At 42.0% G+C, this 72,089-nt stretch overlaps 2 protein-coding genes across 4 annotated transcripts; one reads left to right on the plus strand and one right to left on the minus strand.

Annotated features, from left to right (window-relative positions):
* Positions 1-8,077: 8,077 nt before the first annotated feature.
* On the minus strand, positions 8,078-24,352 carry PPCS (phosphopantothenoylcysteine synthetase). 3 transcript variants are annotated; one of them, XM_068965019.1, is made up of 3 exons: positions 23,845-24,352; positions 23,576-23,679; positions 8,078-8,197 (listed from the first exon to the last, which is right to left on the minus strand). In XM_068965019.1, the coding sequence occupies exons 1-3, from the start codon at positions 24,350-24,352 to the stop codon at positions 8,078-8,080; spliced, it is 732 nt and encodes a 243-aa protein (XP_068821120.1). The 3 variants fall into 3 exon arrangements, with proteins under 3 accessions (XP_068821120.1, XP_068821119.1, XP_068821121.1); XM_068965018.1 differs by lacking the exon at positions 8,078-8,197 and adding an exon at positions 20,951-21,869; XM_068965020.1 differs by lacking the exons at positions 8,078-8,197; positions 23,576-23,679; positions 23,845-24,352 and adding exons at positions 20,951-21,869; positions 23,358-23,526.
* A 579-nt stretch (positions 24,353-24,931) lies between these two features.
* ZMYND12 (zinc finger MYND-type containing 12) lies at positions 24,932-59,507 on the plus strand. The gene is made up of 8 exons (XM_068965851.1): positions 24,932-25,056; positions 36,891-37,032; positions 38,467-38,638; positions 50,095-50,264; positions 53,438-53,560; positions 55,442-55,553; positions 57,085-57,234; positions 59,284-59,507. Exons 1-8 carry the CDS (start codon positions 24,947-24,949, stop codon positions 59,403-59,405), a joined length of 1,101 nt encoding a protein of 366 aa, XP_068821952.1. The 5' UTR covers positions 24,932-24,946; the 3' UTR covers positions 59,406-59,507.
* Positions 59,508-72,089: the final 12,582 nt, after the last annotated feature.

The following is a 72,089-nucleotide window of genomic DNA, read 5'->3' on the forward strand; positions in this document are numbered from 1 at the left end:
TGAAAACCATGAAACCTTTGCTTCACACTCACGTCACCCTCCGGCTCCTCCGCCATTTCTTCATTCCTCTTTGCTGCACAGCTTGAAGAAAGGATCACCCACAGCCATGTCCCCTCCCTCTCCTGCCATTCTCTCCTGAATTCACTCATTGGCTTTTGTATCCAATGCTCCACAGAAGCAGCCCTCCTCGAAATCACAATGAGCCCCACGTGACCAGACCCAATGGTCAGTCTCCTGTCCTCACACCACATATCCCATTAATGGTATTTGGCCCCATTGTTCATTTCCTTTTCTGAAAACACTTTCCTCATTTCTCTCCTTGGGCACCACACTCTGCTAGTTTCCTCTTAGCTTTCATGCCACTCCGTCTCAGACTCCTTTGCTGACTTCTTACCTTTCTAACCTCTAAACACTGGAACACACCAGGGCCTAGCTCTGAAACTTCTTCTTTTCACTCCCTAGGGTATCTCCTACCATCCTATGGCTTTAAGTATTTGCTATACCTGATGACTCCCAAGTTTACATCTCTAGTTCACAATGCATTCCAGACATAAACAAAATTGCCTATTTGACCTTTCCACTCAGATGTTTAATATTCACATCCAAATGCAGATGTCCAAGAGCAAACTCTTTACTGTCTTCCCTAAATAGAACCACCCACATCTACCCAAGCTGAGTAGTTAGGATCTCCAGTATTCCAACTGTTCAGGCCAAAGAGCTTGGGGTCACCAGTGATTTCTGTCTTTTTCTCCCACCCACCATGAAATCTGTGACCTTGGTATGTGCTGTGCTGTGCTTAGTTGCCTGTCAGGCTTCTCTGTTCATGGGGATTCTCCAGGCAAGAATACTGGAGTTGCCATGCCCTCCTCCAGGGGATCTTCCCAATCCAGGTGTCGAACCCAGGTATCCCACATTGCAGGCAGATTTTTTACCATCTGAGCCATCAGGGAAGCCTATGACTTTAGTATGGTGCCAGCTTAGTCGCTAAGTCATGTCCAACTCTTGCGACCCCATGGGCTGTATAGCCCGCCAGACTCCTCTGTCCATGGGATTCTCCAGGCAAGAATACTGGAGTGGGTTCCAATTTCCTTCTCCAGGGGATCTTTCCAACCCAGGGATCGAACCCAGGTCTCCTGTGTTTCAGGCAGATTCTTTACCAACTGAGCTACAAGGAAAGCCCCAAGGGAAGACTTTAGTATAGGGCTCCAAAAAACCCATTATCAAATCATGTTTGCTCCACTTTCAAAAGACATCCTTTAATTACAGATGCATTTCTGATGTGATTGACATATGTGTTCCTAAAATAAACAAGTGGATCTGTATTTCACAAAAATGCTCACTAAAAATAATGTAGCTTATGGAAAAATGTTGGCTTGGAGCACTCAAAACCTTTATCATTGCATAATTAATGCTATAAAAAACACTGAGAATCCTAATTATATTGGTTCATTAAAGAGATGTGTCAAATTCCTTAAAAAAATTAAGGGAATACTATAGCAAATATAAGTAAACAATGTAAAGAAATAGAGGAAAATAGAATGGGAAAGACTAGAGACCTCTTCAAGAAAATTAGAGATACCTAGGGAACATTTCATGCAAAGATGGGCACAATAAAGGACAGAAATGGTATGGACCTAACAGAAACAGAAGATATTAAGAGGAGGTGGCAAGAATACACAAAAGAACTATACAAAAAAGATCTTAATGACCCAGATAACCACAATGGTGTAATCACTCACCTAGAGCCAGATATTTTGGAATGTGAAGTCACGTGGGCCTTAGGAAGCACTACTACTAACAAAGCTAGTGGTGGTGACAGAATGCCAAACGAGCTGTTTCCAATCCTAAAAAAACGATGCTGTTAGGGTGTTGCACTCAATATGCCAGCAAATTTGGAAAACTCAGCAGCGGCCACAGGACTGGAAAAGGTCAGTTTTCATTCCAATCCCAAAGAAAGGCAATGTCAAAGAATGTTCAAACTACTGCACAATTGCACTCATTTCACATGCTAGCAAGGTAATGCTCAAAATCCTTCAAGCTAGGCTTCAACAGTACATGAACCAAGAACTTCCAGATGTACAATCTGGATTGAGGAAAGGCAGAGGAACCAGAGATCAAATTGCCAACATCTGTTGGATCATAGAAAAAGCAAGAGAATTCCAGAAAAACTCTACTTCTGCTTCATTGACTATGCTAAACCCTCTGACTGTGTGGATCACAACAAACTGTGGAAAATTATTAAACATATGGGAATACCAAACCACCTTACCTGCCTCTAAAACGTGTGTATGCAGATCAAGAAGCAACAGTTAGAACTGGACACAGAACAATGGACGGGTTCCAAATTGGGAAAGGAATATGTCAAAGATGTATATTGGCACCCTGCTTATTTAACTTAAATGCAGAGTACATAATGTGAAATGCTTGGCTGAATGAAGCACAGGCTGGAATCAAGATTGTCAGAAGAAATATCAATAATCTCAGATATGCAGATAACACCACCCTAACGGCAAAAGTGAAGAGGAACTAAAGAGCTTCTTGATGAAGGTGAAAGAGGAGAGTGAAAAAGCTGGCTTAAAACTCAACATTCAAAAGACTAAGATCATGGCACCTGGTCCCATCACTTCATAGCAGATTGATGGGGAACAATGGAAACAGTGGCAGACTTTATTTTCCTGGGTTCCAACATCACTGCAGATGGTGACTGTAGCCCTGAAATTAAAAGACGCTTGCTCCTTGGAAGAAAAACTATGACAAACCTAGACAGCATATTAAAAAGAAGACACATCACTTTGTCAACAAAGCCATAGCCAAAGCTATGGTTTTTCCAGTAGTAATATAAAGATGTGAAAGTTTGACCATAAACAAGGCTGAGTGCCAAAGAACTGATTTTTTTGAACTGTGGTGCCAGAGAAGACTCTTGAGAGTCCCTTGGACATCAAGGAGATCAAACCAGTCAATCCTAAAGGAAATCAATCCTGAATATTCACTGGAAGGACTGATGCTGAAGCTGAAGTTCCAATACTTTAGCCATTTGATGTGAAGAGTCAATTCAATGGAAAAGACCCTGATCCTGGGAAAGATTGAGGACAGGAGGAGAAGAGGGTGACAGAGTGAGATGGTTGGATGGCATCACTGACTCAGTGGCCATGAGTCTGAGCAAGCTCCAGGAGACAGTGAAGGACAGGGAAGTCTGGTGGGCTACAGTCCATGGGGTAGTAAAGAGTTGGACATGACTGAACAACTAAACAACACAGCCAATATAGGGAATTCCCAGGTGGCACTAGTGGTAAAGAATCCGCCTGCCAGTGTAGGAGACATGGGTTCTACCCCTGGGTCGGGAAGATCCCCTAGAGTAGGAAATGGCTTCCCAGTTCAGGATTCTCGCCTGGAAAATTTCATGGATAGAGGAGCCTGGCAGCTGCAGTTTGTGGAACTGCAAAGAGTCAAACTACGACTGAGCACACATACACATGTACACAGCAGATATAGGCCTCTGACTTCTTTTTAAAATCAGGTTTGCTATAAAGATGAGATAAAGAAGGAGCTGAGCCTGCAGGGTAAAGTAAAGGCAAAATGCAAAGGATTAGGAATATCTTTGCAATAAGTACTTTCAAGGCAAAATATGTAGCCAAACAGCCCAGAAGAGGAAAGTGGAATGAATGGGCTTTAGGTACAAACTCCATGGCTTGTTGGTGAACCCAAATCATTAATATCCTGGGGAATACAAATCATTAATATGCTGGGGAAAATGATATGTGAACTTCCACATATAACTCCCATTATAGTGACATTACTCCCCTATTTCCCAATCCTTCATGAGCTAATTAATTTATGCTAGTAACAGGGCACAGAGGAGCTTTTGCTTCTTACAGCAAGGCAGATTTGAGCCCTTAATGACCTTGCAGCTGAGAAAAACTAAAAATGCCAGGAAAAATTTTAAATTCCTAAAATGCAATCACAATAGGAACAAAACTAGAATGCAAGCTTTTGAGCCAGCAGAAGAAAACTCAGTTATCCAATGGAAAACAAAAAAGGGGGGGAAAATTGAAACTAGAGTGAAGTACAAATGAATTACATCTTATGATTAGCTCAACTCACTCTGCACCTGAGATTTAAAATACAGAAAACTGTCCATCACGGACCCTTGTGAAAGAAAGTTCTAAAATGAAAAAATGGAAAATGATTCCAAATAGGATATCTGAAATGAAACAAAAATGCTAAGCAAAGAAAATAATAATTGTGTGGTAAATATAAATATTTACTGGCGTAAAATGACCCCATGGTGTGCTGCAGTCCATGGGGTCACAAAGAATCGGACACAACTCAGTGACTGAATTGAACTGAAATCTAAATAAACACTGCATATCATAATAAAAGCTAATTTATGGAGTTAAAAAAATATACTATTTTAAAGGGGTCCTGTCTGTATCGTCCTTTGTAGCTCTGGAGTACATAATAAACATTTCCTGAGCCCTTAACCTGCTAGGTACTTTACAAGGCTGGAGCTGTTGAGAACCCAGAAACCAGGGAGACTAGGACGTGATCTCTACCCCAGAAGAGCTGACACAGGTCGTGGTGACCTAGTGCGCTAAGTGCTGCAACCGACATTAAAGAAAAGAACCATTCTGCACTCTCTCACACACATTTCAGAATACACAGCTTAAAAAGACAGACAGAAAATAAACCTAAAACATTACAAATACTTTTCTTGAGGTGCAGGGTATGTATTAATTTTTTTTCCTTCCTTCTGTTTTTATATATTTCCCAAATTTTCTATAATTGTCAAACTCTGCTTATTAGAATTAGAGAAAAAATTTACATTTTTTACAAAAGGAAAGATTACCTGGTTTGAGTTGGAGCTCTTTAAACTTATGTCTAGGCTGTTTGTTTTCCTTTTCATAACTAGGAAAAAATGCTTCTTTTTCCTCTGGTAAGTCACAGACATGGTTTGCATAGTTTTCCACCTAAGAAGAAAATAATACATTTTCTTACTAGACTATTAAGTGAAAAAGTCATTAAGAGATCACCATACTATCAATGTTTATAATCTGAGAAAGAAAACTCAACTTTGCTTAAGTGTGGACTCAGTATTTGATGTCCTCAGTATTTCATGTCAGTATTTGATGTCTCTCCCTAAACTTCCTGTTGTCACATTATCAGATGCTATTTCCCTACAGATAGGATGACACATCTCTACAAATTTCTGGGAAAATCACAATCTCTGATTTTTTTTTCCATTAACAACTCAGGTTTCAAATCAAGTCTCCTTATCTAGGGTTTGGGAAATACTGCCATGATACTCAGGAACAGAGAAATATCTACACAATAATTTGTGTAGAAATATCTACACAATAAATAATCTACACAATTATTTATACTCAAGCAAAACTCATGATTATGATGTCTGAAATTTTTTTCATTCATAATAATTGCTTATTTTAATTAACTGTTAATTTAAATTAAAATTATTATATAAATTATGTTTTAAGGTGTTAAAAATGATAAAATGTTAATAGGAGCTTTATTAAAATAAACTATTGGGTATTCTTTAAAAATAGTTTCTGATTAATAGGGCAGCTTCACAAAAGGTACTTCTATGGGGCTAATGATAATAGATTGAAAGCAAACCGTATGCTCCAGGTACTCTGTTAAGGACATCAAATACCGAGTTTTCACCACAATCCTATGACGCTGTTATCTTCTCCTTTACAGGTGAGGGAGGAGGCTGAGAGAGGCTGAGGGTGTTGCACTGTCAAGCAAGACAAAAAGGCAGGAGCCAGACTTCACACTCTTACTAGGCCAAATTGCTTAGAAGTAGGCTACAATCCATGGGGTCGTGAAGAGTCGGACACAACTGATGCTACTTAGCAGCAGCAGCAGCGGCAGACTACCAAAGTAACTGCATTTTGCTGAATTGTGTTGAAGCCTTCTGGGGACAACTACTCAGAATATGAACAAAAAGCTGAATGGTATAGTAGGAAGAACACAGAACTGCAGCCCAGCTTTATCACTTTCTGGTATGATTCAGTTTCCTTCTCTTTAAGATGGCAGGAACAATACTATCTATTTCTAGTAATAATACTCTTATCAAATACTTGGTGGGTGCCAAGAACATACGTGGAATGTTTGATACACATTGGGTGTAAACCTCACAAATCCTTTTTAAGGAGCTATTCTCAGCTCCAAACTACAGATGAGAAATTTTTACACTCAAAGAAGTAACTTGCTCAGGGTGACACAAGAGAGGCAGTGCCAAAGGCAATTTTTCACCCTCACCTGCCTAATGTGAAAGCTGATGGTCTACTATGCTAACAGCTCTCTTCTCTAAGAGTTTGGGAATCAGACTGCCCTCCAAGAGTTAACTTTAAAAATCAACAGGTTAGCTGAGCTGAGCTGTCAGGACACAATAGAGTGATCTGCAAGTGACCTGAGAGAATTTATTAACTCATTTAAAGAAAGTAGCTTAACTGGGCAAACAGAAGAGGCTGGTTGTACACTCAAGGATGTTGTCAACAATGTTTCTTGAGGTGGCTCATTTGCTTTAGTAAAGTTTTTTCTTTTTCCCTTTCTTTCTTTTGTGTGGTTTTCAAGAAATACCAAACAGCAAAATGGCACTTTATAAAACTAAAGATGTCTGCCTAGGTAGCAAACAGGATATAAAGCCCAACATTAGGCAAGCAATGAAATGTCCCTTGTTAATCAAATCACAGTGATGTTTAACTGCTGTTGAACTTAGTACTTAAAGATACACTGTAAATAGCCATTCCTTCGAGGCAAAAAAATGCTGGATCAGCAAAGCATTAAAGATAGTTGTTTTACTTATTTTTTTTATTACCTTTGTATTTCCAGGAAGAGAAATACAATTTAGTTCTTATACTGGAGTTTTTTCTTTATATTTTGAGAAGTTGGAAACAACTTTATGAAAGGAAATTTAAGTATCTGGAGTAGAAACAAATAAAGTATATGTAAGAGTGTAGGTTAATCAGTACTGGACACATCAAAAAGAGTGATTAAAACATCAGAAAGTGTCACTGTATGCTCAACTGGCTTGGTACTGAGGTTCTAGGATATAACAGGTCCAGAAATAAGGGCAGGTATGATAGTCCGATTGTAGAAATACGGTTATCTTAGCTGGTGCTCTAAAAAATCAGAATCATTTCACTTGTTCAGCAAGTAAACATCTGATTAAAATTTGGCTTCCTATGTAGTGTGTCTTGACTGAGAGACTTCACTTTCACTTTTCACTTTCATGCGTTGGAGAAGGAAATGGCAACCCACTCCAGTGTTCTTGCCTGGAGAATCCCAGGGACGGGGGAGCCTGGTGGGCTGCCGTCTATGGGATCGCACAGAGTCGGACACGACTGAAATGACTTAGCAGTAGCAGTAGCAGCAGTAGTGTGTCTATAGAGGAAAAATGCATCAGCCACAGGATATATGAGTCTGGTTCCTTTGGTAGTTACTTTCTTACTGATATTTAAAAAACTGGTTCAATTTTTCTACAAACTTTTCTGTGAGTTTGGTCAATACAAGGCCACCTTTGAGAAGCAGATCCATTTCCTGTAGGCTGACTAGTCAGGTCTCTAAGCCTACTAGCCAGAGAGTCAGCTAGAGGGCTGGTTATTGAGATAAGGATGAATTTCCTAAGATAATGAAAGCCACCTTCAGCAGACCTATTTGGATATTCAACTAGTCCTCTCTGGGCAATGTCCTGTACATGCAGTCTGTTGGAAACCAATACAGATTGCTGATATATTTCATGAAAAAAAAAAGTGTACACATGAATGCTTTGCAAACTACACAGTGATATTCAAATGTCGCTTTTTAATATGTTAACATAATGGAAGGATGATGACTAAAACCACAGTTTCTTTTTTCCTTTTTGGCCACATTGCACGGAACTTCCCCAACCAGGGAAAGAACCCTTGCCTCCTACGATGGAAGCACAGAATCTTAATCACTGAACCACCAGAGACATCCCAAAACCATGGCTATCTCAAAATTATATTAGTTCTTACGTCTTTAATTTCCTTCATGTGCTTCACTGACAGCTCTTCTAGATTTCTGGAAGCAGTCATCAGCCTGTCTTTGCTGTAACAAGCACCAGACAAAACAAGAGTTGCTCTTCTGTTAAGGCAAGCGGTTCAATTCCTTCTTTCTCAGGATGGTGAAGTAAACCTTCTAGTTGAAATTTTCCCTTGATAAAAGACATAAGCATATGTATGTATGTACAAACATACAACTGCGCATGCAAGAAATCTGTTATGTTTATACGCCTACAGTTAGACTCCTTACAAAGTATAGCTTAGTTTCTCTATTAATTAACAGTTATGTTATCAAGTAATAATGTGCGCATACATCAAATAGCTAAAGTACAAAAAAAAAAAGCTTTGAAGAGTTCTACTATATCCTCTAAAATAAGAAAAGCATGTGTTAAAAAATACAAGCTTTCTGCCTGCCCAGTTCTGAAGTTTGTTATTTAATAGTCTGAAAATCTCCCCAAGGCCCCTCGCAATGTTATAAATCCCAAAGTAGTTTTTGTCTATTAAGTATTTAGAAATAAAAGGATTCCTCTGGGAGCTGGAAAGCCATTAATTCTCTACTATCAAGGAATTATTTTGCTCCTACAAAGTGTCTTGTAACTTCTGTTGACTTCTAAGTCATTTAGCTTGCTTCTAAAACTTGATCTAAGCCTGCCATTGATACTGTCTTTAATTTTTTTAACTTGAAAGTAGTCATGCTACATAACAGCTTGCACTACATGGTGTGGAAGAGATAAATGTCTGCTGATTGATGGAATGGTATCTGTGTTATGAGAATCACTAAAGCATCACTATGAAGAAAGCCAGAGGAGGTGATGGAATTCCAGGTGAGCTATCTCAAATCCTAAAAAATGATGCTGTGAACGTGCTGCATTCAATATGCCAGCAAATTTGGAAAACTCAGCAGTGGCTACAGGACTGGAAAAAGTCAGTTTTCATTCCAAACCCAAAGAAAGGCACTGCCAAACAATGTTCAAACTATTGCACAACTGTACTCATCTCACATGCTAACAAAGTAATGCTCAAAATTCTTCAAGCTAGGCTTCAACAATATGTGAACCAAGAACTTCCAGATGTTCCAGCTGGATTTAGAAAAGGCAGAAAAACCAGAGATCAAATTGCCAACATCCACTGAATCACAGAAAAAGCAAGAGAATTCCAGATAAATATCTACTCCTGCTTCACTGATTATGCTAAAGACTTTGACTGTGTGGATCAAAACAAACTGTGGAAAATTCTTAAAGAGATGGGAATACCAAATCACCTCACCTGCCTCTGAGAAACCTGTATGCAGGTCAAGAAGCAACAGTTAGAACTGGACATGGAACAATGGACAGGTTCCAAATTGGGAAAGGAGTACATCAAGGCTGTATATTCTCACCCTCTTATTTAACTTATATTAGAGTACATCATGTGAAATGCTGGGCTGCATAAAGCACAAGCTAGAATCAAGATTGACAGGAGAAATATAAATAATCTCAGATATGCAGATGATACCACCTTTATGGCAGACAAAGTGAAGAGGAACTAAAGAGCCTCTTGATGAAGGTGAAAGAGGAGAGTGAAAAAGCTAGCTTAAAACTCAAAATTCAAAAAACTAAGATCATGGCATCCAGTCCCATCACTTCATGGCAAATAGATAGAGAAACAATGGAAAGAGTGACAGACTTTATTTTCATGGGTTCCAAAATCACTGTGGACAGTGACTGCAGCTATGAAATTAAAAGACACTTGCTCCTTGGAAGAAAAGCTATGACAAACCTAGACAGCATATTAAAAAGCAGAGATACTACTTTGCCAACAAAGGTCCATATAGTCAAAGCTGTAGTTTTTCCAGTAGTCATGTATGAATGTGAGAGTTGGACCATAAAGAATGAGCGTCGAAAAACTGATGCTTCTGAACTGTGGTGTTGGAGAAGACTCTTGAGAGTCCTTGGACTACAAGAAGATCAAACCAGTCAGTCCTAAAGGAAATCAATCCTGAATATTCACTGGAAGGACTGATGCTGAAGCTGTAGCTCCAATACTTTGGCCACCTGATGAGAAGAGCTGACTGGTTAGAAAAGACCCGGATGCTGGGAAAGACTGAAGGCAGGAAGAGAAGGGGACGACAGAGGATGAGATGGTTGGATGGCATCACTGACTCAGTGGACATGAGTTTAAGCAAGCTCCGGGACATGGTGAAGGACAGGGAAGCCTGGCGTGCTGCAGTCCATGGGGTTGCAAAGAGTCGGACATGACTAAGAGACTGAACAACAATTGTGAATAAGACTTGTTGGTATAATCAAATATGTTAATAACTTTTAACTAAGTTATGTGACCCAGATTATAGGGATAAGCAGAACTGTCATTGAACTGCAGTTAGTCTACATAGTCATGATCAGTTTTGCTCTTTTAACAGTAAAACTATATTTTGATTATTTTTATCTTTTCTTGATACGTTTTCCAGAGTTTCATTCTTTTCACGTCAACAGCTCTTGTGGATGATATATAAAATGTTAATTATCATCTGATACATCAAAGAAAAAAGAGGGTTCAGATCTGAATTTTAGTGCCCCACGCATCTTCCCCATGACTTATAGCTAAAAGTCTTCCTGTGCTCCTCACCCTACTCCCATCATCTGGTCCCCATTCATATCCTCCTCCCTACAAGGTCTCTGAGCACTATTCAGCTCCTTGTGGTTTTAGTTCTGAGTATTAGAGGACCCAAGACACTAGAAACCCATTTGGCAATATAGAAAAATGCTTCTGTTATAATAAAGAGAAAAAGTAGAACATAAAGGTATTATTACAACTATGTAAAAATCAGACACATAAGAATGGAAGCAAATACATCAAAACGTTAAAACACAACTGTGATAACTTGGTGAAATTATGAATAATAAGAAAACAAATGTTTGAATTCTTACATGTCCTACACTGTGAGTTGCTTGCCCCCAAGAGAGTAGCATACGCCCTGTCACCCTACCATGTTGTGGGGTAGAGTGGGGCAGTCTTAAGCTGGAGGAAGTTGAAAGGAGAAGTGGATGGGGGATACTGAGAATACTTTTGCATTCCTGGCTTCTGGGAAATTTGGGGTATTGGAGGGTAAGCAGCAATACAGGAAAAGGAAGCTTGTCTGGTCCAGACGGTGGTATAGGATGCAAGTCAATAGCTAAGCGTATGACTCATCCAAGCTCCTAGACTTAACACCCTTCCAAAGCCAGAGACCTTTAACCTCCATTCTACTTAGTCATCTAAGCCCTTGGCTTCCACTGAGCTCCTGTCACAACCTAAACTACTGTTGAAATCCCACAATTCTAAATTCCAAATGTCCCACTTGTCCACCTTCCACTCTTTTGTGTGTGTATAGTAAATATACGAAAGTTAAAATTTACCACTTTAACCATACTTAAGTGTAGAACCCAGTGGCACTAAGAACACTCTCGGTGCTGTGCAATCGTCACTGCTATCCGTTTTCAGAACATTTTCATTATCCCAAACATAAGCTCTGTATCCATTAAACAACGAGGCCCCATTTCCCACTCTCTAATTTCTGTCTCTATAAATGTGCCTATTCCAGGTACCTCATATGAGTGGAATCATACATTTGTCCCTTTGTTTCTGACTTATTTCACTTAGCATGTCTTCAGGTTTCACCCTCTTCATATCATGGATCAGAATTTCCTTCCTTTTTAAGGCTGAATAACATTTCACTGTATCTATTTTGGTTATCCACTCATCTGTTGATGGGCATTTGAGTTGTTTCCACCTTTTGACTATTGTGAATAACACTGCTGTGAAACACTGGTGTAACTAGTATCTAAGTCCCTGCTCTAGCTGTTTTGGGCATCTTCTTAGGAATGGAATTTTTGGATATATAGATCCATGTATATTAACTTTGGGGGGAACTGCCATAAATATATTAAAAAATAGCCATAGAAATGGGTGTGAAGTTATGCTCTCTTAAACTATTCTACAATGACAGTTGAAACCTCCAGTCCCTGGACCATTACATCTTGTCTCAAATTACCAGATACTCTTTGGCTTTACTTATTTCCCCCTCAAGCCTGGACCGTACTGTGGTTCATCTCAATCAGTCTCTCATCAATGTTTCCAGCTATCTAACCCCTTGTCCCATCTTCCCTGCAAATCCAAACTGGGGGGAAAGTTGGACCATCTGACTTGTCTCTACCTATTTTAGTCTGCTGAGTGCTGGAAGAGAGAAATGAACAAGTATGCACACTGGAGCCACTACAAATCCATGGTCTGCCACCTGAGCCAAGCTTCTCTACTTGCATAGGTCGTTCCATGCACTTGGCCAGTTTCTGCCACCATTTCACTCAGTAGATATTCAGAACTTCCACCTCTCCCATCAAACTCCAAACCTCACCTCTCCCGTCTGTTGGCAGATGACCATGTCCCCCACAGCACTAGTAAAAACTAAGGCCATCATAAGACTGTCAGCTTCTTCTACAGCCACCAATACACTAACCACCATTTTTAGAGAGCCTTTCCCTTCTCAGAGGAAGAGTTTTCCATTCTCTTGTCCAAAGCAAATCCCTTTACCCGTGTTCCAGATCCCATCTCGGATTGCTTCTTTTTTCTTTTCTGTTGGCTCACTATCTCCCTCTCAACTGCTGTCATCTCCTTAGGTTAAGATGTCTCTGATGGTAAAAATAAAGATACAAAATAACTCTCCTTTGATCCTACCATATCCCCCTCTCGAGTTACTATCCTCTTTCTAATCTATCTTACCCTCCTCAAGTCACAGCATTTGGCTTCTGCTCTTACTACTGTACTCATACTCTTATTCAGCAACAACCCTCAAAATGCCAAATTCAACTGGACATGTTTCTGCTCTTTTTAGGAGTGGTATCTGTCCTCTCCTTTCTGTTCTGTGATGTCACTTTTTCCTGTTTTCACTCTTACCTCTCTGGCCTTGCCTTTCCTTTCCTGTGTTCTTCCTGGGCTCTTCAACAGACATGTCAAATGCCACCATTCCTAAGAACCCTGCCTTTGGCTCTCTGCCCTTCTTACTATCATGGTGACGAACAGCTCAGGCAGGGGAGTCTGACATGCCTTGGTCCAAATCCTGGCTCCATCACTTTCTAGTTGTGTGACTAACACAAGTCATCTAACTTCTTCAAACTTTGATTCCCCTCAAAGAGAATGGATATAATAGTAATACCAATCTCATTGGGTTATTAGGAGAATTAAACAATAATCCATCTCTGCTAAGCTCCAGGTCTGTCTAGAAAAATTAGCAAGAAACAAATAAACTGAAGTTAGAACAAATATAAATAAGTAAATGTAGCAGAAATTGCCAGTTTTCCTTCTATATATATTTATTTTTTAAAATATGTTTATTTTTAATTGATTGATGATTGTGTAGTCTTTTTTGCTGCAGAAATAAGACTTTTATTTGGACTGGTCACAAGGATGCCTGCCTTCTGCTAGATACACCCATGTGACTAAGTTCTGACCAATAGGATGTAAACGGAATTGTGTGCCACCTAGTTTAGGAAATGTCCTTAAAGGAAAAGGATGGCCTCATCCTCTTCCTTTCTACTGGCTGGAATGCAGACAAAGATAATTTGAAGCTTGAGCATCCATCCTGGACACCATGATGTGGAAGCCACAGACCAAGGATGATATACTATCATATGAGAGAAGATATCTGAACCTTTGGTAATTTCAAAATGCTGCCCTATCAGTTCTGGGGTGCTTGCTTCTTGACTTTTATGTGACTTTTATTTTCAAGCCATTATTATTTTGAGTTTTCTGGCCTTTACAGCTGACCAATCCTAACTACTCAGGAGGGTTATTGGAAGAATAAGATACAAGGGCATATGCTGCAAACAAGGAGATCAAACAAGTCAATCCTAAAGGAAATCAGTCCTGAATATTCATTGGAATGACTGATGCTGAAGCTGAAGCTCCAATGCTTTGGCTACCTGATGTGAAGAACTGACTCACTGGAAAAGACCCTGATGCTGGGAAAGATTGAAGGCAGGAGGAGAAGGGGACAACAGAGGATGAGATGGTTGGATGGCATCACTGACTCAATGGACATGAGTTTGAGCAAGCTCTGGGAGCTGGTGATGGACAGGAAAGCCTGGCGTGCTGCAGTCTATGGGGTCGCAAAGAGTCGGACACGACTGAGCAACTGAACTGAATTGAAACATGGTTTGGTTGGTGGTTTAGTCGCTAAGTTGTGTCCAACTCTTGCGACCCCATGGACTGTAGCCTTCCAGGCTCCTCTGTCCGTGGGATTCTCCAGGCAAGAATACTGGAGTGGGTTGCCATTAACCTAGTTACATGGAAAATGAACATGGAACTAAGATAGTCATTGCTAGTCTATCCTGACCCATAAGGTCTTTCGCCTGTGTTTCCCTATGAACCTGCTCCCATTTACTTGCTTTTCCACATGGATGGCCTTTCTCTGTGTGCTCAACAGCAAAGCTAAAAACAGTCATCTGAGTCCTAAACCTATGTAATTTTTCAGTTAAAAGTCACTTCTTTTATCTATCCCTTTTAGTTCAAATTTATGAAAGAGAGACAATTATTTGTTGCTCACCCCATGAATTACTCCCCTCTCTCTAAAGTTAGTTGTACAATATTCCTTGTTCAGTTAGCTGTGGCTAGGACAGGTGGGAAGTAGGGATAAAAATACAGCCACCAAGCCTATCCTTTAAGCAAGGATTGGCAGAAAAGTACAAATTCCAGGGCAGAGGATGTAGGTAAGAAGGCAATACAAAATGAATCTACTAGTTAAGACCAAATGCATATCCAACTCTCTAGTGTATAGCTCAGTTTGAAAAATCCACTCATCTTTCTTAACACTTGGTCTTCCATCTGTATTCCAGTTAATAAAATCACTATCAATATAGTTTCCCAAGTCAGAAATCTGGGAGTCATCTTTGGCCTATCCTTATTCATCCCACTCTCATGGACAACCAGTCCCTGCATTTGTGGATTCCATCTCTTTGATCATTTTCTATTTAATCCTCTCTTAGTTTTGGAGAAGGCAATGGCACCCCACTTCAGTACTCTTGCCTGGAAAATCCCATGGACCGAAGAGCCTGGTAGGCTGCAGTCCATGGGGTTGCGAAGAGTCAGACACGACTGAGCGACTTCACTTTCACTTTTCACTTTCATGCATTGGAGAAGGAAATGGCAACCCACTCCAGTGTTCTTGCCTGGAGAGTCCCAGGGATGGCGGAGCCTGGTGGGCTGCCGTCTATGGGGTCGCACAGAGTCGGACACGACTGAAGCAACTTAGCAGCAGTGTAACAGTGTCCTTAACTGATCTTCTTGCTGCCCGGCTAGCCCCCATCCAGTCTGTACTCTATAAAGTTCTCAGACTGACCCTTGTAAATGCAAATCACTTGCTGCTTAACATTCCCATTGCTTTCAGGAAGTCTGGATCCTCAGCTTGGCACCAGAGTCTTCACAACATGAGCCCTACATGTCTCTCTCTTATCTTCTGCCACACCTTGACAGCCCTTCATGCCGGTGTATGGACTGATCCCTATCATGCTGCTTATTCCACGACTCTGAATATTTGGGTCCCTCTGTCTGGAATCCTGGGTCCTTCTGCCTGTTCTGCTCTGACATCCCAGAACTAACATGTTCCCAATGGATTTACTGAGCCCCAATGGTTGAGTGATTTGAAACTTATAAAAAAGCAGATCTTGAGGTAATATAAATTCATTCTTTGAATTCTAAATGCTCTAACATCTAAACCATGCCTAAACTTGCCCACATAACAAAGTATATAAGCATACTGTTCTTTAAAAGGAGATACTGAATACATGCTCATTATCTTAAAAAGTCACGGTCTGGAAAGAAGCACATCCTGTGGCGTTTTGGGAGCTTCTAAAACTTCTAGATGTAAAGAATGAGGTGGTAAGAGCAAACTGAGATAGAGGCAAAGAATTTGAAATGGGAAGAGGACAAAAGAATCACTGCAGTCATTTCGACTTGTTCTTAGCGCTGCAGTAGATGCCTTCAACTACAGGGCAGGGTCCAGGACCATACCTCGTGCTACAGCGTATCTCCTGGCGCTGAACAAAGGATGAGCCTGTGACCCCATGGTCTTTGAGTGACATAAGGGAACACAGTAAAGAGTATGGCCATGAAAACTGAGAAATCCACTTAGGTTATTCATCCTACCCCTTCTTTCTTCCTCCTACACAAATATAATTTAAAACATATAAATGTCTTAAATACAGTATCCATTATACAGTTTTCTTTTCAATTTGCAAATAAAATAAGGAGAAAAATAAACTTTTAAAAAGTTGAAAACAATGTAGCAATGTTTAAACACTTAAAATACACAATTAAGTGAAATAGAGAAGCAAATGTCCACTGTTAACTATGTAAAAAACATATGCACATGAGCAAGGATTGACACAGAACAGAGCAATGAACTACAGATATGTCAACCTTAGCACTGCTGTCAGACTCAGCCAGCCATTCAGGGCTGGCTAACTCTTTCTTGTCAGGGGACAGAAATTCTTTCTTGTTCTGTGGACAGAAGAATGGAGGGCAGAATCTCTGGCTTCTACTAACTAGATGCCAGTTATATATCACCAGTTGTGACAACTAAAAATGTCTCCATCCACTGCCGTGTTTCTTAGGGTGCAAAATCCTCCCCCTGCTGCCCCATCCAAGGTTTAGTAGCACTAGGCTAGGGGTAAGAGGAAAGTTTTCTGAATTTTATGTTAACATTGCCATAACGATGTTTGTTTAATAAATATATACTGGAAGGGGAAAAGAAAACTCCTTAACATATAGCATCTAACAGCCCTTACTACCAAGAGTTAAAATTTATTCAGCTCTCATTTAATATGAAAAAATTTTAAAAAGCCACAGAACTCATTTTCCTTCTCCAATCTATTATAGAAGAGAAAGTTGAATTTCTCATTATGTGGACACTTGACTTGGCTTTGAGCGTGACTATCACAAATAACTGATGAAATTAGTCTGATAAATAAAAATATCTAAAGTATTCTATCCCCACACATACCCATTTTAAATGTATACTTTGCATATCTTCAAAATAACTTTATATATATATAATAGTAAAACTCAACAAGAAACACATACTTTAAGATAAATTAGTTTTCCAAGCTCAGTTACAAGTGCACTGGATCTAAAGAAATCATATTCTACTTTTACAGCCTCTCTTCCAAGTTTTTGAGAGCTTTTAAGCCTGCCCCTTGCCAAAAATATTTATTTTCAATCATTCCTCCTGTTTTTGTTTCTTATCTTTTACCACAAGGAATGTTTCCTGATTAAGAACTATCATGAAGAGCAGGCACAAGAATTGTTTCAAGCATCTCCTTTCCTGAAAATTCTATCCTGTCATGGTGTTGAGTTCATACGGACTTGAAGTTGTTAACGATCATTCTGAATGATCTTTTCACAAACGTGAATGCGTCACTAAAATGAGTGCCTAAAACAGTATACACTTAACAAGAAACACCTTTCTCTAAATAAGACTGAGATAAGTCCAAAAGTACATTTGGATTTTTTTCTCCTCCATTTTCAAAACACACCAGACTTGTAGAAATTTACTGTTTGTATTTACCAATGTATGCTTTTCCATTTTCGTCTCGAGTTTACTCAAGACAGAATGATTGCCGTAGTACAGAGACACAAAGAAAATCTTCCAAATGATTCCAGGGCTGGAGAATGTGAAATGCTTAGTTACCCAAAGCATTGTAGCAGGAAAGGAGGAGGGGGTGTAGAGATAACAGAGGTGATGGAGACGAATGAACATTCAGGAATGTGCGGTGTGGACAAGAAAGGGCGAGAATGGCTGTACAATGATCAGGATGAGAAAACTGACGCTCAGGGTAATGAGAGAAGTGGATGAGGTTGCTTGAAAGGCGCAAGGTAACTGACTTGATGACGTCTGATGTTGAGGATACAAGGGGCCTCCAGAGCTTCATCAGGAATTCAAGTTCTGCATGACGAACAAACGGCAAAAAGGAGGAAACAGCAGTTCTTTGTTCACAGGCCGACACTCAGAGGATGCCGTAGCTCGGTGGACTTTGTCACGGCCCCTACCTTCACGCGCAGTCTCTGAGTAGGGCTGAGTCTTCGCCTGGAAAGTGAGCAAAGGAACGGCTACTTAAACAGCTTGAGTGTTCTAAACTCTCTTTAAAGAAAAGCAGCAGCCTAATTCTAAGGGCCTGTGACGGGTGGGTCCCGGGAAACCGACCAATCTATTCTCAGGCCGAATCCCTCCAGCCCGCGGCTAGAAAGGCCAAGCCAGGTGAGGCTCTTCTGTCGTTTTGGGCCCTGCCGGGAAAGGCCTGGAATGCTGAAAAAGAGCGAAGAATAGCTGCTTTCTTCCTTGGGGCTGCGGGAACCTTAGGAATCAAGCCGGAAATTGTCTCTTGGAAAGCGCGGTGAGGGTTCGGGGGCCGCCAGGGTGCGAGCGGCAGGTGCCTGCTCAGTCCCGGGCGTCATAGCAACCGCGCTCGCCGCGGAGACGCCTGGCCGTCCTTCCGGCGGCAACCATAGAAACGACGCGCGCCATTGGCTCAGGAGCTGCGCTTCCGGCCGGAGACCATTGCTACGGCGCAGACCATTGGCCTCTAAGTTACTGTAACGAAGGCACGGCTCTTCCCAATGGCTCTGCAGTAACCATGGTAACGTCGTGGTGCCTATTTGCAACTTCAAGTTCTGTCACAGGGCATTAGTTGTTCTCAGCTTCCTGCCAAACCTTATCTAGAGCCCCAGTCTAACAAACTTGGATTAAATTTTCTAGAAATAACTTCATTCTTAAAAGGTGGGGGGTGGGGGAAGCTAGGTCAGCGGTTCTGAATTTTAGGACTTGTCACTCATCACCTGGGTAGGGCACCTAAGACAAATCACAACACTTTTGGAACCCGCTTATTATTGTAAAAATGACGAAACCGAACTTGACTACAACTATTCCTTAAGTCCTTTAGAAGTCCTAAGCACTGAAAATTCGGTTTTCGCGAACCATATTCTCCACCTATGTAAGGCAAAATAAAAATATCTAGAAGACACAACATTTAACAAAGGATCGGTTTATATGCTCTTCATTTAAATGCTCTTATCGCAAGATTCTAGTTAGTTTACCTAAACCCGATTTTACTCATGTTTTGGGGCCCACGCTTTTCTGGTATCCCGAAGATACACTTAACATTTCTTAACCTTATTCTAGTTTCTCACAGGCTCCTTTCCAAAGCTTTGCCAGTTCTACATGCATTATCTGGACAGATAGTACCCCTCACACTTCCTAAACTCTCGCTCTGGCACCAGAGCCCTTGCAAGTGTCTTTTTTTCCCCTCTGATCTAAAATGCTCACCACCATCTCCCCCAGCCCACTTCTAACAGTTCAAGCGTCATTTTCTTCTTAGGGATACATTGTTTTGTCCTCCAATTTAGATTCAGGATCCTTCTTATTTGCTCTAATTGACTTATGTTCCTTTTTATTCTTAGTTTTTTGTTTTGGGCTGTGCCCTGGCTTGGGACTGAACCTGGGCCATGGCAGTGAAAGCACCAAGTCATAACCAGTGAACCACCAGGGAACTCCCTCATTCTTAGTTCTTGCTTTCTTCACACACTTCCATTTGCTGACTAAAAAAACCACCTCTTGGAATTTTTACATGCTGTGAATGAAAATGAAACTGAATTGGAAAACACTAAACAATTCCATTTAGGGTAATGGAGGTTGTTTTTAAGCATTAACAAAACACAATAGAAAATGGTTCCTAAGGGGAGTAATAATGATATTAATAAAAATAAACATTACAACCACTTCTAGTTCTAGCTCCATTTATCCTCATTATACATTCAAAGATAATGACAGCCATCATCTACACGAGCCTTCAGATGTAGAGAAGGGAAGAAGCCAATCTTTTACTTCATGCTCCTTTTGTACTGCAGCCACTGTCTACAGTATGTTGCTTTTTAGATTTTGCTATTTGGATCAGAAATTAATTTTAAATTTTTGTTCAACGGGAATGCTGCTTCCAGAGAAGTCCTGATTGCTGCAGTTACTTTTCCTGTTTCCTAATTTAATGAAGTCACATTTCTTGATTTGATGACATATTTAGGTATATCTTGGCATTTATGTTCAAATCTCAGTTTATTATACTTCTATTATCAGACAGACACATTGGACTACTCTTTCCAATACACTCCATGAATTGCATTTTAACTAATTTATGTCAAGTACTTTTTTATCCCTAGCTCTTAATGACAGTTTTTCACACTGCATTCTGGACCATCCTATGGATCACTGAGGGTACTTCTCTGGTCTACTTATTTTGCACTCCCAACCAAAAGCCCAGGACAGTGAGAGCTTTGAAAACTTCTCAAGGATTCAGGAATCAAGCAAGGCACCAGCAGTAACACTGCCTTGCTAAGTGAGAAAATTAGCAATTGTAACCATTTATTGTGCAAATTATGTGTCAAGTGCCAGACTCATGCTTTACCTTCACCAATTATTTAATCCCCACAACAAATGGTGTTACTTTGCAGAGAAATCATCACCATTTTATAGATGAGGAAACTTGAGATTAAGTCAGGTATCTAAATTTATAAGGTGAATAGGTGGCACAGCTGGAAGGGTGAAATCCAGCTAACACAACTGCAAAACCCATACTCTTTACCTCCTTCAGGGCAGTGGTCACCACCTGGGTCCTGCCTAGCCTCCAGCTTAACTTTCCCACAATCGCAGTTATAAAATATTTGAAAGGTAAATTCTTAACTCAAATATGAAGTGAGTCTAGGAAGAGAAGCAAGAAGTAAATATGGTGGGATAATCATCAATCTACAGCTAATCTGTCTTTGGGGAGGTGTCCTTCTCTCCTACACCCATTTTTACTAAATTTCAAGAAAAACCAACATCATCGTATTGACTTTGGGGCACATACTTTATTGTACTTAATTTTTATATAGCCACTTCCCAAACTAGACATGTTTATTCATCTTTTTGAGCTAACTCTGGAAGATAGTGAAGAACAGGGGAGCCTGGCATGCTGTAGTCCATGGGGTCACAGAGCTGGACACGACTTAGCGACTGAACAACAACAATTCACCTTTGACTCTTCAAAATCCTGAGGGCCTACCACATAATAGGTATCAACAAAATAAGCATGGCCATTCAGGCATCCATCATCCTTTTTATAGTGTGAAGAAGGTTGATGTTCAGGCCCCACATGTATATTTTGAGGAATATGATACCCAATAAGCTTTTTTTTTAAGCTGAGAAACAGCTAGAGTCATTCTCAAAATCAAGATAACATTCAGGTGAGTGTGTCAGGTGGTTCGGTGATAACAGATTTGCCTTTGCTTTCATTTTTTAAGAGTATTGAAAGACCTTTAAAAGACAGATGCTGAGCCACATTAGCCTGCCCACCACTCACTGCTTTTCTTCTTCATGAAAGCAAAGGATTTATTCTACTTCTCACCACCTATAAGAGCTCTGGTCCACTGAACAAGTTTTGATCCTATAAATAAAGGCTTTTTACCTCAGTTTTTGTCATGTATAAAAGCAGTATGTCGAGACTGAAGATCATCCACTATCTTCTCTTCTATCTCTATGCCTTTCTCTACTTCTTCCTCTGATAACAGTAACTTGGTTTCTGAGTCTTTGGTTATAATAACCACAGAAGATCGTCGTGAATCAAGGATATTAGCCACCACCACTTGATGTCGATAAACTTCTAAAGCATTCCGTGCACGATCAATTATGATGGAGGGGTCAGTCTCCAACTTAAAGGAAATTATAAATGCTTTGGGAGCCCAGTCTTTAACCAAAGGAGAAAGCATTTTTGGCACCATCTTCATTGTTATCTGTATTGGAAAAAGAGAATCTTAATAAGCAAACAAGGTTACTACCTACCAGGCAGGTCAATCTCAAAGGAAATTAAGGAAGCAAGGACTCAGATGTTTGGCTATGTCAATTCAAGTAGGATTTCTCACTGCCAAACTTTTTAAAGCGTATTAAATGCTTACTTAAAAGTCCTGCCTTTGTAGGGTCCATAAGGATGCCTGATTTCAAAGCTTCGTGCATATTCTGGAGCAAACCACATCTTACGAATTAGCCCTGCCTTGTAACCCTCATTACCATAAATAAAACTCTGAAAAAATAGCATTATATTTTCTCAAACATTCCCTTTATATTTAATCCAAACCCTCAAATAAACAAATACAAATAATCTGTTTATACAAATGATACTCTGGCAGAAGCTCAAGGTTGAGTTTTTAAATCTCTCAGCCTAAAATATTTCTTCCACTGGTGGACTGGCTATTTGATTCCATTAAAAAACTGTCACTGGTAACATCTTAGCACTGAGGAAACAGAATTGATTTTATTTTTATTCATCAACACCACAATATCATTCTCATTTCCTTCTAAGGGGAATGTTGAGTTGTTTTGTGTACTTTCAAGTACAATACAGAACTAAGAATTACAGGATAAAGTAAGGTTCCCAGAATTTAAAAAGTGTGAAATCACTAAGCTAATCATCAGAATTTTCCCTCAAACAGTTAGCAAGAGTGACAGGGATCACATACCCATTCCCCATTTTACTTTTCTGCTTAGAATTTATCACTACCTAATATAGTATGCATTTGACTTACTGTTTCCTCTGCAGAGTATAAGCAAAACCAGGGCACAATATGTTTCTTTTCACTACCTTATCTCCTACAATAGTGTCTGGCATATAGTAGGTACTCAATAAACATTTGTTGAAGAAATGAAAAAATAAACTGTCCCACAGAATCAGCAAGTGCTCCACAGGTAGTTTCTCCTATTTAAATCCTACTTGTATCACCCAATAAAAGACTAAGAATTCCCTCAGGTTCCAAGAAGCCAGATGATTTCAGCATCTTCACCACACCACTACCCTCCTCATACCTTCTCCTTAAACTGCAACAATAACCACCATCTCATCTGCCCCCACCACTCTCTCTAATTCACCTTTCACGATGATGCCAGAATGTTCTTCACAAACAAACTTTATCTCATTCTCTTACGTTTCCCTTGGCTCCATAGGATTAAGCTCCTTAAGAAGGAACACAAAATTTTCTATGAAGGAAGCTATTCCTTCAATCTGCCCTCCACCCTCACCACTCTCCAGCTTTACCAGACAAGGTCAGTTCACAACACTAATGCCCATTTTTAAGCTCCAATTGTGTACTCTATCTGGAATGATCTTCCCTTGGTCTGGTACACCTTCTGCTTATCTTTTAAAACCCAGTTCAAGCCATTTCCTCCAGAAAGCCTTGACTTTCCCCAAGATTCACTCACCCCATGCTCTGACTTCACTTGGTACGTACCTCTACTAGAGCATTTATCACTCTGTACTGTAATTATGTCTGTGTCCAGCAACCTCAACAGATTGTGAGGTTCTTGAGGGAGGGCGGTGTCTTATTCATCTCTGTATCCCTAGTGCCTAGCACATACGGAATGCAGAAAGGCCATCTCCAGATCAAAAGGAAATTAACCCAAGATTGGTTATAGGGAATCAGATCTCTGGAAGAGAAGCGCCCATCACCTGCAGTGGGCCCCCAGATGACTGGATCTTGTGTTCAGGCATTTCAGAAGCAGGAACATAGAAATCTGACACGGCCGCAGCCAGGTAAAACATCGCAGAAGAACCTGAAAAAAGCACAGAGTGTAATAAATCAGAGAAGTGTATGGAGTCAGCTCCTTTTCAACTCAGGGTCCTCCGCTGTGAGAGCCCTGGGTATATAGTAAGGGGCTATGTGTCTAGGGGGAAAGCCTCTGCCTCCTGGCTTCCGATGAACTCCTAAAGGCACGCACCTAGTGGGTTGAGAGCCTGGGCTGCAGCCTGCAGCAAATGCAAATAGTCTGCCAAAGTGGTGAACTCTATGGCCAGAAAGGTGCCGGCAGCCTCAGCTTCCTGGTAGCTCCGCAGAGCTGCGGCGAAGCCCGGGAGTGCTTTTTCCTCCGCCTCCAGGCTCAGCAAGCCCGAAGGCGCTTGGCTGGAGGGCCGCAGAACAGACAGCCAGGTCTGGGGCGGGTAGCGGTGGGCAAAGGGGAAGGCAGAGCGCGCGCGGTACAGGAACAGAACCCCGTAGCCCGCGGCCAAGAAGGCTTCGGCCGAGCTAGCACCGCGCCGCCCACTGCTGAAGTTGTCCAGGAAGCGCACAGGCCGGGCTTCCAGAGGGACCTTGGTGCCGCCGGAAGTGACCAACACCACTCGTCGGCCCTGCGCGCCCAACCGGGCGGCGAAGCGAGCCATAACCTCTGCCCAGCGCGCAGCACCGGCCGGCTGGGGAAACTCGGCAACCAGGTCCACGGCCGCCATCAGTCCCCGAGCGCCTCCGCGTCTGCGCAAACTCTAGGCGCTGCGGCGCCACGCCCCCTGCCCCCTTACCTGGCCCGCGCGCAGCCGCAATAGTAACTGGGCGGTTGGCTACGGGGCGCGGGACGTCAGCGCAGGGTTTCCGCTTGTCTGGAAATACGTGCTGGTTCCGCCCTGCACCCTGCGAGTCTGACACTTGAGTTCTCGGCTGAGAGGCACACCCCCTTGTTTAGTTTCCTAGCCTGAGTGACGGTCCGGTCGGCCGTGTTTGATGCTTATCGGCTACCGTACAGACCCTGCTAGACTCGGACCGCGGCTAAAAATTTGATTGCCCGGTTGTTTAACCTTTGGATTTAGAGCGGTGCGGGAGGGGGAGAGGTGGAGGGATGCCTTGGTTGTTTGTTTTTTTTTTCCTCCTTCATTTCAAAAAAATTACCCTACAAACACACTCCAAGTTGTCAGTCGAGCCACACGTCCCTCCCCTTACCCTCCAAATGCGGGGGGTGAGGCTGCGGCGTGTCGGTCACGTGACGCCGCCGTCCGGTGTGTCTTCGCCGGGCAACCGTCCTAGAGACTGACAACACCGTCTGCCGCGGCATGAACGTGATCTACCCTCTGGCCGTGCCCAAGGGGCGCCGGCTCTGCTGTGAGGTGTGCGAAGCCCCGGCCGAGCGGGTGTGCGGGGCCTGCACAGTCACTTACTACTGGTAGGCCCTGAAACATGGCCCCTGGGCGCTTCAATCCTCTCCCTCTCAGCCAGGGAACCCTCTAGGTTCTAGAGTCTAGGAGGCTTCAAGACAGGTCCCTAAGACTTCAGTGTCTGCGTTTGCTTCCTCTTCCACTCGCTCGTTCGTCACCAGATGTTTTGTGGAGCGCCTGCTGTGCGCCTTGCAGTGTTCTAGGTGCTGAAGTTACTGGGGAGACACTCGGGAGACCACGTCTCCCAAAAAAGTAATATTGTCATGAGAAAGCTAGATAAATAAGCCAACAGACCAAACAAAATAATTCGAGAGAGTAGTCCAGTATTCTTGCCTAGGAAATTCTACGGAGAGAGGAGCCTGGCGAGCTACAGTCCATTTGGTCGCGCAAGAGTCGGCCATAACAACAACACAATGCCTTAAAGACAAAGGAAACGTGATGGGAGGTTGAGCAGACAGCCTCTCTGAGGGTAGACTAGGGACTGAATATGACTGAGTAGGAACGGCCCGCCCGAGAAACGCTGGGGGAACAGTGGCACAGTGAGGCTCCGAGGGAGGGAAGACCTTGCTATGTTTGAAGAACAGATGGAAAGCTAGTTTGTCGGTGCACAGCCAGGATCGCGACGGTATGGGAAGGGTATGATATTAGTTTTCATTTACTCCAGCATAACATCCCCTGACCTTTGCTTCAGATCGGACCCCATTTGGGGCCTGAGATAAGACAATGAGGTTGCTGACGTTCAGAAACCTAGTCCAGAGCAGGCTAACCTGTTTAAAAATTTAAGTTATAACATAACCCTATATGACAAGTGCTGTCACTCAGGGAATACTATTCCCTGGGACCTCTAAGGATGGAAGCATGATGACTGGGGTGGTATCTGCAAAGTCTCCTCTGAAGAAGTAATATTTGAGCAAAGTCTTGAAAGATCAGATGGAAGTTGCTAGGTGAATGAGAAGTAGAGAAGAAAAGGAAAGGCGCTTCTTGCATCCAGGACTGCTTTGGTAAGAGAGTGAGAGAACAGACTTTGCTCAGAGGTGGGTTGAGAAGGTAGTGGTGGAAAGAGCAGTTACGACTATCAGCTTGCTGTCTATGCCCCATTAGCAGGTTATAAATAAATCACAACCAGCGTTTTAAGGGGAAACAAACCTAGAAAGTATCAGAGTAATCCTACTTGAATTGTTTCTTCAGACTTGTGTTTTATGTGGATATGTGTTTGTACTAGTGAAGTGTATTTCCTACTATAGGTTGATTTTTTAAAAGTTTGAAAATCTTTGTGATAGGTAGTAGTAGAAGTTTATACCAAGAAGATAAAAGTTAGGGCCAAACAGTGATATGAGATCAAGAAGTTTGGAGTTTATCCTCTGGGGGGTCATGGATGGTTTTCACATGCTCTCATTTGTATTAAGGAAAGATGACAGGTATCAGTGTGAAGCTAGACTGGAAAGTAAAGGCTACATAGCTTCTCAATTGCAGTGGTCCCAGTGGAGAGTGAACATGCCTCTTGGACTGAATCCAGTGTGCCTCCTCAGTGCTTTCACAGCACTCGTCATGTCCCCTATCCTCACATTTATGAGAGATTCAAATCATTTGTATAGTGGTCTGTGCCCCTCACTAAGTGGTATGCTCCCGGAGTGCAGGGGCAGCATCTCTGTTTCCACTGTTGTTTCTTTATTGCATACAGAATACAATTCAGAATTTGTAGCAGAAACTACAAAGCCCTGGCTGCCTCTCTACTTTCATTTCCCACCACACTCACCCTTCTTTTCCTGGATGCAGTTATAGAGGCTCTCTTTCGGTTCCAATTTGCCAACTCCTTTCCTCCCTCAGTGTCTTTGCCCAGCCTGTAGCCTCTGTTGGGAATTTTTCTCTACAGTCACAGCTCTTCCTAATTCCCTTTCATCTTTCTCTTCTCAGAAATGTTATTTCTTCAAAGGGGTATTTCTGCTAAACCCAAACTAAATTCTATCTCATTTTCTCTCTCACATTTTTCCTTCACTTTTTCTTTGTTTTTGTTTTTGCTGTGTGGTTTATGGGATCTTAGTTCCCCAACCAGGGTTTGAACCCTTGTACCCTGTGCTGGAAGCGTGGAGTCTTAACCACTGGACCTCCAGGGAAGTCCTGAGTAAACACTTCTAAGTGCAGGACTGGCATTCTGGAGAGAGAGAAGACTCCATTGCCTGATACAAGCATCCAGCTCTTCCCTTGTCCTCTTCATCCCTCAAGCCCAGAAGTAATTCCTCCTTCCTCTCAACTCACTTTGTAGTTACTCTGTAATCTTTCAGATGACTCATTTCCCTGACTCATTTTAGTCGTTGGTAAGCCTGTTAGCTCAATTTTATTATGCTCCATTAATACAGGATGCCGTGCCATTAATGCAGAATAGTGTTATGTTTAATATGTAGACGGACTGTCATATGTTATCTTTGATCTGTTTCAGACCCGTCTGTGTATACCCTATGGTCTCCAGCAAAGTAGCTTGAAATGGTTGAAACTAAATATTTGATGAAACCATGAATAAATTATTATTTCCTATGCCCTTCTCCGCCTATATTTTCTTTCTCTTCTTTCACTCCCTTTAATTATTTTTAAGGTCTTCCCCTCTCCCCCTAACTTTTCTCCAGATACCTATATCCTTGTGTCCTAGAGAGGTCATGATTTTTCCAGAAAATAAAACTGTGATAGTCATTCTGTATCTCAGAAATGAGGGCTTTTAGTTCCCCCTTATAGAGTTTTTACGATTGAATGTAAAGCATCTAGTGCCATGCCTGAGATCAAGTTGGCACTCAATAGATACTGTTTTTCCTCACTCCAAATTTAAAGATCAGGAAGGGAAGTCAACTTGAATTTGTGAAAGTTAATTTTTTGCAAAAGAAGTTTTTGATTGCAAATGGAATTCATGCTCAGTGCAGAAAACTTGAAATTACTGAATACAATATATAATACAATACAAAATATAAACATGAAAAATAATTCATAACCTCACAATCCAGATAATTAATAGCTTCACGTTTTGGTGAATTTTCTTATGTTCTTTTCCTATAAATTCATTTATTTTTTACATTCTGTGTAATCTTGTGCATATCATTCTGTTTTGGACTGTGAGAATGTTCCCAGGAAATAGGATGTTTTTAAGAGAAGGCAATTTTATAAAGTACACTGCAACATTACAGGTAAAAGAGGCTTTAGTAGTATAGGTTAGTAAGTTGTAGCATAGAGATAAGAGTAATTTGCAATAATTTTTCCTTTCATTTAACAAATGGGGCACAAATAAAAATGCTCTCACTGTGTAGGAAGAGAAAACAGTCAAGTGGTTTTCAATAGTAGGATCTGTGGTGAACTGGAGAATTCAGACCCTGCCTAACAGTCTTCAACTTCAGTTTAAAAAACATGGTAATGGCCAAACAAAACATTTCTAACCCACAAGCTATTTGCTCGTGATCCCTGATTTGAATGCATACTTTTTCAATCCTTCTTTATGCATGGCCCTGTGACAACTGTTAGGGATGATACAGATGAATAAGCAGAGAGCTCATAAATATATAAAATATGCTCCCTTTCTTTAGAAAGACAAGATATGCAAATGCGCTCAGTGGAACAAAAGTTCAGGCAGTTAAGTAAGTTAATATTTCCATTGCTCACACAATTACTCACTAAGCCCCTATTTAATAAATACCCTGTGGAACTCACTTATTTCTTTATTCTGACTGTTAAGTGCTTTTATTAATTTGTTTACAGTAATTCTCTATCAAAAAACCCTTTAAAATGCTTTTTGTCACTTGTATGAGAGCCGTCACAGTTTATAAAGCAAATACTTTATTCATTTCTTTGTCCCAGAAGAAAGGAAGGCAAGAGAGTGTTTGAGCGCAGTGACTGCTTTTATGCAACAATGAGTTGAGTAGTTGCAACAGAGACCACATGGCTCTCAAAGCCCAAAATTGATTATCTATCTGGCCCCAAGAAAAGCTTTGCTAATCCCTGCCCTCAGTTATTGTTACCTATTTTAGAGTATGTGTAAATGGAAGCAAACAGCCAAATTTCTCACCTTTAAATAAAAGTATCTAATAGGCAATAGAAATGAAGAACTCCCCTTTTAATAATGAATAGAACAACTAAACAAAATATCAGCAAAGAAATATGACTTGAACAACAATATAGACCTAACAGACATTTACAGAATACAGAATATATATTCTTCTCAAATGCATGTGGAACATTCTCCAGGGTAGACCAAATATTATATCATGCAAGAATTTCAGTAAACTTATAAGGATTGAAAATATATAAAATATGTTCTTCAACCACAATGGAATGAAATTAGTCAATAACAGAAGGAAATTTGGGAAATGTATGAATACATAGAAATAATACACTCAAACAACCAGTGGGTCAAAGAAGAAACCACATGAGAAATTTAAAAATGCTTTGAAATGAAATGAGAACAAAAACACAACATACTAAAACTGATGGGATGCAGTAAAAACAGTACCTAGAAAGGAATTTATAGCTGTAAACAAATACTCTAAACAAGAAGGAAGATCGCAAATCAATAACCTAGTCCTACACTTTAAGAACTAAGAGAAAGAAGAGCAAAATCAACCCAAAACTAGCAGAAGGAGGGAAATAGTGCAGATTACAGCAAAGATAAATGAAATAGAAAATAGTGAAGTTGCTCAGTCGTGTCCAACTCTTTGCAACCCCATGCACTGCAGCCTGCCAGGCTTCTTCATCCGTGGGATTTTCCAGGCAAGAATACTACTGGAGTGGGTTGCTATTTCCTTCTCCAGGGGATCTTCCTGATCCAGGGTTCGAACCTGGGTCTCCCACACTGCAGGCTAACTCTACCATCTCAGCGAAATAAATAAGAAAACAATAAACAGAATTAACAAAACCAAAAGTTGATTGTTTAAAATGGTTGAAATTGACAAGACCTTAGCTAGACTGACCAAGAAAAGAAGAATCAAATTACTAAAATTGGAAAATTAAAGTGGAGACATTGCTACTAACTTTGCAGTAATAGGAGTTATAAGAGAATACTACATACAATTGTATGCCAAAAAATTTGAAAACCTAGTGAAATATATTCCTAATAAGACACAAACTATTGAAACTGACTCAAGAAGAAATATAATATCTGAGTAGATCTATAATTAAAGAAATTTAGCTAAGTAATTGAAAAGCTTTTCAAGAAGTAAGCCCAGAACAATTTCACTGGTGAATTCTATCAAATATTTAAAGAAGTGTTAACAATTCTTCACAAACCCTTCTAAAAAATTTAGAAGAGGAGGGAATAGTTTCCAACTAGTTTTATGAGGCCAGTGTTATCCTAACACCAAAACCAGAGAAAATCATCAAAACCACAGACCAATACCTCTTATGACACAGATGCAGAAATCCTTTCCAAAATACTAGCAGACCAAATCCAGCAGAATATAAAAAGAATTATATATCATGACCAAGCAGAATTTCTCCCAGGAATTCAAAGTTGGTTCAACATAAAAGTATCAATCAATATACAACATCATCAAATTAATGGACAAAGGACATTAATCGAATAAAGGACAAAAATCACATAATCATCTCAATAGATACAGGAACATTTGGCAAAATCCAACTCCATTTATGATAAAAACACTTAACAAAATTCCTGGGTTGGGTAGATCGGCTGGAGATGGGATAGACTACCCACTACAGTATTCTTGGGCTTCCCAAGTGGCTCACCTGGTAAAGAATTTACCTGCAATGTGGGAGACCTGGGTTTAATCCCTGGGTTGGGAAGATCCCCTGGAGAGGGGAGAGGCTATCCACTCTGGTATTATGGCCTGGAGAATTCCATGGACTGTATAGTCCATGGGGTTGCAAAGAGTTGGACATGACTGAGTGACTTTCACTAAAAAAGTGGGAATAGAAATGAACTTTTGTAACTTGGTAAAGAGTATCCATAAAAGCACCATAGAGAAACACAACAGTAACATCATATATAATAGTTGAAGACAGTAAGTTTTCCCCTCTAAAATCAGAAATGAGGCAAGAATGTCACTTTCATTACTTTTCTTCCACATTGAACTAGAGGTTCTAGCTGGGGCAATTAGGGAAGACAATGAAATAAAAAGTATCCAGCTTGGAAATGAAGGAGTAAAAGTATGATCTTTATATAGAGAAACCCCTCACACAAAAAAGCAAGGTTATAGGATATAAAATCAATATGCAAAAATCAGCTATATTTCTGTACAGTAGCAAGGCACAATCTGAAAATGAAATTAAGACAATGGTTCTACTTACAATAGCACTTTAAATAAAGGAATAAATTTAATCATAGAAGTAAAAGACATACACTGGAAAAAAACAAAATATTGTTGAATAAAACTAAACAAAACCTAAATAAATGGAAAGGGATTTCATACTCATAGACAGGAAGACTTAATATGAAATAGTTTCCCAGGTGACTCAGTCGATAAAGAATCCACCTGCAATGCAGGAGACCCAGCTTCCATCCCTGGGTGGGGATTATCCCCTGGCGAAGGACCTGGCAACCCTCTCCAGCATTCTTGCCTGAGAAATCCCATGGACAAAGGAGCCTGGTGAGCTGTAGTCTATGGCGTTGCAAGATCAGACACAGTTTAGCAACTACACCACCACCACTGCCACAGATTCAATGCAATCCCTGTAAAAATTCTAACCATCATTCTTGCATTAATGGGCACTCTGATCCTAAAATTTCTATGAAAATGAAAGGGACCTAAAAAAGCTAAAACAATCTCAAAAAAGAGCAAAGTTGGAAAACTCACACTTCTCAATTTCAATATTTACTGCAAAGCTACAGAAATATAGTGTGATATTGGCATAAGGATAAACATATAGATTGATGGAATATAATTGAGAGTCCAGAATTAAGCGCATACATCTATGCATGTTAAGTCACTTCAGTCATGTCCAACTCTTTGTGACCCTATGGATTGTAGCCCACCAGGTTCCTGTGTCCACAGAATTATCCAGGCAAGAATACTGGAGTGGCTTGCCATGCACTCCTGGCAGGGGTTCTTCCCAACCCTAGGAAAGAACCCGGGTCTCTTATGTCTCCTGAATTGGGAGGCAGATTCTTTACCACTAGCGCCACCTGGGAAGTCCACATACATCTATGGTCAATAGATTTTCTTTTCTTTTTTTTTTTCAGTTTTTTTTTTTTTTTAATAGAAGTACAGTTGATATACAATAATACATATGTTCCAGGGTATAATATAGTGTTAAATGTTATAGTCCATTTATAGTTACTATAAAATATTGGCTATATTCCCTGTGCTGTACAATATATCCTTGCACCATGTTTTATACATAATAGTTTGTTCGTCTTAACTACATACTCCTATATTGTTCCCCCTCTCCTCTCCCTAACGATAACCGCTAGTTTGTTCTCTATATCTGTGCCTCTGCTTCTTTCTTGTTATATTCACTAGTTTTGTATTTTTTAGATTCCACATATAATTGACATCTTACAGCATTTTTTTTCTGACTTATTTCACTTAGCATAATACCTTCCAAATCCATCCATATTGCTACAATTGGCAAAATTTCATTCTTTTTAACTAAGTAGTATTCCAGTGTGTGTGTGTGTATACCTGCCAGGCTCCTGTCCATGGGATTCTCCAGGCAGGAATACTGGAGTGGGTTACCATGCCCTCCTCCAGGGGCTCTTCTCAACCCAAGGATCAAATCCTGTCTCTTTACATCTCCTGAATTGATTAGCAAGTGGGTTCTTTACCACTATCACCACCTGGGAAGTATATGTGTGTGTGTGTGTGTGTGTGTGTGTGTGTGTGTGTGTGTGTATACATATATATATATGCATATATCTTTTCAAATGAAAGTTTCTGGGTATATACCCAGGAGTAGAATTGCTGGGTCATATAGTAACTCTATTTTTGAATTTTCCATAACATTTTCCACAGTGGCTATACCAATTTACATTTCTACTAACAGTGTATAAGTTTCCCTTTCTCCACATCCTTGCCAACATTAGTTATTTGTGTTCTTTTTTGATGACAGCCATTCGGACAGGTGTGAGGTGATATCTCACTGCTGTTTTGATTTACATTTAACTAAGGTCTGTTTAGTCAAAGCTATGGTTTTTCCAGTAGTCATGTATGGATGTAAGAATTGGACTATAAAGAAAGCTGAATGCCGAAAAATTGATGCTTTTGAACTGTGGTGTTGGAGAAGACTCTTCACAGTCCCTTGGACTGCAAGGAGATCCAACCAGTCCATCCTAAAGGAAGTCAGTCCTTAATATTAATTGACAGGACTGATGCTGAAGCTGAAACTCCAATACTTTGGCCACTTGATGTGAAGAACTGACTTCTCAGAAAAGACCCTAATGCTGGGAGAGATTGAAGGCAGGAGGAGAAGGGGGTGACAGAGGATAAGGTGGTTGGATGGCATCACCAACTCAATGGACATGATTTTGAGTTAACTCTGGGAGTTGGTGATGGACAGGGAGGCCTGGCATGCTACAGTCCGTGGGGTTGCAAAGAGTTGGACACGACTGAGCGACTGAACTGAACTGAATGATTAACAATATTGAGTATCTTTTCATCTGCCTATTGGCCATCTGCATGTCCTCTTTAACCATAGCTTTGACTAGACTTAAAGCTCAACATTCAGAAAACTAAGATCATGGCCTCTGGTCCCATCACTTCATGGCAAATAGATGGGGAAACAGTGGAAACAATGTCAGGCTTTATTTTTGGGGGCTCCAAAATCACTGCAGATGGTGACTGCAGCCATGAAATTAAAAGATGCTTACTCCTTGGAAGGAAAGTTATGACCAACCTAGGCAGCATATTGAAAAGCAGAGACATTACTTTGCCAACAAAGGTCTGTCTAGTCAAGGCTATGGTTTTTCCAGTGGTCATGTATGGATGTGAGAGTTGGACTGTGAAGAAAGCTGAGCGCCAAAGAATTGATGCTTTTGAACTGTGGTGTTGGAGAAGACTCTTGAGAGTGCCTTGGACTGCAAGGAGATCCAACCAGTCCATTCTAAAGGAGATCAGTCCTGGGTGTTCTTTGGAAGGAATGATGCTGAAGCTGAAACTCCAGTACTTTGGCCACCTCATGCGAAGAGTTGACTCATTGGAAAAGACTCTGATGCTGGGAGGGATTGGGGGCAGGAGGAGAAGGGGATGACAGAGGATGAGATGGAGATGGAGACAACAGAGGATGAGATGGCTGGATGTCATCACCGACTCGATGGACGTGAGTTTGGGTGAACTCCAGGAGTTGGTGATGGACAGGGAGGCCTGGTGTGCTGCAATTCATGGGGTCGCAAAGAGTCAGACATTACTGAGCGACTGAACTGAACTGAACTGAACTGATGTCCTCTTCGGAAATATATCTACTCAGCACCTCTGCCTATTTTTAAATTGGGTTGTTTGTTTTTTGATGTTAAATTGTTTGAGTTATTTATATATGATGGATATTAACCCCTTATTAGGCTTCCCTGGTGGCTCAGATGGTAAAGCGTCTGCACGCAATGTGGGAGACCTGGGGTCGATCCCTGGGTTGGGATCCCCGATTGGTCACATAATTTGTAAATATTTTCTTCTCTTCATTAGGTTGTATTTTAATTTTGTCAATAGTTTCCTTTGCTGTGCAAAAGCTTGTAAGTATCGTTAGGTCTCATTTGTTTATTTTTGCTTTTATTTCCTTTGCTTTAGGAAACAGATCCAAAGAAAAATATTTTTACAATTTATGTTAGCGAGTATTCAGCCTGTTTTCCTCTAGGAGCTTTTTGGTTTCTGGTCTTACGTCCATTTTGAGTTTATTTTGTATATGGTGGTGTGTTGTTCAGTTGCTCAGTCATGTGTGACTCTTTGTGACCCCATGGACTGCAGCATGCCAGGTTTCCCTGTCCTTCACTATCTCCCAGAGTTTGCTCAAACTCAAGGCTATTGAGTTGATGATGCCATCCAATCATCTCATCCTCTGTCACCCTCTTCTTCTGCCCTCAGTCTTTCCCAGGATCAGAGTCTTTTCCAATGAGTCAACTCTTCGCATCACGTGGCCAAAGTATTGGAGCTTCAGCTTCAGCATCAGTCCTTCCATTGAATATTCAGGGTTGATTTCCTTTAGGATTGACTGGTCTGATCTCCTTGTAGTCCAAGGGACTCTCAGGAGTCTTCTCCAACATCACAGTTCAGTGACATCAGTTCTTCAGTGCTTAGCCTTCTTTATGGTCCTCACACAACTCTCTCACATCTGTACATGTGACTACTGGAAAAACCATAGCTTTGACTATATAGACCTTTGTCAGCAAAGTGATGACAAACACTGTCTACGTTTAACATGCTGTCTACCTTTGTCATAGCTTTTCTTCCAAGGAGCAAGCGTCTTAATTTCATGGATTTCATAGCTGCAGTCACCTGCAGAGTTCAGTTCAGTTCAGTCGCTCAGTTGTGTCCAACTCTTTGCGACCCCATGAATCACAGCACACCAGGCCTCCCTGTCCATCACCAACTCCCGGAGTTCACTTAGACTCACATCCATCAAGTCAGTGATGCCATCCAGCCATCTCATCCTCTGTCATCCCCTTTTCCTCCTGCCCCCAATCCCTCCCAGCATCAGAGTCTTTTCCAATGAGTCAACTTTTCGCATGAGGTCCAGAGTTAGGGGCCAGAAGAGCAAACAGTTACAGATTACAGATTAGGAACAATTGCAATAAAAACTAGGAATGTTCAGGCCTGCTCACTGTTCTCTTTTTCTTCTTTATTCTCAAGAAAGTGAAAGAAAAACTCATTCCTCTTTTTCCTTTTCACTGCAACAGGAGTCATTCATAGAGGAAATTGTGTAAGGAATGGGAGGGAATTTCCTAGTGGTCCAGTGGTTTGTTACTTTCCCTGTCCCTTCCCTGGGCTCTGGTGGCCCAGCGGCGCTTTCCTTGGTTGGGGAATTTAGATCCTGCTGGCTGCATGGTGTGGCCATTTAAAAAAATAAAAGGAATGGGAGTGGACTGTCTGTCGAAGTGCTCTCCAACAGAATGTTTCTGTAGTGATGCAAACGTTCTATATTTGTGCTGTCCAATTAAGTGTTTAAAAAATATTAAATATGCACATAAAACAGTCAGAAAAGCTGTAAACTAAACTGCCACAGTGCTTTTCTCTGGAGAGCTAAAACATACTGGCTTTGGAACACTGGCCTAGAGTAGCTACTTACTCTCCATACCCGTGCTTCCTTACCTTTAAAAAATGTTTTTTTGTTTGTTTGCTTGTTTGCAAAAAGTTGAACAGTTACTTGTGAGACCACCTGTCGCACTGCTAGGGTTGGAGGATATTCACAGTGTGTTTTATGCAAATGCCCCCCCACCCCCCACTGCCGCCCCGGAGCACAGAAGACTGCAAATGGTGCTCTTCCCAGCCATGCCCCAGCCATGCCCCAGCTGTAAGGAAAGTGTCTCCTAGAGTCTCATGAGAGGCTCTCTCCTTTCCCTGAGAAAAAGATCCTTAAATTCATCAGCTTCAGTGTTCAGATATTTTGAAAAAGACCTTAGACCAATACAGTGTTAACGTTGTCTTTGTTGTTACTAATGAAGAAGAAAAGCGGAATAGCCACAGCATCACCACCTAATGGCCTGCAGAAATATCCTCCCACCACTCCTCCCACACACCCCTGGTCTTTATCCGACCCAATTACCATGTGAAGGAAGAGCAATTGGTGTCAGAAATGGCTTTGGGCTCCCTGCCTGGTCTGTGCTGAGCTTACTCTTCTAGTCCCTAGGGCCCGGCCAGCAATAGGGCCAGGAGAATCTGCGGTCAAGCCCAGGGTAGGGATAACGAAGTTGCGTTTCCGTTGTCAGTGGTGTCGCTCATCAAAGAGCAGATTGGGGCAGCATCCACGAGAAGATCTGTCAGCTCCTGATTCCCCTGCGCACCTCCATGCCCTTCTGCAACTCGGAGGAAGAGCGGCAGCATGGCCTGCAGCAGCTGCAGCAGCGGCAGGTAGGGCCTGTGGGGCGCTGCAGGTTTAGGCCAGGGGTGCAGCACAGCGGCCCCAGTGAAAGAGCTGCAACCTCTGAAGGCAGAGGTGTAGTTTTATGTCTTTATGCCCTCAATTCCATTCAGTCAGTTGTCCGCAAATTTGCTGAATCACTGCAGTATTAGTTTCCTAGAGCTGCTGCCGTAACCAAGTACCACTGATGGGGGGCTTGAACAACAGAAATTTATTTTCTCACCATTCTGGAGGCTGGAAGTCCAAGATCAACTGTAGGTTGTCCACAGGATTGATTCCTTCTGAGGCCTCTCCCCTTGGCTTGCAGACAGCCGCCTTCTTTCTGTGTCCTCCTGTGGCCTTTCCTCTGTGTGCACACATCCCTCGTGTCCAAATTTCCTCCCCTAATAAAGCCACCACTAGATTGGATTAGGAGATACCCCATTACCTCATTTTAATTTGATTGCCTCTTTAAAAAGCCCTGTCTCCAAATGCAGTCCCATTGTGAGGTACTAGAGGTTAGGGCTTCATCATATGAATTTTGGGGACTTCTCTGGTGGTCCATTTGTTAAGACTTTGCCTCTCAGTGCGGGAGGTACATGTTCGATCCCTGGTCAGGGAACGAAGTTCCTGCATGCCTTGTGGCCAAAAAACCAAAATGTAAAACAGAAGCAATATTGTAACAAATTCAATAAAGGCTATAAAAATGGTCAACATAAAAAAAAATCTTTAAAAAAGCTTAGGAATTTTGGAGTTACAAAATTCAGCCGTAGCTCCCTAACATGCTAAGTATTGTGATAAGAGCCTAGGCGCATAGTAGAAGGTCAAGAAATGATGTATGAATATACTGGTTAATAAATAAAGGAGATTGGGAAAATTATTATTATGGCATTGATAGCATCTCAGTTATTCTGAAAAAAAAAATCATGCTTTATAAGCCATAAATCTCAAAACAAAAGATTCATTGATTTTAGTATAGTGACACTTTGAGAGTGGCCTTAGAATGATGCAGAGTCAAAGTTATTTCTGATATTAGCTAAGCAGGATAATTCCAGAAGGAAAAATATGTTTGTCTCAAAATTAACTCAGAAAGGCAGAAAGTTTTAAACTGTCCTGAAACATTACAGTTTTGCTAAACTAAAATTTTATTAAGAACATAATAATATTCATTTAATAATTTTATATTGAGCACTCATTTATACCAAGTACTGACCTATGATGAAAAGATCCTTGTCTCTGGAGCTTGGATCCTCACAGGAACTCACAGTCCAGAGTTTTCCTTTCTAATCACCTATTTTGGGTCTCAAGTCCACCTCAATGTGGGCAGGCTCACTATGGGCTCTTGACCAGGTCGTTAGGTGTTGCCCTTATCTCCAGGGGTACCTATAACCACCATAACCTTTTACCCTTAGATGTCTCAGATAGCCTCATTTTTTCTTCCGCAGAAGCATTTGATTGAACTCTGCTACACCGTTGCCCAGAAATACATCTTTGAAGGAAAACATGAAGATGCTGTCCCAGCAGCTTTGCACTCTCTTCGCTTTCGCATGAATGTGCACGGCCTGAGTTCAGTTGAGCTGGTGCCTGCTTACTTGCTGTTGGCCGAAGCCAGCCTTGGTAAGTGAAGCTGACTAGAGACCCCCTGGAACCAGGAAGAAGTGCTATATTGAGTCATGATGGTGGTGGTTTAGTAACTAAGTCCTGCCCAACTCTTGCGACCCCATGAACTGTAGCCCACAGGGGCTACAGAGACTACAGAACTGTAGTCCCCTGTGTCCATGGGATTTTCCAGGCGGGAATACTGGAGTGGATCCTTTTCCAGAGGATCTTCCCAACCTAGGGATCAAATCCACATCTTCTGCATTGCAGGCAATCTCCTGCATTGTAGGCGGATTCTTTACTGCTGAGCCACCAGGTAAGTCCATATTGGGTCATATTAATGGCCAAAATGTCCAGCTCTGGCAATAGCACCAAGACACATTTTGTGGAAGAACGGGATTGTTGTAAAGTTTGGCACAAGGTGGGGAAGGAGATGTCATGGACTTTTGGTTATAACTGACTCATATCCATGTTAGCTGGCCTTAGCAAAAGGAGGAAATTTATTAGGATGCTGGAGTGTCCTAAAGGAAGGGAGGCTTTGTGAGATACTAGACTCTGAATGCTATAAGAAGCCAAGGCTAGTGCTGTTTCTCTCTCTTGGGTCTTGTCTCTGTTTCTCTCTGCATTCTGCTTTATTATCCATCTCTGCAGACAAGCTTTTTCTACCCTCTGCTTACTGCAGAAGACAGCTACCTCAAAATATCCTGTGTAGCTGAATTTACATTGAATTTACACATCCTCCATGTTCAAGGTGGGTAATAGAAACTAATTAGCATCTGATTTCCAATGTTAAATTCCTGAAAAAAAGAATTGTGTTGACTCAGCTCGAGTGTGGTATCCATCTGTGTCTACCTTTGTGTTGGAGTCACTCAGTTCAAACAAAGTTAGGAACCTGCTCCTACTGATGGGAGAGGCGATTCTGAGAGCAGCGAGTACAGAGCTTAGCAGACAGCACACATGGTGGTTACTACAAGGGGAGAATTAGCATTTTCGAGGGGAATGAACATTTTTGAGCGTCTACAGCATTTTAGGCACTGTTTTGTTGTTCAGTTGCTAAGCCTCGTTTCCGACTCTTTGTGACCTCATGGACTGTGGCATGCCAGGCTCGTCTGTCCTCCACCATCTCCTCGAGTTTGCTCAGGTTCATGTCCACTGAGTTGGTGATGCTATCTAACCATCTCATCCTCTGCTGCCCTCTTCTCCTTTTGCCTTCAATACTGTACTACTGCTTTGTATATCTCAGCAGCCATTATTAAAAAAAAAAAAGCTTTTAAAAAAGTAAAACTGTTGGAAATACTATAAAAGACTTTCCCCCTAAGCAGCTTACCTGACACCCTATGCCTTGACTACTTCACTGTGCATTTCCTACAAAGATGTCTCCTTCGTAACCACAGTACAGTCATTATCGACGATTGTCTATTAAGCAGACCCCATTCAGCTTTTTCCAATTGTCTCAATCACATTTTTATAGCCAAAGGACAGAGCCCAGAATCACAGTCTCATTTTGTCGCTTTGGCTCTTTAGTCTCTTTCATTCTGGAAACTATTCCAGAAAGCTTGAGAAACTATTCTCAAGCTTTCTTTGATGTTTACCATGTTGACACTTTTAAAGATTAAAGGCCAATTATTTTATAAAATGTCCTTCAATTTGAGTTTTTCTGATGTTTCTTCATGACTGGACTCAGGTGATGTGTCTTTGGCAGGAATATCACAGAAGTGAGGCTGTATTCTCATCCCATCCTAGAAGTTGGCACATGTTTTTAGTTTGTTCCATTATTGATGATGTTCAAGTTACTTTATTAAGGTGGTATCTGTCAGGCTTCTTCTCTGTAAAGTTACTCTTTCCTCTCTTTGCAATCGGTAAGTTATAGAGAGGTATTTGAAACTATATAAATATCCCATTCCTCAACAAACTTTCAGTGAATATATTTATTTATATCACCATAGACCTTTGTTTTCCTATTTTATTTAATGGGTTACAATCCATTAGTATCTTTAATTTGATGTTCAAACTGTCCTTGATTTGGCAAGTGGCAGCCCATCACACTGGCTTCTGTGTTTCCTTGACACATCCTCATTGTTCTCTTTCTTTCTTTCTTGTTTGTTTTTTGGGAAGTTGTGTATGTGTGCTCGTGTGTGGCTGGGAGGCTTGCAGGACCTTAGTTCCCTGACCAGAGATAGAACCTGTGCCCTCAGCAGAGAAAGCATGGAATCCATTAGCTCTGGAAAGTGAAAATGAAAGTGTTAGTTGCTCAGCAGTGTCCGATTCTTTGCAACCCATGGACTGTAGCTCACCCGGCTCTTTTATCCACAGGGTTTTTCAGGCAAGAGTATTGGAGTGGGTTGCCATGCCTTTCTCCAGGGGATCTTCCTGACCCAGGAATTGAATCAGGGTCTCCTGCATTACAGGCAGATTCTTTACTATCTGAGCCATCAGAGAAGTCCCCCATTAGCACCGAACCACTGAACTGCCAGGGAATTCCTCCACATTGTTCTTTGATCAATTTTCCTACTTTCTGGAACCTATCTGCAAGGAGCCCTGATTTCTTTTAGTGGAAAATGGAATTTAGAAGCCGTGAATTGTGCACTAGACATACTCATTCCTAGTGAGGTATGGCTATTCCCAGGCTTCTCAGTGGACAGAACTAGGAAATATATGTATGATAACGTGTATATGAATTGATGCTTTTGACCTGTGGTGTTGGAGAAGACTCTTGTGAGTCCCTTGGACGGCAAGGAGATCCAATCAGTCCATCCTACAGGAGATCAGTCCTGGTTGTTCACTGGAAGGACTGATGCTGAAGCTGAAACTCCAATACTTTGGCCACCTCATGTGAAGAGTTCACTCATTGGAAAAGACGCTGATGCTGGGAGGGATTGGGGGCAGGAGGAGAAGGGGACGACAGAAGATGAGATGGCTGGATGGCATCACTGACCTGATGCACATGAGTTTGGGTAAACTCTGGGAGCTGGTGATAGACAGGGAGGCCTGGTGTGCTGTGGTTCATGCGGTTGCAAAGTTGGACACGACTGAGCGACTGAACTGAACTGAATGTGTATATGTCTATACGCATTATTTCTAAATCTCTTTATCTCTCTCTCTACATCTGTATCTATATATGATCTTGGGTCCCTAGGACTACATTTAAATCCACAGGATTCAATCTCATTTTCTCCCGTTTTATATTTGTAGTTCCCTTCTCTGACGGTGAGAATGTTGGCTTCCATTTTCCCTGATGTATCTATATATTTAATCTGTTACGCTGTATGAGTTGACCTCCCATCTCTAATCCTATTCTTTCCCCTGGCAGATGCCCTCCTCTCCTCTTGTGGGCTCTGACTTCTTATTCTGGGATGCCTCTTCTGCATGGAGCCCCTCCTCACTGGTTTGCACTCTGACTCTTCATCCCAGGCCACTTAGCTTCAAGAATACCCTTTTTACCCTGCTTTGGTCCGACTCTCCATTCTGGCCTGTCCCTCCTCCATAAATAGTGGAAGACCACTGGACAAGGAAATAAGCCTAGACTGTTTATCTCTGACACTGACTAGCTATGGAATATTGGAAAAGTCACCCTAGCCTAAATCCTATCATCTCTCACCTGAATTACTCCCTGCCAACTGGCTTCTGCAATCTTCCCTGGCCTCCCTTTAATCTGGTCTCTAAACAAAATGTGACCAACTCACTCCAATAAATAAAGACCAAGTTCCTAAAGCAACCTATGAGCCCATGCTTGGTCCAGCCTTTCTGAATTCTCTTACCTCACCTCTCATCTTCTCTCTCCCTTTCAGTTGTATTGGCCTTCTCTCGTTGGCACTGCAATGCCTCCTTGTTCTGGAAGGTTCTTCTCTAGCTACTCTCCCCACTTCTCCTCCTCTCCCCCTCACCTGACTAACTCTTATTCATCCTTCAGGCTCAGCTTGAGTCACCACTCCCATCTAGAACCCTTTCCCAAGCTCCTAGACCGAGTTGATTCTCTTTTTCTGTGTATGCAGTTAGAAACATCTTTCTTTTTTCTGGGCACTTACCTTGATAATAATTATGCATTTGTTGATGGGGTTTCCGTGGTGGCTCAGTGGTAAAGAATCTGCCTGCCAATGCAGGAGATGCGAGGTGGATCCCTGGGTTGGAAAGATCCCCTGGAGAAGGAAATGGCGGCCCATTCCATTTTTCTTGCCTGAGAAGTTCCATGGACAGAGAAACCTGGCAAGCTACAGTGTATGGGGTTGCAAAAGAGTCTGACACAACTTAGCAATTAAACAAGAACAACACTGTTGATGAGCTTATTTAATTCAAGTCCCTCTCCTGCAATAGACCATAAGTTCAGGGAGAACTGGGGCTGTGTATGTTCTTACCCATCATAGTGTCTTTACATCCAGAACAGTACTTAGTGTAGAGAAGGCACTCAAAAACCCTCTCACCGGACCTGACACCTAATTGGGAACTATGTAAGCATTTGTTGCACCTGAGTCCTCTTCACAGGACTGTTCTGAGGATTAAATGAATTTGTGTGTAATGAACATGAAAGTGCTTTGCAAGCAGGAAAGTGCTATCTAGATGGAAAGTTTCATTATAACTCCCACCATTACTGATTTATAACCTTGCCAACCTTTTTGAAAGTCTAAATAAATCATGTCCCCCCGCCCCCGACACATTCCTCTCCCATCTTAGAGATTCCTCCAGACTGGTGTGGAAAAATTATGGGCATTCATCTTTTCTTTTTTTAAGGAAAACTTTGGAATTTTAACCCACTGGAAAATGACATTTTCAGTAACACTTCAAAGAGGAGCCACTTCATTCATCTTCCCTCACTCTAGTCAGCACTTTGGAACTGGGAGAACCTACGTTTAAATTTCACCTCCTCACTAGTTGTGGGATCCCAGTCATTAAGCTTTTTCTTACCTTAGGGCTCTCTTACACATTGCCTGGAATGCTTGTTTCTCCCTCTTACATGGCTGATTCCGTTCAAACTTCAGGCATCTGCTTAAACACCACCTTCTCAGAGATGTCTCCCGTAATCATCCAAAGTAGGTTTCTCCCTGCTCTTTTTGATAACTGTACATGACTGAAGCGACTTAGCATCAGCAGCTGTTAATTTCCTTCCTAGCACTTCACTTTTTCTTTCTTTATTGTGTAATGATTTCACTGGACTGTAAACTCCTTAAGGTTAGGACTGCAGCATGCAATGAGCATCTGGCAGACTGGTAGACACTGGACAGATCTGATGAACTTAGATTAACTGAAGGCATGCAGTTTCCTCCTCTGATATTTCTTTTGCAGGGTTGTTTGCAGATGTTATCACAGAGGCAGGTGGCCTCTCCTGGTGGAAGGCTAGTGGAAGGCATAGCATGAGGCAGGCCCTCATTAAACGCTGATTCCTTTTTCTTCCCCTGGGTGTTTCCCAACCACACCTTTGAATCATCCGTGACTTTTATTCTGGGCTTCTTTACTTTCAGCACCAAGTCCTGCAAAATCTTCCACTATAATATCTCTCGGATCTGCCACAACCCAATGTAAGCCTGCTGTCTCCCCCTTGAAACAAGTACCACTGTTCCTTAACTGGCCATCCTTTCTCTCTACTGCGTATACTCTGCAAATTGTCCTGTAGGATAGAGATGGGAATACCAGACCACCTAACCTGCCTCTTGAGAAATCTGTATGCAGGCCAGGAAGCAACAGTTAGAACTGGACATGGAACAACAGACTGGTTCCAAATAGGAAAAGGAGTACATCAAGGCTGTATATTGTCGCCCTGCTTATTTAACTTATATGCAGAGTACATCATGAGAAATGGTGGGCTGGAAGAAGCACAAGCTGGAATCAAGATTGCTGGGAGAAATATCAATAACCTCAGATATGCAGATGACACCACCCTTATGGCAGAAAGTGAAGAGGAGCTAAAAAGCCTCTTGATGAAAGTGAAAGAGGAGAGTGAAAAAGTTGGCTTAAAGCTCAACATTCAGAAAACGAAGATCATGGCATCTGGTCCCATCACTCCATGGGACATAGATGGGGAAACAGTAGAAACAGTGTCAGACGTTATTTTGGGGGGTTCCAAAATCACTGCAGATGGTGACTCCAGCCATGAAATTAAAAGATGCTTACTCCTTGGAAGGAAAGTTATGACCAACCTAGATAGTATATTCAAAAGCAGAGACATTCCTTTGCCAACTAAGGTCCGTCTAGTCAAGGCTATGGTTTTTCCTGTGGTCATGTATGGATGTGAGAGTTGGACTGTGAAGAAGGCTGAGCACCGAAGAATTGATGCTTTTGAAGTGTGGTGTTGGAGAAGACTCCTGAGAGTCCCTTGGACTGCAAGGAGATCCAACCGGTCCATTCTGAAGGAGATCAGCCCTGGGATTTCTTTGGAAGGAATGATGCTGAAGCTGAAGCTCCAGTACTTTGGCCACCTCATGCGAAGAGTTGACTCATTGGAAAAGACTCTGATGCTGGGAGGAATTGGGGGCAGGAGGAGAAGGGGATGACAGAGGATGAGATGGCTGGATGGCATCACGGACTCGATGGACATGAGTCTGAGTGAACTCCGGGAGATGGCGATGGACAGGGAGGCCTGGCGTGCTGCGATTCATGGGGTCGCAAAGAGTCAGACATGACTGAGCGACTGAACTGAACTGAACTGAACTGAACTGAACGTCTCCCTTCCTGATGTTTCTGTTAGCTCCACTCTCTCCCTGCACCCCTCTAGGTAAGCGCTGTATGGAGGAGGGCATACCTGAGCTCACCCGCTCATGGGTCACAGTCTTAATTCCGACCTGCTTGTCACAGCTTGATCTGCTCACCTCATTATATCCTGGTCTCTGAATTTTCAGGCATGTCCTTTTTTTTCTCGCACATACCCTTTTTCCTTTGGTACTGATCCTTGTTTAGATGTGGTTCAGCTTGTCCTAGGCACCTTCCTTTTCCAGCAATATCTCCGTAAATGAGAACTGGACATGAAAAATTTTAATTTTCAATAGATATCAATACAGTCTACCAATCTTTTCCTGAGCTTAAACATCTTAGCTAGATTTCCCAGGTGGCTCAGTGAAGAATCTGCCTGCCACTGCAGGAGACGCAGGTTCGATCCCTGGGCTGAGAAGACCCCCTGGAGGAGGAAATGGCAAGCCACTCCAGTATTCTTGCCTGGAAAGTCCCATAGACAGAGGAGCCTGGCGAGGTATAGTCCATGGGGTTCCAAAGAGTCAGACATGTCTTAATGACTGAGTACATAGGTACACAAACTCTTAGCTAACAGTCATTTGCTTCTTTGAATTTGAGAAGGCCTCAGTCTAAAGCTCTTAATTTCTAGACAAAATCCAGTTGGAAAATGTGACTTGCCTATTTAATTAACATGAGCCAGGATCCTGGGCCAAGGCTTCTCGATTCTAATGTTTTCCTATTTTAGCGTGAGCATCACTCAGGCAAAATTACTTGCTGCTTCTTGTTGACTGCTTCTTCCTCACCTCTCCTCCAGTAATTCAGTGCCATATGATTACAACTAGAATAAAGCAGTGCTTACATATGAAGTATGCCTGGGTGGAAGTGCCAAGAACAGAAGGTTGACTTTGGAGGGGCCTGGGTCCTCATCTTCCGACCCTTTACTGATACCGTTTCTCCTGCAGCTTTCAGCACGTGGAATACTTCATTCCGTGTGAGGTTGTGCCTCCTGCTCTGCAGATGCTGTCAGAGTAGTTTTCTGCTCAGTTCTCACAGTCTCCCTAGGAGGCCAGCAGGTAGGCAGGAAACTGTTACATATCTTTACAGCTAAACAAAAAGGTTTAAGTGTCGAGCATATCTGACTATCAGAAATAAAGGTGACTTTCACTTCACCATGTGACATGGTTAACCACCAAAATCATTCTAGCTCCTAAATGTCTGTTTTATTTGCTCCATCCGTGTTCACTGCCTTAGTTCTGGCTTCAAGTACTTGCTGGAACTATTTCAAAAGCCTTTGGATGAGTGTTTACTCTTCCTCTTCCCCTCTGGTCTCTCCTCCACATAGTTCCAGAGGATTCTTCTACATCTAAATCCAGTTCTCTCTCCCTTTCTGAAAATCCTCTAATTTTTATCCACATGCAGCAAGCTTCTTGGCATGACTTACTAAGCCCTCCATGATCTGTGCCCTGCCTACCTCTTTCCTCTCATTTCCTGCCACTCGATCCCTTACACTTTGTGCTCTGGCTTCACAGACCAACGTATAATTCTCTAAACACAGCATACTACTTCATATCTCTAGGCTTTGCATATGTGTTCATTCTGCCTGGGATGCCCTCTTCTCTTTAACTATCTGGAAAACATATTCATCTTCCAAGCCTAGCTTAGGCTTTTCTATCTTAGCTTGGTTGGTATAAAAAATACCATAGACTGGGTGGTTTAAACAAACATTTATTTCTCATAGTTCTGGAGGCTACAAGTTTAAGATCAAGGTGCCAACAGAGCTGGCATCTGGTAAGAATCCAGTTCCTAACTTGTTGACAGCTGCCTTCTCTTGTGTATCCTCACAAGGCCAAAAGCGAGATCATCTCTCTCGTGTCTCTTCTTGTAAGGGCACTAATCCCATTTATGAGGGCTCTACCCTCGTAATTGAATTAACTCCCAGAGGCTCAACTTCCAATTACCATCTCACTGGGGATTAGGGCTCCAATATATGAATTTTGAGGAGACACAAACGTTCAGTCCAAAGCACTGGCCATGCCTCTCCCCACTCCATTGTCCCCCTCTACCCCATCCATAGAATGAAACACTTCCCTGGTGGCTCAGAGGTAAAGAATCCATCTGCCAGCGTAGGAGATGCAAGAGATGCAGGTTTGATCCCTGGGTTGGGAAGATCCTCTGGAGAAGGAAATGGCAACCCACTACGGTATTCTTGCCTGGGAAATTTCATGGACCTAGGAGACTGGTGGGCTATAGTCCATGGGGTCGAAAAAGAGTCAGACACAAGTTAGTTACTAAACAACAACTTTGTTCTGCCTGAAAACCTTATAATGTTACTGTGATTGCATTCACACTATGTTAGGAATATACTACATATATTATGAAGATACTAGTATATGTTACAGATATACTAGTGTACTTATTTACACTATGAGCAAAGCTAGTAGTGGTGATGGAATTCCAGCTGAGCTGTATCAAATCCTAAAAGATGATGCTGTGAAAGTGCTGCACTCATTATGTCAGCAAATTTGGAAAACTCAGCAGCGGCCGCAGGACTGGAAAAGGTCAGTTTTCATTCTAACCCCAAAGAAAAGCAGTGCCAAAGAATGTTTACACTGCCACAAAATTGCACTCTTCTCACAACTAGCAGAGTAATGCTCAAAATTCTCCAAGCTAGGCTTCGACAGTACGTGAACAAGAACTTCCAGATGTTCAAGCTGGATTTAGAAAAGGCAGAGGAACCAGAAATCAAACTGCCAACATCCATTGGATCATAGAAGAAGCAAGATAATTCCAGAAAAACATCTAGTTCTGCTTCCTTATGCTAAAGCATTTGACTGTGTGGATCAGAACGAACTGTGCGAAAGATGGGAATACCAGACCACCTCACCTGGCTCCTAAGAAACTTGTATGCAGGTCAAGAAGCAACAGTTAGAACTGATCACGGAAAAATGGACTGATTCCAAATTGGGAAAATAGTATGTCAAGGCTATATTATGGCACCCTGCTTGTTTAACTTATATGCAGAGTACATCATGTGAAATGCTGGGCAAGATGAAACACAAGCTGGAGTCAAGATTGCCGGGAGAAATAACCTCATATATGCAGATGACACCACCCTTATGAAAGCGAAGAACTAAAGTGCCTCTTGATAACGGTAAAAGAGGAGAGTGAAAAAGCTGCCTTAAAACTCAACATTCAAAACACATCTGGTCCCATCACTTCATGGCAAATACATAGGGAAACAATGAAAACAGTGGCAGACTTTATTTTCCTGGGGCCCAAAATCACTGCAGATGGTGACTGCAGCCATGAAATTAGAAGATGCTTGCTCCTTGGAAGAAAAGCTATGACCAACCTAGACAGCATATTAAAAAGCAGAGGCATTGCTTTGCCAACAAAAGGTCTGCTTGATCAAAGCTATGGTTTTTCCAGTAGTCATGTATGAATGTGAGAGTTGGACCATAAAGAAGGCTGAGCATTGAAGAATTTTTGCTTTTGAACTGTGTGTGGTGTTGGAGAAGACTCTCGAGAGTCCCTTGGACTGCAAGGAGATCAAACCAGTCAATCCTAAAGGAAATCAGTCCTGAATATTCATTAGAAGGACTGATGCTGAAGTTGAAGCTCCAAAACTTTGGCCACCTGATGTGAAGAGCTGACTCATTAGAAAAGACCCTGATGCTTGGAAAGATTGAAGGCAGGAGGAGAAGGGGATGACAGAGGAGAAGATGGTTGGATGGCATCACTGACTGAATGGACATGAGTTTGAGCAAACTCTGCGAGATGGTAAAGGACAGGGAAGCCTTGCATGCTGCAGTCCACGGGGTCACAAAGAGTTGGACATGACTGAGCGACTGAACAACAACAACAATGAATATTCTTATTTCCATGTCACTCATTCATTCCCTGTAAAATTTCATCTTTGAATTCCTATCACTTCACACAAGGCACATGGAAGGTATTGAATATGAATATACATATATTTTAAAACTGAGATATAGTCCATGTAAATTCACCCTTCTAAAGTACCACTCTGTAGCTTTAGTATATTCACAAGATTATGCAACCATTATCACATCTAATTCGGGAACATTTTTGTTACCCCAAAATGAAACCCAATACCATCGGCAGTCCCCATGCCTACAGTCTCTGTTTTTGCTGTTCAGTTGCTCAGTCATGTCCTACCCTTTGCGACCCCATGAACTGCAGCATGTCAGGCTTCCCTGTCCTTCACTATCTCCTGGAGTTTTCTCACACTGACGTCCACTGAGTGGGTGATGCCATCCAATCATCTCATCCTCTGTTGTCCCCTTCTCCTCCTGCCTTCAATCTTTCCGAGCATCAGGGTCTTTTCCAATGAGGCGGCTCTTTACATCTGGTGGCTGAATTTTGGAGTGCAGTCCCTGGCCAGTTACTAACCCACTTTCTGTCTCTATGGATTCACCTATTCTATAAATTTCACATTAATGAAATCGTACAATATGTGGCCTTTTGCCTCTGACTTCTTTCACTCAGTACAGTGTTTTCCAGGTTCATCTGTGTTGTAGCATGTATCAGCACTTCATTCCTTTTGTGCCTGAATGATATGCCACTCACGAATATGGAAAGACCGTATTTTGTATATTTATGCACCAGTTGGTGGATATTTAAATTCTGTATTTTGGCTATTATGAATAGGCTGCTAAAACCATTCACGTACAGGTTTCCGTGTGTCAATCAGTATTTTAAGTCAATGAGTAAATGAGTGAATGGGTGATGACTCGTCTCTCAACATATGTTCTCTGGCCAGGATATGAGTTACAATCTTTATCTCTTTTGGGCAGGTCTGGGCCGGGTCGTCCAGGCTGAGGAATATCTATCCCAAGCTCAGTGGACAGTCCTCAAATCAACCGAATGTAGTTATGCCATCCACTCCTTACTGCATCGGAACCTGGGACTTCTCTACATGGCTAAGGAAAACTACGAGGAAGCCCGCTATCATCTGGCCAATGACGTAAACAAGCTAAATTACGACGCCTGAGTGTATCTGAGAACACCTCTGTTTGGTTGCTGTTTATTGCTGTTTTCTTTTTACTGAGCGTTTCTCTGAAACTTTCTGTTTACAACTGTTTGGTGGACTATTAGCAAGGACACAATTCTAACAACCTGAGTTCAGGACTTTCCGCTTTTTGTCTGTACGTCCTTGTCCACATCACGTCACTTCCCAAGCCTCAGTTGCTCTGAGGGTGATAAAGGGAGGCAGAAGAGCATCCTGATTAAGATGCGTCATGGGCTTTCCTTCTCGTTCTAGTGGTGTCTTTTCACCAGGCACATGCTGCTGCTGCTGCTAAGTCGCTTCAGTCATGTCTGACTCTGTGCGACCCCATAGACGGCAGCCCACCAGGCTCCCCCGTCCCTGGGGTTCTCCAGGCAAGAGCACTGGAGTGGGGTGCCATTTCCTTCTCCAATGCATGAAAGCGAAAAGTGAAAGTGAAGTCACTCAGTTGTGCCTGACTCTTAGCGACCCCATGGACTACAGCCTACCAGGCTCCTCCGTCCATGGGATTTTCCAGGCAAGAGTACTGGAGTGGGGTGCCATTGCCTTCTCTGCACCAGGCACATAGACTTGCATAAATTATTTCATGTCATTCATCACCTGTAAGACAGAAACCATAAACTAGTTTCTGCCTCAATTGGGTCCAAACGCAAAGAAATTGCAGCGATGAGTAAGACAGCAGAGCATGTGCAGTACTTTGGCTATTATTTTTATAAGTAACATCAACATCTTTTCTTCAGAGTGTGGCTATTACATTTAAATGACCTGGAGTTGTGTGAAAGTGATTTGTAAACTATAGAACTCTATACAGTTTAGACAGGATGATGAGGGTGATGATTGAGCTGTTCTTCCAAAGGTTTCTATTAGGATTCCAATATTGGACCATATTGGGACTTCCCAGGTGGCACTAGTGGTAAAGATCCCACCTGCCAATGCAGGAGACATAAGAGACACAAATTCAATTCCTGGGTCAGGAAGCTCCCCTGGAGGAGGGCATGGCAAGCCAGTCTAGTGTTCTTGCCTGGAGAATCCCGTAGACAGAGGAGCGTGGTGGACTACAGTCCATAGGGTCACAAAGAGCTGGACATGACTGAAGCAACTTAGCACAGCACAGCCCAGCACATTGGATAGTATTACCAGAGAGACGAGTTCCTGAGCCTGAAATCTGGATGAGGTTGGGGTCAGACTGCAGTCTCAGTGAAGGCTGAGTCTTCTTGAACCTCTCCATTGGGCAGCCTTCCCTCTGGTTGCCTGCCACTGCACAATGTCCCTAAATCTGCTGGAAACCTTGTTGTGTCGGTGATTCTCCATATCCGCTTACCCCAGATCCATTCTTTGCTCTGCTCTGGAAGGCTGACCTTTATGGACTGTAGAACCTGGACTTCACTGCTCTCTGGCCTCAGTTGCGTCTGGGGAGTGAGAGGCATGGCAGAGGAGGTTTGGAGGAGACAGGGGGTGAGGTATTTACTCTATGCTGCCTTTCTGCACAAGCACACTTCCAGCAAGGGAAGTGCTCCTGGTAGCCACAGCTCCCGTCAGGCAGCCTTCACCTGCAGCTCTCTTTCTGGCCCTGGTAACCCTGCTTTCTCCCCTGGTTTTCTCAGGAGTTTGGACTGTATAGTCTCTTACTGTAACAGTCTCAACAGCACAGTCCCTAGTGCTTCACTAACTCATTGGTTCCTTACCCCTTCCACGTCTCTGGAGGTAAACCTTTTATTAAACCGTCCTCAGGAAATACTTGTAAGGGTACCATCTACTTCCACCCAAGAGCTAGACTCATGCACTTCTTCATTTGTGTTTCCTCTCTATACGCTACAACCTCCAACAAAAGAAGCAGAAGCGCATTCTGTCTTGAGCTGGACCACACAGTTAACATTAGATCAAGCTCAGATTCCTCAGCCTAAGTTTAAGAAGAAACACCCAAATTATTGATACATACCATAAAATTCAGTGGTATGTACAATAAGTGTACAATTCAATGATTTCTTAGTAAACTTAGAGAGTTGTGTAACCATCAACATAATCCAATGTTTACCCTAAAGAAAGCCCTCATATCCATTTGCAACCGTTTCTCATGCCCCTTCCTGTCCCTCTAGATCTACCTTTTAATATACACATTTAATATAAACAATGATATGTGATCTTTTGCATCTAATTTCTTTCACTTAGCATAATTATTTTGAGTTTCACCCATGTTGTTGTGTATATATCAATACTTCATTTATCTTATAGTTGACTTATCATGTAGATCTACCACAATTACCCTTCACCAGTTGATGGACACTGGGGTTGTTTCCATCTTTTGCCTGTAAATAATACTGTTTATGAGCATTTGTATATAAGTCTTTGTGTGAAGAAAGTGGAAGTGAAAGTCGCTCAGTCATGTCTGACTCTTTGCAACCCCATGGACTGGGGTTTCAGTCCCTGGAATTCTCCAGGCCAAAATACTGGAGTGGGTAGCCTTTCCCTTCTCCAGGGGATCTTCCCAACCCAGGGGTCAAGCCCAGGTCTCCCACATTGCAGGTGGATTCTTTACCAGCTGAGCCACAAGGGAAGCCCAAGAATACTGGAGTGGGTAGCCTATCCCTTCTCCAGGGGATCTCTCGACCCAGGAATCAAACTGGGGTCTCCTGCATTGCAGGAGGATTCCTTACCAACTGAGCTGTCAGAGAATGTTTTTATTTCTCTTGGATATATGCCTAAGAATAGAATTGCTGGGTCATGTGATTAAACTATGTTTAATTTTTTGAGGACTGGCAAACTGTTTTCCACAGAGGCCACATCATTTTATGTTCCCACCAGCAATGGACAAGAGGATTCCATTTTTGCAATATTTTTGCCAATATATGTTATTTTCTGTCTTTTTAATTAGAGCCGTTATTGTGTGTGTAAAGATGTAGCTCATTGTGGGTTTTGTTTTGCATTTCCTCAGTGACTAATCATACTGAGCATTATTTCACGTACTTATTAGTCATTGGTGTATCTTTTTGGTGACATGTCTGTTCAGATCCTTTGCCCATTTTTAAATGAGGCGTTGTAAAAATTCTTAGTAGACTCTGGATGCACGTCCTTTATCAGACATATGATTTACAAAGAAAACTCAAGCACTCTCTTTCCTCCTTCTGCTGTAGATTTATTTTGCCAGTTGTGCATTTGGAACGGAGCACATCAGGGCCTCAGGCGGCTACTTCCACCTGGCTAATATCTTCAATGGCCTTAAAAAGTTGGACCTGGCAGACACATTGTACACCAAGGTGAGTTGGGAATACGGGAGCTGAGCCTTGATACTTAGTCCTTATATCTTGAACCTGGTGTCAGACCATTCATGAGAAATTCGTGACACAGACAGAATGAAGTGACTAGCCCAAGGTCACATAGCTTAATACATGATATATTCCATTCTCTTTCTTTCTGTTTCTCCTCTACCAGAAGAGTTTAGTCCTTAGCATCCATAGAGCAGTGACCAAATAACAAATTATGGGTCAATAAGAACCAAACCCCTCCAGACAGACTGCCATATACTCTGTCATAGGACTTCCCTGTAGCTCAAATGGTAAAGAATCTGCCTGCAATGCAGGAGACCAGGGCTTGATCCCTGGGTCAGGAAGATCGTCCGGAGAAGGGAATGGCAATCCACTCCAGACTTCCTGGAGAATCCCGTGGACAGAGAAGCCTGGCAGGCTACAGTCCATGGGGTCGCAAAGAGTCAGACACGGCTAGCAACTAACACACACACACACATACTCTGTCGTATCCCTAGCAGCAAGCTAAGGTGGTCATGTTAAAGAGTGGTATAGAGGAGGAGATTAGGTTTTTAAGCAAAATTGATTGTGGAAAGGTCCTGTGAAGGGATCAAAGAACATGAAAATACTTTAAAATGTCCAACTTTACCTGTGAAAGATTTTAAACTGCTTCCAATATATTAAAATGTTGGTTATGTTCGTATACACCTTACTTAGCAAATAACCATTTTTGCATATGGTATAGGCTCTCATGCTGCTGCTGCTAAGTCGCTTCAGTCGTGTCTGACTCTGTGCGACCCCATAGACAGCAGTCCACCAGGCTCCCCCGTCCCTGGGATTCTCCAGGCAAGAACACTGGAGTGGGTTGCCATTTCCTTCTCCAATGCATGAAAGTGAAAAGTGAAAGTGAAGTCGCTCAGTCATGTCCGACTCTTCGTGACCCCATGGACTGCAGCCCACCAGGCTCCTCCGTCTATGGGATTTTCCAGGCAAGAGTACTGGAGTGGGGTGCCATCGCCTTCTCTGAGGCTCTCAAGCAGTGACTATATTCATATTTTAGACTCAATTCTGAGGAGGAGGCATTGTGATGTAGCTGGAAAAAAAAATGAGCTCTGGAATCAGGCAGACTTGAATTTAAACCTTGGCTGTTGCACAAAGCAGCTCTTACCAAGGGTCAAGTGTGATCTTAACTTTTCTGAGCCTCAGTTTAATTATCTATGAATTGGGAGTAATAAGAACAAGACTTCAGTTGGGGTGTTGGGAGGATGTAAAGGAAGTTGTATGTGCTCAACATATGGCAGTCATTTTTAAAAATATATATATTTAAACCTGATTTTGTAAATTAATTTTTATTGGAGTATAGTTGGCTTACAATATTATGTTCATTTCTGCTGTACAGCAAAGTGAATCAGCTATATGTATACATAGATCCCCTTTTTTGGATTTCCTGCCCATTTAGGTCACCACAGTGCATTGAGTAGAATTCCTTCTGCTATACAGTAGGTTCTCATTAGTTACCTATTTTAAACATGTGTGAGTGCATGCTCAGGCGAACCACCATAGTAGTGTATACATGTCAATCCTAATCTCCCAATTCATCCCATCCTCTTTCTCCTCTTGGTATTCATACACACATGGCAGCTGTTATAATTAGACCCCCACCAGGGCCGTCCCCAGATCAACCTTCCACATGCCCTTTGTAGCCCAGCATTTGTCAAACTTACCTTGGGCAAGCACCTCCGGCTCCTAGGGCTCCTCCTGCCTCCAGGCACAATGAAATGGGGAGTCTGTAGATGGTCAGAAAGCCTGGCCAGAGGTTCTGCCCTCTCAAATGGCTGGTCCAATGGCTAAAGTCCAGCCTGCTTGTCTGATTACCATCTCCTTTCCCAACAGGTCTCTGAGATCTGGAACAAATATTTGAATGATCGCTATCAAGTCCTCTCACAGGCTCGCATCCAACAAATGGATCTACTGGGCAAACGATTTGAGACTGACACTGGCTTGGGTAAGTGGCAATTCTTCCTGGGACACAGAGCAGTGACTTCATTTCTTCTGATCCATAGACTTTGCCTCTCAGAGGGAGAGCAGCTGTCCCTGTCATGGGGCGCATCCGTGCCATCTTCCCTATTTTGCAGATGGGCAAACTGAGACAGAGGAATCAAAGAGATTTGGCCAGTGTTGTGAAAAATTCAGGTGCCTAGCATTACCCGGTGGGCTGCCGTCTATGGGGTCACACAGAGTTGGACACAACTGAAGGGACTTAGCAGCAGCAGCAGCAGCATTACCCATGGGCTTCCCAGGTGGCACTAATGGTAAAGGACCTGTCTGCCAGTTCAGGGGACGTGGGTTTGATTTTTGAGTCAGGAAGATCCCCTGGAGGAAGGCATGGCAACCCACTCCAGTATTCTCGCCTGGAGAATCCCATGGACAGAGGAGCCTGGTGGTCTATAGTCCACAGGGTCGCACAGAGTCAGATACAACTGAAGTGACTTAACATAGCACACACAGCATCACACACAGTCTTTCCAGCGGGGTTAATGAGGGACATATTTGGAAGGAAAAAAACCCTGCTAGAACCCCCTGAGATTTTTGCACAGCATCCATTTTTTATATGTTATCCTCCCAGGACACATGAGTGTCCACACAGAAGTCCAATTGCTCATTTGTTCTGGAGCCTCATCCTCTTCCTTTACTGGACCGTGAGCTTCTCAGTGGCATGGTGGATTCTGAGTCATCTCTGTATCCTCAGCTCAGCAAAGAGCTGAGGACTTAGCACAGCACCATTCCTTCTGAGATCATAAAAATCGATGCAGGATCTTGTTTCTGCTCAAAAGAGAAAAACAGTGTAGTGAGTGAGACAGAAACTATGTGAAAGAAAAGATAACTTCAACAAGTACAAATTACATTACAAGGTGAGTCCCGGAATGAAGAAATGAGGACAGTTGGATGGTTTTGAAAAAGGAAGACTTCTTGAAGGAGAAGTTTTGAGCTAAGCTTTGAAAAATTCATAACTTTATTGACTTTTCCCTCATTATAAAAGTGGTTCATGTTAAAGCATAACACTTGAAAATCATAGCTATCCAGAGTGTCAACTTTAACATTATAGTGTATGTCTTTTCTGTCTTTTTCTCTTAGCTTAGCCTCACATGGGGAAAGCGGAAAGGTTGTTGCTTAAACATCTTTGGATTTGGGGAAGAAGAATTAAGATTCTGTGGTTGCCAGAAGCCTGTCTCCCTCCTCTTGCTGTACAGTGGAAACTGAACTGAACCCAAGGAATCACACCAGGACAAATTCCCTGTATTGGGGGCCTGAGAAATCTAGGACTCTGAAAGCAAGCAAGCGAAGCAACTCAGGGACCTGTAGGAATGAACTTTTTTTTTTTTTTTCCTTTCAGTTTACTCTGATGATGGCACGTTGGACAAAGCTGGTGAACTGCCTGAAGGCCGAGTGCCCTAACTGCTCAATGCTTATCCCTGAGGGTAGACACAGCTGCCCCAGGGCCTGTTTCCTCTTTTCTCCCTTTCTTTCCATTGCAGATGAAGCCCAGGAAGCAGAAGCTATTCAGATCCTGACTTCAATCTTGAACATTCGAGAAACTACATCTAGCAAAGCCCCTCAGAAAACGATCTTTGTTCTCAAAATTCTGTTCATGCTTTACTTCCTGATGATGAATTCTTCAAAGGCAAGTTCCTCTAGAAAAGCAGCAAGTCTAAAACAGAGGGAGAAATTCCTCTGGTTGGATTCGGTTGTTTTGTCCAGCTGCACTAGCTTTTGTCCTCAGAGTAAGCCCTTGCTCCAGAAAAGTTCAGACACTCATGACATTTCCCCTTGTTAAGTCCAACTGCACAATGAAAACAGGATTGTCTTCTTCCCTCAAGGGGACCACCCTAGGGTCGCACAGGTAAACGGAGGCTGGGCAGTGCTGGGAGGCCTGCAGGACGGAAGGGCTCTGGGGAGTTCTTGGGGAAATGGAGCAGTCACTCTAACTACACAGTGATAGTGAGTTCCCTGTTGCTGGAGGGATCCAGGCAGAAACAATTCCAAAGGTAATCATTTTTGAGTGCCTATTACATGCCAGTCACTAGCCTAAGTACTTTACATGAAGTGTCCCATGTAATTCTCATATCAACCTTCAAAGTAAGTCTTTTATCATTCCCACTTTACAGGTAACGAACCGAGGCACAGAGTGGGTCCATTATTTGCCAAATTTCTTATAGAGTAGGTGGCAAATCTCAGGTTTCTTGATTTATTGACTGATTAATCCACTCATTCAATAATTTATTGAACTTCTGCCATTTGCAAAGGATGGTTCTGGAGACTGAGGGTACAGTGGTGGACCACTAGCCAAGTTGCCTATTTCCATGGAACTTATGCTCTTCTGGAGGAGGGGAAGTCACAACAAACAAGTAAACACATAAATGTGTAATATAATTTCAGAGAGAAAAGCACTACAAAGAAAAACAAAGCAGGCAAGAGGAGAGAGGGTTGGTTGGAGGAGGCAATTTTGTGCAGGTGACATGGAAAAGTTAAGGTGTCCTTCCCCTGTTCCCTTCTTCCCTTCCTTCCTTCATTCTTTCCATTTGTCTGCAAACTTTTACTAAGCACCTGCTATATACCAGGGCTTGGAGGAGTTCTGGATCAGTGTGTTATAACAAATACAAACACAAAACAGTGTGATAACAAAGCCTGGGGCACTGTGGGAGCATGAAGGAGGGACAGCCACCCTATATGGGATGGAGGTGAGAAAGGTCAGGGAACAGAGAACCATTTTCATTGCATTTCCAGGTTTACTGTGGACAAAACCTCTTCATTTCAGGGTCCCATTTTCTACTCAAGGAAGTCATTCCTCCAAGGTATTTTAAGGATGTTAGGTCTACAAGAGGTTCTTAGAAGAAAGGGCCACCTCTGTCTACTCAGATTGGTGCCTTGCTTCCTTCAGGTCTGGAATTAGCTATCTGCTCTTGAATCAGGCTTTCCCCGTCCTCTGTCTGAAATGACAATCCCCCATCGGACACGACTGAAGCGACTTAGCAGCAGAAGCAGCATTGCCATCGCCATCGCTAATGCTTTCTGTCCTCCTGCCTCTAGTTTTTTCTCTTAGCATGAATCACTATTTAAGATACCATCGTATTCTACTTATTTGTCTTGTTTATTGCCTCTCTCTCCTACTATATAGTAAATTTTGCAAGGTTAGGAATTTCTGCCTGTAGTCACAGTCTCTGAAACACAGTAGCCATTCCATAAATGTTTATTGAAAGAAAGGAGGGAAAGAGGGAAGAAAGGCAGAGAGGGAAGAAAGAAGGGGAGGTAGCAAGGAAGGGAAGATGAGCCAGCGTCTGTGTCAAGATGTCCTGTGAAACTTCTGTCCAAATCAAGACTCTGGGCTACCCAGACTCCCCAGATGGCAATTTACTGGTGGCACCTCTCACCTCTATGCCTCTCAGTGTTGGTTCAAAGGGCCCTGAAATGGAGAAAAGAGACTTTGTCCACTATAAACTCAGAAATTCAGCATCCAGGTCTTCCTGTTCCCTGACCTCTCACCCTCATCCCACACGTGAGGCTAGCTATGAAGACCCATTTCATGTGTTCACAGGTTTTCACAAAGAGCTCAGTGGGTGGTGTGAGAAGTTGAAGGATCCTTGCCCATGTTTCTGGGGCTGAGGAGAGATGGGGCTTCCAATATAATGCTTTTCTGTGACAATTTCCTTTTGTCTCTGCAATTCTCTTTCAGGCAGAGGAATATGCCTTGAGAGCCCTCCATCTAGCCAAAATACAGGAGCTCAGTGTTCAGGAACAAAACACCATTCAAGACTTACTAAATCTCATCTCAGTTGAGGAAGCTCAACCCATTACTTAGTGACCCATGAGCTCCGCATCAGGGACGACTGAGCATCTCATGTATTTCAGCCTTGCATAGGGGCAGTGAGGTGCTATGAATTGCTGAAGTACCTACCCTGTTCCCCTGGGACTGCCCTCGTAGCTGTGTTTTTATTGTTACACAACATATGTTGGGGGAATGTAGAGCTTTTGGCACAGAGATCAGTAAAACTCTTGTTTATTATGACTTTGTACGACTTTGAATAATGTGCTGCTAGGTCACTAACAAGGTATCCGTAATTAAACTGCAAATAGTTTATCCTATTTCTCAGAGGTCTCCCAGTGATTCATGCTTCATAGCTCTTTGCCAAAGAAAGGGGTAGGGATTAAAGCTATATTAAAGTTCCTCTATTCTGCTGTAATTAAGTTGGCATTAATTTGAGGTAGATTGTGATTAAAATGCCCATTATGATTCCTAGAGCAATCGGTAAGAAAATTACTCTAAAAACAGTTAAAATCAACAAAGAAATTAAAGTGGCACACTAGAAAAGATCCACTTAATGGAAAAGCAGGCAGTAAAGGAGGAATGGAGGAACAAAGAGGATGTGTGACACGTAGAAAGCAAATTGCAAAATGCAGACATAAATTGCAGGTCTTGGGCAGAAAAGGCCCTGGGGCCTTTCAAGGAGCTCCAGTATAGATGGATTAAATTGCCCTTTCAAGCTGGTGTCTCTTTCCTCAGAGAGTTACTTGAAGTGGATGTGAGAAGTACTCTGGAAGGTCTCCTGTGATGTCGGGGACAGACTGCAGGCACTGGAGCAGACATGCCCGGTTCAAATCCTAGCTTCCTCACATACTAGCTCTGTGAGCCCCTGCTCCCACAAGCTCAGTCTCATCCTTACATTCTGAGATGGCCCAGGTGTGGCCCTGACTGTATCAACTTGTCCCATTGAGGACTCTGGTCATTTAGCACAGATATTTTTGCTCCAGACTCACCAAGCAGCCTGCCCATTAGCTCTTGGCTTTCTGGATAGATCTAAATCGGGGAGAGGATATGCAAATCAAGGACCTGTCAAAGGACTTACCTGGTGGCCCAGTGGTTAAGAATCCACCTTGCAATGCAGCAGACAGTGGTTTGATCTCTAGTCTGGGAAGATTCTACAGGGCAACTGGGCCCATGTGTCACAATTACTGAGCCTGCACTCTAGAGCTTTCGAGCTGCAGCTACTGAGCCCGTCCACTTTAGAGACTATGTTCCGCAACAAGAGAAGCCACTGCAAGGAGAAGACTGCGCACTGCAGCTAGAGAGTAGCCCCCACTCGCTGCAATTAGGGAAAGCCCATGTGCAGCAATGAGGACTCAGGGCAGCCAAAAATAAAGTAAATTAGAAAAAAGAAGGACCAATATGGCCACTGTGGAGAACAATATGGAGATTCCTTGAAAAATTAGGAATAGAACTACCATATGACTCAACAATCCCACTACTTACTTGTCATACACTCTGAGAAAACCATGACTGAAAGAGTTGCATGTACCCAGTGTTTGTTGCTGCACTATTAACAATAGTTAGGACATGGAAGCAACCTAGATGTCCACTTTAAGATGAGTGAATAAAGAAGTTGTGGTACATATATACAATGGAATATTACTCAGCCATAAGAAAAGAACACATTTGAGGCTATCCTAATGAGGCGAAAGAACCTAGGGCTTGTTACACAGAGTGAAGTAAGTCAGAAAAACAGATATCATATATTAATGCATATTTATGGAATCTAAAATAATGGTACCAATGAACCTATTTGTAGGGCAGCGGTAGAGATGCAGACACAGAGAACAGACTTATGGACACAGCGGTGGAAGGAGAGGGTGGGACAAATTGGGAGAGTAACATGGAAACATATACATTACCATATGTAAAATAGACAGTGGGAATTTGCTGTATGTCACAGGATGATCTGATGGGTGGAATGGGGATGGGAGATGCGAGGGAGGTTTAAGAGGGAGGGGACATATGCATACCTATGGCTGATTCGTGTTGCTGTATGGTAGAATCCAACACAATGTTGTAAAGAAATTATCCTCCAATTTAAAAAACATTTTAAAAAGAAAAAAATGTTACCTCAACATAACTTTTAAAAAATACATATTTACAGAGTGTTCATACTTATGACAGACAGTTATATATAAAGAAAAAATAGAAACCACTCAGAACTCCTCATAGAGAGATATAGCTAACATTTTGGATATTTTTTCTAGACATAAAAATATATCTAATAGAGATCAGTCTTATGTACATTCTGTTTCCTAATTTTTAAATGTATATTGTTTCATCTCCCCAGGTGATAAACACAACCTGAAATGGCTCATTTCCTCTCACATATGTTTGTGTAAATGAATCACTTTGCTGTATGTCTGAAATTAACACAATATTATAAATCAAAGATACCTCAATAAAAATTTAACTATTCCCCTAAAAAAAAAAAAGGACCTATCAGAGAGTTTTATATTCCTCACTGAAATTAATTCACTCAGACACATGTAATATTAATAAAAATAAATCAGATGGCTACCTTGCCCCTTTGGATCTGTAAAATCCCCTTGGGGTCCATCTACTCAAGGCTGTGGTTTTTCCTGTGGTCACGTATGGATGTGAGAGTTGGACTGTGAAGAAGGCTGAGCGCCGAAGAATTGATGCGTTTGAACTGTGGTGTTGGAGAAGACTCTTGAGAGTCCCTTGGACTGCAAGGAGATCCAACCAGTCCATTCTGAAGGAGATCTGCCCTGGGATTTCTTTAGAAGGAATGATGCTGAAGCTGAAACTCCAGTACTTTGGCCACCTCATGCGAAGAGTTGACTCATTGGAAAAGACTCTGATGCTGGGAGGGATTGGGGGCAGGAGGAGAAGGGGACGACAGAGGATGAGATGAATGGATGGCATCACTGACTCGATGGACATGAGTCTGAGTGAACTCCAGCAGTTGGTGATGGACAGGGAGGCCTGGCGTGCTGCAATTCATGGGGTCACAAAGAGTCGGACACAACTGAGCGACTGAACTGAACTGAACTGATACTTAGGATTCTCAAAGACTGCGAAGTCCCAAAGGCCTTACTTTTCTACCTGTCTCTTGCTTCCATTTTTAGCTTCAGTTACCGTCACACTTTGGAGAAGGCAATGGCAATCCACTCCAGTACTCTTGCCTGGAAAATCCCATGGATGGACGAGCCTGGTAGGCTGTTCTTGTAGCTGTTTTTTTCATCTCTTCAGGGACGCAACTCCTTCTTGATTCTCACCTCACATATGAGCCAGCTCTTCCAAAGCGATCTTTAATAAAGTTTGGGGGAGTGAGGAGAAGGATGAACAGTTCTTCAGCAGATAATTTAAAGGAAAATATTAGAAAGTCCTTATTCTACAGAAGTCCTTCAACATCCCTTTCGTTAAACTCGAGCCCTCTTCTTTACCATAGTCATGGCCTCTTTCCCCTCCTCCCTGTTTTCTGTTCTTTCCACACCTGAATTCTTCTTCAAGAATCCTTCTCCACTGCATATATTAATAAAATTATTGCTTCAATTTATTGTTCCTATTGACTGATTTTCCTTTGTTCTGCTTTCTTCTGTTCTGGCCCATACTGTTCTGCTTTTTTGCATCCTGTCTAGTAATTTATTTTCAGTCTTTCTGCTTTTCTAAGATTTGCATTTAAAGCTATAAATTTATCTCTAAAGACTGCTTTCATTGATCCCACATATTATTAAAAGTATTTTTACTATCATTTGCTCTAAATAGATCTTAATTTTTTATGATTCATGAGTCATTTAGAAGTACAATTCTTAATTTCTAAAAGATGATGACTTTAATTACCTCTGTTGTTTTCCAGCTTAATTTTATTGAGATCATAAAATATTCTGTGTACAGTTTTGATTTTTAAGAAATTATTTGAAGTTTTCTTTCATGGCCCAGGGTATAGTTAATGTGTATTTGTGTTGTTTTGTGTGTGCTGGTAAAGATTGGAGTTATTGGGCCCTATATATGTCCATTAAATAAATTTTTTTCACATTTTCAAACTCTGCATCTTATTGATGAATTTTTAATTTATTTCTGAGACAGGTATATAAAATCCCTCCAATATGATTTTCCTTTAATTCTATCAATTTTTGCGTTATTTTGGGGTTTGATTATTAGGCAAATACAAATTCAGATATTTTCCTGGTGAATTGAATCCTTATTTTTTGTATTTTGAAGTGATTCTCTTTATCTCCAGGAATGCTTTTGACTTTCAGTTCAGTTCAGTTCAGTTCCTCAGTCGTGTCCGACTCTTGTGACTCCATAGACTGCAGCACGCCAGGCCTCCCTGTCCATCACCAACACCCAGAGTTTACTCAAACTCATGTCCATTGAGTCGATGATACCATCCAACCATCTCATCCTCTGTCATCCCCTTCTCCTCCTGCCTTCAATCTTTCCCAGCATCAGGGTCTTTTCAAATGAGTCAGTTCTTCACAAAAGGTGGCCAAAGTATTGGAGTTTCACCTTCAACATTGGTCTTTCCAATGAACACTCAGGACTGATCTCCTTTAGGATGGACTGGTTGGATCTCCTGGAAGTCCAAGGGACTCTCAAGAGTCTTCTCCAACACCACCATTCAAAAGCATCAATTCTTCAGCACTCAGCTTTCTTTATAGTCCAACTCTCACATCCATACATGACCACTGGAAAAACCATAGCCATGACTATCCAGACCTTTATTGGCAAAGTAATGACTCTGTTTTTTAATATGCTGTCTAGGATGGTCATCACGTTCCTTCCAAGAAATAAGCGTCTTTTAATTTCATGGCTGCAGTCACCATCTGCAGTGATTCTGAAGCCCCAAAAAATAAAGTCAGCCACTGTTGCTATTGTTTCCCCATCTATCTGCCATGAAGTGTTGGGACCAGATGCCATGATCTTAGTGTTCTGAATTTTGAGCTTTAAGCCCACTTTTTCACTCTCCTCTTTCACTTTCATCAAGAGGCTCTTTAGTTCTTCACTTTCTGCCATAAAGGTGGTGTCATCTGCATATCTGAGGTTATTGATATTTCCCCCAGCAATCTTGATCCCAGCTTATACTTCATCCAGCCCAGCATTTCTCATGATGTACTCTGCATATAAGTTAAATAAGCAGGGTGACAATATACAGCCTTGACGTACTCCTTTTCCAATTTGGAACCAGTCTGTTGTTCCATGTCCAGTTCTAACTGTTGCTTCCTGACCTGCATACAGGTTTCTTGAGAGGCAGATCAGGTAGTCTGGGATTCCCATCTCTTTCAGAATTTTCCACAGTTCATTGTGATCCACGCAGTCAAAGGCTTTGGCATAGTAAATAAAGCAGAAATAGATGTTTTCCTGGAACTCTCTTGCTTTTTCAATGACCCAGCAAATGTTGGCAATTTGATCTCTGGTTCCTCTGCCTTTTCTAAAACCAGCTTGAACATCTGGAAATTCAGGGTTCACTTATTGCTGAAGCCTGGCTTGGAGAATTTTGAGCATTACTTTACTAGCGTGTGAGGTGAGTGCAATTGTGCAGTAGTTTGAGCATTCTTTGGCATTGCCTTTCTTTGGGATTGGAATGACAACTGACCTTTTCCAGTCCTCTGGCCACTACTGAGTTCTCCATATTTCTCCATTCACATTCCAGGATGTCTGGCTCTAGGTGAGTGATCACACCATCGTGATTGTCTGGGTCGTGAAGATTGTTCTGTGTATTCTTGCCACCTCTTCTTAATATCTTCTGCTTCTGTTAGGTCCATACCATTTCTGTCCTTTATTGAGCCTATCTTTGTATGAAAATTTCCCTTGGAATCTCTAATTTTTTTGAAGAGATCTCTAGTCTTTCCCATTCTATTGTTTTTCTCTGTTTCTTTGCATTGATCACTGAGGAAGGCTTTCTTATCTCTCCTTGCTATTCTTTGGAACTCTGATTCAAATGAGTATATCTTTCCTTTTCTCCTTTGCTTTTGGCTTCTCTTCTTTTCACAGCCATTTGTAAGGCCTAATTAGACATCCATTTGGCTTTTTTGCATTTCTTTTTCTTGGGGATGGTCTTGATCACTGCCTCCTGTACAATGTCATGAACCTCCATCCATAGTTCATCAAGTAGATGAACGGTCTATCAGATCTAGTCCCTTAAATCTATTTCTCACTTCCACTCTATAATCATAAAGGATTTGATTTAGGTCATACCTGAATGGTCCAGTGGTTTTCCCTACTTTCTTGAATTTAAATCTGAATTTGGGAATAAGGAGTTCACGATCTGAGCCACAGTCAGCTCCCGGTCTTGTTTTTGCTGACTGTATAGGGCTTCTCCATCTTTGGCTGCAAAGAATATAATCAATCTGATTTTGGTGTTGACCATCTGGTGATGTTCATGTGTAGAGTCTTCTCTTGTGTTGTTGGAAGAGGGTGTTTGCTATGACCAGTGTGTTCTCTTGGCAAAACTCTATTAGCCTTTGCTCTGCTTCATTCTGTACTCCAAGGCCAAATGTGCCTGTTACTCCAGGTGTTTCTTGACTTCCTACTTTTGCATTCCAGTCCCCTGTAATGAAAAGGACATCTTTTTTGGGTGTTAGTTCTAAAAGGTCTTGAAGGTCTTCACAGAACCGTTCCACTTCAGTGTCTTCAAGTCGGGGCATCGACTTGGATTACTGTGATATTGAATGGTTTGCCTTGGAACCAAACAGAGATCATTCTGTCATTTTTGAGATTGCATCCAAGGACTGCATTTCAGACTCTTTTGTTTTCTGTGATGGCTCCTTCATTTCTTCTAAGGGATTCTTGCCCACAGTAGTAGATATGATGGTCATCTCAGTTAAATTCACTCATTCCAGTCCATTTTAGTTTGCTGATTCCTAAAATGTCGACATTCACCCTTGCCATCTCCTGTTTGACCACTTCCAATTTGCCTAGATTCATGGACCTAACATTCCAGGTTCCTATGCAATAATGCTCTTTATAGCATCGGACCTTGCTTCTATCTATCACCAGTCACATCCGCAACTGGGTGTTGTTTTTGCTTTGCCTCCGTCTCTTCATTCTTTCTGGAGTTATTTCTCCACGGAAATCCAGTATCATATTGGGCACCTACTGACCTGGGGAGTTCCTCTTTCAGAATACTTTGGTCTGATACTAACATAGCTATGCCTATTTCCTTTGGGGCTGGAAAGCTTGTTATCAACTAGGTGTTATCATTTACCTCTGCTTAAGCATTTACCTCTGCTTCAGAGGGGAAGCATGGAACTACAGTTCCCATTATCTCTTTCCTTTGATGACTCTAGAATAAATTCAGGCAATGCGGGGCAATTGCACAATATTTGGAAGCCGGATGAGAAGGAGGAGTCCTTAATCTTCCTGAGAGTCACCCACTGTTGCTTTCCTGAAAGCAGATTTCCTATAAAAGAACCTTGCTGACCTTGGCTTTCTGATTATCCAACCATTTCAAAGATCATGTAAGATTTTAAATCTCTACATAAAATCAGTCTCTTTACTCAAAATGCTCAAGGAAACTACCATTTTCCCAACTAAACCCTGACTAAACACTATTTCCTCTTACAACCTTTTACTTTCAAGCAATCTGTACCCTTACGTTCCGTATGTACCTCTCATACAAGTAGTATAGTTAGATATTTTTATATCTGTAAATTTAAAACCAATCATTTAGTCAATTTACATTTTATTTCTGTGCTAAAGTTTTTGGATTTAAATTATTATTCTGTGTCTTTATTTGTATTGCATGTTCTATTTTCCTTCTTCTTTCTTTTAGACTGATGATGTATTTTTTCTCATTCCATTTTCTACCTTCCCCATCTCCATCTGCTAGTTTGTAGGTTATACACTGTTTTCTATTCTTAAAGTGATTACTCCAGAAATTCAAATGTTCATCCCTAACTTACCAAGTCTAAAGTTATTCAGAAAAAAAATAAAAAAAATAAAAAAATAAAGTTATTCAGGTTGTTTACCCTCATCCTAGAGGGTAAACATTCTAGACAATACAAGAACTTTAAAACCTTTAAACTACATTTTCTTCCCCCAACTTATGTATCACTACTTTTATTTATTTCATGTGTATCTTGAACCCACAAATCACAATTATTATTATTATTTTATAAATAAAGAGTTTGCTGATGGAAAATTCTCAAATTTTCTTTCTTTCACTGATTCAAAAGTGTTTTTATTTTGCCCTCTTTTTGGACTCTTCAATGAAAACGTATTTTGCTTTCATACATGATACAGTGATGCAGGTCATAGTCTCAGTTCTGAAGCTCTCTATGAAATGTGATTTGCGTGCATGCATAAATGATCAGTTGTGTTCAATTCTTTGTGACCCCGTGGACTGTAGCCCACCAGGTTCCTCTATCCATGGGATTCTCCAGGCAGGAGTACTGGAGTGAGTTCCCAGTTCCCACTCAAAGGGATCTTCCCAATCCAGGGATTGAACCCACGTCTCCTGCATCTCCTGCATTAGCAGGCAGATTCTTTACCACTGCACCACTTGGGAAACTAAAATGTGATTTACTTGACCCAAAAAGGTGTACACATGTTCAAGAGAACCAGGAGTTCTTGGGAAATAAGAGTATCTCTTATCTTGCCACCAGGTAACCTTCCCTAAGCATCTTCAATAGAATTTGCAGGTGTGGAGCTGAGGGATCATTTCTGAAAGGGCTGGATAAATGTTCTCTACTAGCAAGTACACATGCACTGTTACAAATTATGTCATTTTGTCTACGAACCTTTATTTAAAAAAGATTGACATTGAGTTGTTGCTCTGAGTACCCACTCACCAATATTTTGTCATTGCACAACTTTAGCACACCACAGTGCTCTGCCACCAGTAGGCCCTACTACAGATGTGCGCCATGCAAGTGAGGCTTCTGTATTCACAATTGGTCTATGAAGCAAAATGTATCTCAGGAACAAAACACACATCTGGCAAAGCAGGTGCTTCAGAAAAGATAATGAAGCATTACTTGAATGACAAACAGTGTCATCATTTTGTTTGCTAGAAAAAGTACATCTTTCCTGATATTCACCAGATGGATGATGATGAGATGGAGATAAGTATTTTATTTAATATATATGCCTATACAGACAGTTTCAATAATTAATAAATATTTAAATAAACAGCAGATTTGAAAAGCATGTAAGCAATCTTACTATTGAGATCAGGATATAAAACCAAGATTATATATTATAAATATTGTCCCTTGCTTGTAAACAAGAAACAATCCTAGAACATCTTCAAGAATAAGGAAGAAAAGTTCTCAATGAGCAAAGGCTATTCAGGCCTTGAAAGTCAAATTTTACCACAAGAAACAAACACTGGATGTAGGGGCAGGAGAGCAGCCGTAAATGACTGCTGGGATGTGCTTCCCTTTCCTCTGGTTTGAACATGTGGTCAGCATTGTGCCCTCACTTGAGGAGGCCCTGGAAAAGGAGAAGGTTTGTGGGAGGGAGAGAAGAATGTAAATTCAGACTGGGTCACGGTGAGTTTAAAGATACTTATGAAACATTTGAGGGGCGATGAAAAGGCAGGAAACTGGACATGCCATCTGACATTAGGAAGAGAAGCCTGGCTTTGAGAGATCAAGAGCATTGTGCAGATGGTAATTAATACTCTGAGAATGGAGGAGACAACCTAGGGAAGAGAAGAGAAAGAAGGACAAGAGCCGCAGGAAATGCCCTGAAACAGAATGTTTAATGGGAAGAGGCTGACATGATTTCAGATTTATCCAGAGTATTCATTCAAAGGATTCCCTTATGTCTTTCACTCAGATTCCCCAGACGTTAACATTTTACCATATTTGCCTTATCATTTTATCTCCATAAACACGCATTGTTTTCTGAATTGTTTGAAAGTGAGTTGCAGACGTGATGCTCCTTTATCCCTCAATACTCAATATGGATCTTCTAAGAACCAGGACACTCTCTTATATATTCTCATTAGTACAATTGTTGAAATTGGGAAATAAATCATTAGTAAAGAAAGTGAAGTCACTCAGTCGTGTCCGACTCTTTGCGACCCCGTGGACTGTAGGCTAAGTCATTAGTAGGATACTGTCAAAGAATAAATACAGACTTTAATTCCGATATCACCCCTTGTCATAATGATGTTCTTTAGAGCTGTGATCCCCAGCCTTTCTGGCACTAGGGACCATTTTCATGGATAGCAATTTTTCCACAGACAAGAGGGGGTGGAGTGGCTTTGAGACGATTCAAGTGCATTACATTTATTGTGCACTTTATTTCTGTCATTATTATATCAGCTCCACCTCAGACCATCAGGCATTAGATCCCGGAGTTTAGGACCCTCACTTCAGAGCAGAAGAACATCCCTGAGCAAGCAGCGCATCCGGTTGCTGTCCCTTTAGGCCTTTAGATGTGACACGAGGTCCTGCTACTCAAATCTTGTCTGACTTAGAAGGGATTCAGCCAAAATTTCTAACAAATGAAGAAGCCAAGGCCTCTTGGGAGCTCTGAAGAACCGTGATTCACTGAGAGTACCGTAGATCTGAGGCCAGGGGAAGAGCGGTAATCCTTGGGGGAAGCCTGTTCGCTGATTGAGGAAACTCCTGCAGTGAAAACCACAGCGGCAGGGAAAGCATGAAACGGGAACCAGCCTGACAGCCAGGTGGGTGTCAGCAGCACAAAGTGGGAATGGTCTCGGGGGATGACCACGGACCATTGGAAACCAGGAGGGGAAGTCCTGCCAGCTCTTTTCCTCAGGGAGAGGAAATCCCACGCTAAAACACCTGGGGCAGATGTCTGCAGTCAGCCTAAAGACCTCTCTGCTGGGGCCTCTTCAGCATGGTTTCTGCCAGAGCCACAGAAGGGATGGTGGAAAAGCAGGTACCACCCTTCCCAGGGGACCTCAGGCCCCATCAAGCACACTGGTCCACAGTGCAGTAAATCCAGTTCTTCTGGGACAACTGGGGGAAGTTTCTATGCACTGGATTAGACAGAATCAAGGAATTACTGTTAATTTTGTTGTATGTGGTACAGGCATAAGGGAATCTCTCTTTTTTTTAAGTGGAATAGACATTTTAAAAAATGTATTTATTTTTAATTGGAGGATAATTGCTTTACAATATTGTGCTGGTTTCTGCCATACATCAGCATGAATCAGCCACAGGCATACATGTGTTCCCTCCTTGAATCCCTCTCCCAGGTCCCACCCCATCCCACCCCTCTAGGCTGTCACAGAGCACTGGTTTGAGCTCCCTGGGACATGTAGCAAATTCCAACTGGCTATTGAGAGAGTAGCATGGAAACATATATGTTATCATATGTGAAATAGATAGCCAGTGGAATAGACTTTTAAAAAATATATTCATTTGGCTGTGTCGGGTCTTAGTTGCTGCACACGAGATCTTCGTTGCATCATGGGGAAATTTTTGTTGACTTGGTACGTGGGCTCTCTAGTTGCTGTGCATGGGCTTGGTAGGTGCAGTGAGTGGGCTTAGTGGCCCTGTCCCATGTCCCCTGCATCGGAAGGAAGATTCTTAACCATTGGACCATCAGGGAAGTGCCAGAAATCTGTTTTAAAAATGAGATGCTTGCCTAAGTATGCAGGGGAGAAAAGATATGGAGTGTGGGAACTGTTTTTAAATGCTCCAGAAAAGAAATAGGTAGATACAGTAAAAATAGAAAATTTTGATAATTTAAAACTGGAGGAATTCATTAAACCAGCCTCTCTACTTTTATGTTGTTTGAAGAATTTCATATAAAATAAAAAAGAAGTTCGGGTCACATTCCCCAGGGTTTGGTTGAAGGACATTGTGGGTGGCACAACAAAGCAGCAGCCTGGCTGCAACAGTGAAGCGTTATCCCCAGGCCTCTCTTTCTAGGCAGTGCGGGGTGGGGCTCCCTGACCCTCACCAGTTGGGGAACAGCCTTTGTTCAAGGTCCTCAGGCCTGGGGCTGCCTGGAGTTAGTTCCTGAAGCTCTTATCACTGTTTCTCCCAGGAAGTCTTTGGAAATGGCATGCAAACAAGTCCTAAAGTCTCTTGCGGTGGGTACCCAGATCCTTCCAGTGCCCTGGGACCCTTCCTGCACCATACAGACATTCCCAATGGCTTTCAGCTCTCACTTGCTATTTGCATCTTCATTCTAAAGTTAGTCCAGGAGAGTATGCTGAGCAGGCCCACGACAAGCTCATACCATCTGCATTGGTATTTTCCTCCATCATCTTGACAGTTGAGAGTTGGCAACATTACAATTCAGACAGCACTCTGCGTTTGAAAGGAAAATTACGGTTTTTCAGAATGCAGCTGGTGTGCAAGTGAATAGGACAAAGTTTCTATGAAGGCTTTTCCTCATTTTATGATATGAAAATAGTAAAATGTAGATTCAGCATGTGACTTTTACTGAAAAAGAACCACCAAAAGGGACAGAGATTTGGGGACAAAGGCAAACAAAACATTCTGTTCCATGGCAATAATTTTAATCAAAACCAAAACCAGCAAAACAGTCATTTAGAAATGATTTCTTCTCTGTGGGAGAAGTTAACATCATTATTACTGTTCAAACCACTTGGAAACAAACTCTTTGGGTGACTAGTTAAGATATGTTCTTTTAAAAATTTATTTATTTCTATTTATTTGGCTGCATGGGGCCTTAGTTGCAGCCCGCAAGATCTGCATTGCATTGTTCAGGATTTTTCCCTGCGGCACATGGACTCTGGTTGCAGCATGCGGGCTC

This window comes from Capricornis sumatraensis, chromosome 2 (assembly GCF_032405125.1).
Source record: "Capricornis sumatraensis isolate serow.1 chromosome 2, serow.2, whole genome shotgun sequence".
Taxonomy (NCBI): Eukaryota; Metazoa; Chordata; class Mammalia; order Artiodactyla; family Bovidae; genus Capricornis; species Capricornis sumatraensis.

Coding starts and splice junctions, on each gene's coding strand:
- PPCS (XM_068965018.1), bottom strand. CDS start 24,352: ATGGCGGCCGTGGACCTGGTTGCCGAGTTTCCCCAGCCGGCCGGTGCT. Junction 23,680..23,844: donor CCAGGCTCTCAACCCACTAG/GTGCGTGCCTTT, acceptor TGCTTTTTTCAG/GTTCTTCTGCGATGTTTTAC. Junction 21,870..23,575: donor CATCTGGGGGCCCACTGCAG/GTGATGGGCGCT, acceptor TTTCCAATACAG/ATAACAATGAAGATGGTGCC.
- ZMYND12 (XM_068965851.1), top strand. CDS start 24,947: ATGAACGTGATCTACCCTCTGGCCGTGCCCAAGGGGCGCCGGCTCTGC. Junction 38,639..50,094: donor GTTGGCCGAAGCCAGCCTTG/GTAAGTGAAGCT, acceptor TCTTTTGGGCAG/GTCTGGGCCGGGTCGTCCAG. Junction 53,561..55,441: donor CAGACACATTGTACACCAAG/GTGAGTTGGGAA, acceptor CTTTCCCAACAG/GTCTCTGAGATCTGGAACAA.